We start from the raw sequence: 72,089 nt of genomic DNA on the forward strand, positions 1-72,089 counted from the left end.
GGAAGCTTACTTTGGGTTGTTAGTGTAACAGTAATGGACATTTGAGCAAATGAGAAAGAGAGAGATTTTCTGTTGGCAAGACTTTAGAAACCTATTCTCATTGAGAGACACAAATCACCAATCCAGAGGAACCTTTGAGACAATCTCAAAGCCTCTCAGAGAGGTGTATGGTCAGTAACTATAACGGGACATTAAGACTAGAAGTTAGACTGACAGAAAAAGAGGGAAACAGGAGCCCTGTGTGTCAGTTCCCCCCAGCAGTCTCAATCTATAGCAGCATGACTAAGAGCTGGTTCAGATCTGATCCAGCTCTAACTGTAAGCTTTATCAAAAAGGAAAGTTTCAAGTCTATTCTTAAAAGGTAGAGACCCGAATTGGTAAGTTATTCCAAAGAAGAGGAGCCTGATAACTAAAGTCTCAACCTCCCATACTACTTTTACAGACCCTAGGTACAACAAGCAGACCTGGTGCTGAGAACACAGTGACCTAGATGGATAATACGGAACAATAAGCTCTTTAAGATAGGATGGCCCGATGCCATTAAGAGCTTTGTAAGTCAGAAAAAAGATTTTAAATTATATTCTAGATTTTATAGGTATCCAGTGCAAAGACACTAACACTCGGGGGGTTGTGCTCTCTCCTCCTGGTCCAAGTCAATACCCGAGCTGCAGTGTTCTGAACCAGCTGAAGAGTCCTAATAGACTTATTAGGACTGCCGGATCCAACCTGGAGGAAACAAAAGCATGGACTAGTTCCTCAGCATCACTCTGAAACAAGATGTGTCTAAATTTCTTGTTATAACGAAGATGAAAGAATGCTGTCCTTGAGACCTTTTGGATGTGAGAGTTAAAGGACAGGTCCTGATCAAAAAGAACTCCCAGAACCCCAAGCTGATGTCGTCCGAGGCGGCGATGTTGTTCAAGAAAGCTTCTCTGAGATGTTTAGGTCAAAGAACAATGACTTTTGTCTTCTCTGAGTTCAGCAGTAAGAAGTTTCTGCTCATCCAGGACCTTACGTCTTTGAGGCATGCTTCAACTAACTAAATGGAGTTTGTGAATGAGGCACACAGATGAATGAACTTGATCACATCAAAGCAGTAGAAGAGAGAAAATAATTAAAAAATGATATGACATTAGAAAAGAAAAATTACCAAAGGGCATGAAGTTTTTGTGAGATTTTAGAAAGTTCCTGACACACATACCAAAATATTGTTTATGAAATACAATAATTAATAAAAGCCTACAAACAATACTCAGGTAATAGTACAAAGTAATTACTTCAATTAAACAATTTCTCCCTCAGTGTAGCAGCCTTACTGTAGTGGCTAATATATTCAATTTGAAAAAGTTATAAAAAATGGCAGCCATCATTGATTTCTGCCAATCCACAATATTTAAACCCTCAATATTTAAATAAAAGCAGAGGTGTATAAAGTACTTGAAAAAAGTAACTAAGTAAAAGTATAAATACCATAACTGAAAATGACTTTGGTAAAAGTTAAAGTCACCTATAAGAAAAATACTTGCGTAAAAGTCTCAAAGTAGCTCACATTAAATGTACTTAAGTATCAAAAGTATCTTGCGAAAAAATATACTTAAGAATCAAAAGTAAAAGTACAAGTACAGGTACAGGTATTTTATAGTACGCATGGAAAGAAGCCAAACAGCCAAAAGTTATACTCCCCTTGTTTTTTTATTTCACTTTTCAGGTGAATAGAATGTGGTAAAGAATACAACTAAAAAAATAATGTCTTGCGAAATCCTCATGAACTGAGGCACACTACCAAACACACAAGCTTTTTGGATCAAGTGGAGAAGTTGAACTTGTGGTTCATCCTCAGCAGAAGCTGATTTTCAAAAGTGTTCGCAGCTAGCCGTGCTCTTTTTGGGCTGAAGATGAGACCTGCTATGCTGAACAGCCTTTCACAAGCTGCAGAAGCAGGCAGAGGCGTGTTGAGTTTGACAGACAACTTGAGAACCACAGGAAATGTGTTGAGAATCTTTATGTCATATGTTGAGTAGGCCAGGTATGAATCAAGCTGTTTGGTGGTGCTTGGTGTTCTGTGGGAAGAAGTCTCCCTCATCAGATGAGCCAGATCCAGCATCTGCTGAAATGGAAGGATCCCCCAACTGCTCCCTGATGTTGTCCAACCCTGAAACACAAGGAGGGTGACACTAGCATTAGTACAGTCACATTTTTATTGGACAAATTTGATTACATTTATGACGTTTTCCATAATTCTAAAGAAATAAATAATATTACATTGACTAACAACACACATCAGAAACAAATTTGGTGTTGGTGTCTGTCCTCCATGGGAGACGGACGCATATCAGTGAGCTCTGTCCTTGGATAGCAGCTGCAGCAAAAATAACAGAGTCTACTCCAAGACTCTCTGGAATTCACTAAAAGGGGAGGCAATAGGGAGGGAAAATCCAAGACAAAGAGTTCGGATTCTGGGTCCGCATCCGGACCAAACATGGCTGAGGACATCCATGAAATCCTGGAAGGAGAAAAAGAAATCAAAAAAGATCTGGATGAGAAGATGGAGAAGATGGTGAAGATGGAAGAGAAAATAGAAACTGTTCTCACTGAATTAAAAAACCTTCAGAGAGAACACAAGCAGCTGCAGGATTACAACAAAAAACATTCAGAGATGATCAAACAACTGGAAGTGCGAGTCGAAGAGCTGGATCAACAAACCAAGCTGAATGAAGTGATCGTAACCGGCATAAAGATCAAACCGTGCTCCTACGCAAAAGCCTTGACAAACGGACAGGCAGGGGAGCATGACAGCGTACAAGACAAAGAGGACATTAAGACGGTGGAGGGACAGGTGGCTGACTCCATGAAATCAAATGGAATCGAGGTGGATTTCAATAACGTGGAATACTGTCACCTCATGCCCTGGAAAGGGGCCAATGGCGGGAAAGTTGTGAAACTGAGATTCACAAACAGAAAATACAAGATAGCGCTGCTGAAACAGGGCCCAAAGCTCAAGGGGACGGCGGTGTTCTTCACTGAAAACCTGACCAAGAAAAATGCAGAGAAGGCAAAGAAGGCACGGGAGCTGAAAAAAGCCGGGAAGATAAAAATCACCTGGACGGCAAACTGCAAAGTACTGATAAGAACCAACGGAGAAACACCAGAACAAATGAAGATGGTGCTGATCAAGAGCATGGAGGATCTGGACAAATTTGACGAATAAATGGATAACAAAAAAGCTTCAAAACCTCAACACAATCTGAGGAAAAGGAGCAAATGAACTGTAACTCGGAATATGAACATTTGGATTTACCTGACTGGATTACAAACCATGGGCACCAGGATCTGATAGAAAATCAAAATGTTGACCAGAACTGTTCTGACTCCAAAGGAATACCTAATGGAATTAAAGAGCCATTTTGACATTATTGCAATAACAGAAACATGGATCAACGAAGAGAAAGGCATGGACTTTTAACTAGAAGGATATAAACTTGTTTGTATGAACAGAGAAAACAAAGTTGGGGGGTCGCACTGTTCATAGCTGAAGATATCAAATTCAGAGTATTGAAGGAAATATCTGTAATAATTGACAACATATTAGAATGCATTACGATTGAAATCCATACAAAGAAAAATTGTAATATTATTATTTGTTGTATTTACAGAGCACCAAGTTAGAATCTGAACAGCTTCATCACATATGCTGGAAATCGTTTCTCTAAAATTGGACAGAAAAAAGGTTTAATCTGTGTTATTACTAACATTGACTTGCCAAACCCAAATAAACACTAGCTACAAGGAGAAACCAGGTGCAGCGGTTCCACGAACATTTTAAGAAAAAGAAAAAAAAAATGTCAAAATGACCTTTAACGGATATGAAAATGATAATAGCTAAGTGTGAATCATCCAAAATTGTCAAGACTGAAGAATGCTGAAACGTAAATATGTGGGTTTGTTTGGTCTGTAAGACAGCAGGAAGGTCAAAATGTTCCAAAACAATGATAGTGAATGAAGTGATGTTGTAAGACAAGTGATGGACATTAACGATCGAATATGGACACTAAAAGACAATCAAAAATTATGTCATACATCTGTAAATGGAATCAAAATTCACATTAATCTGATGAAATGTGAAAAAGAGGAGACTAATATTGAGGAAATGGGGACGGGACAAGATAAGCTCTGCTTCTCCCGTCTTCCCTTTCAGACATTGTACATGTCTGTGATCTATTGAAAATGTGTGATATTGTATAAGTGTGCTGACATGACCGAAATAAATCAAATCAAATCAAATCAAATCATAAAGTATTAACTCTGACAATTAGACATCTCAGATATTGGCTCAACTTCTATTTGATGAGTAATAAAATAACATAAATGTAGTAAGCGTACATTAAATTTGTAATTAAATGAATATTTTCTCCATGTTGTCTTACCGATTTTCAGTGGTCATCATCTTGGATCCAGTTTGTTTTGAATTTTGGGATGAGAATCGCTGCAGCAACCAATTCAGGGTCTCTTAACATTTCACCAAAACGGTTCAGGATGCCCACTTGAATGGCATCGGCTTCAGTGCAATCTTTATTTTTTCCAGTTTCCTGCTCAGCAGGGCAATAGTCGGGAGAAGGCATCCCATCTGAACTTCTGCTTCTCCTTGGAGGATGTTGATGGACTGGGCGACAGGGCTCACGGTGGTGTAGTACTCTTTGAGGAAAGTGAGCTCAACTGGATGGAACCTGTTAGGGAAAAAATAAACCACTGTTTCACAATTATGCATGAATATTGTACCCAAAAATAAAAATATAGATAAATACACAATTCAAACTTACATTGGAACCTTTAATTCTGCACAGATCTCTCTCAAAGCTGGAGTTCCACCTGGTGGCGTTTGGTCGTAGCAGCTGGAGGGAGGAGGCATCTCCCACAGCTTCAGCTGCTTGGCAGGATCTTCCACACTTATTCTACAGCCCATAACACTTGCTGAATGTTGAGCGTTGCAGTTTTTTGTATCCATCGTTGGCTGTTGCTTTTTCAGCATCAACTGTAGACACTAAGTTGAGGAGATGACAAGCACATTGATGTTTTGAAAGCTCAAACTCAAAGCCATCATTCTCATCTAGGACCGCAGTCACATCAACAAATTCCACTCCCTCCTCCATCTCATTCTCTTCCTCATTCTCTTTCTCTTCCTCATTTGCTTTTTGTCCACGCTAAAGATCTGAAAAGCCTTCAGGAAGTTGGATCCATTATCAGTTGTTGTCCTCACAACTTTGTTCCTGATGCAATATTCAGAATGGATGCCATTAAGTGCGGTGGCCAAAACATCAAAGGTGTGGGAACCTCTTAGCTATCTGCAAGCTAGGGCTGCTGATTGTCTAGTTAGGTCTGTAGGGTTCACCCAATGGGCAGTCACACCAAGAAAGCTCCTTCTCCTAACTGACCAGCAGTCTGTAGTGGTGGCGATGTGATCCACTTTACTCATCTCCTCAGTTAACACGTTCATAGTCTTTGCTAAATCTTCAATCCTTGATCTCAGGGTGACCCGTGTGATGACTTTGGCAGTAGGAAGGAGATCTGTGAGAAGCTTTCTGAAGGCTTCATTTTCAACAGTTGACAACATACTGAACAATGGCCCTGTCAACTGCACTCTGAGGTATGGATCGGGTATCCAGCAAGGTGGTCTATTTGATGGTGAAGGTCCCAGCTTCCAAAGCCCTCTTTCTTTCCTGTGAAGTCAGCTGCTCATATTTTTTTAGATGGTGTGGGTGTGCTCTCTACATGAAAAACACAAAAGTAAAAGAAATAACAATATTAGTTTAAATTATACTCAAGACATCATTCAACAGTTACCACAATGATAGGTCTGGATTGTTCTAACCACTTTCACCTTGGTGTCCCATTTGTGGCCATGTTCAACATTGATAAATTAAAATGTTGGTCAACTGTCAACTGTATTTTATCTTTCAAAAATACCAAATTGTTTAAAGCTACAACATAATAGTGCACACTGAACAAAGCATTTTATTGAATGGCATGCTATTTTACTGCAGCTCATATGAACAAACGACAACAAAGAATGAATAACCTAATGCTTAACTTCAAGTTGCTGATCTTGTATGATTTGATTGTGTATTTTTCATAAAAATGTGAAGCACTTAATACTAAAAATGTATCATGCAGGAGGAAAACTGCCTCTTTTGAGTAAGTTAAGATGCTAGCCTTGTATTATTGACAGTCCTGCAGAACAATTTTCTGCAAGATTATCTACGGGCAAGTTGCAATTGTTATTAGCACATAGTGTTAGCAACTTGCTTCTTACTAGCACGTAATGTTGGCTAACGAAAAGGCCAAAATGTTGGCTAAAATTATGTAAAACCATTAGCACATATTAGTGCTGGGCCTTTAACGACCGTCAGAAATGCCGTTACTGGCCATCGGTAACGGCCCAGCACTATTTATACTCCTCCTGCCACATGACATGACATTGGCAGCGATTAACTTACTTATTCACATCACTTACCTCAATATGTTTCTTAAGGTTGGATGGAGAGTTGTTAAAGGCCTTTATCTCGTGGCACTTTGGAAGGCACAACATGCACTTCATTCGGTAGGTTTTGGCATTTACCCCCATCCCGACGTAGCTGAACATTGTCGCCAGGTATGACCATGAGTGACCTTCGTCTTCTGCCGAAGCGTCTTCTGTTCCGCAGCTGCCATGTTTAGCCTACAGTGCTGCACGTGTGCTGCAGATCTCTGCCTCCCGCTGCCTCGCCACGCGTGAATCGCGCCCCTCACCTGCCTTCGCGAGAGTACCGTACGTGGTTCTTCCGGGTTCTTTTCGTCCACTCGGACCCGCCCATCCCAGATATCTCTTTGATGAATTTAATTTGTAACGAGTAACAAGGTGGCAAATGACAAAGTAACAAAGTAAAAGTATATTTTTTAACTTTTAAATGTAGTAAAGTAAAATTAAAAGTCTTGAAAAAAAAAACTCAAGTACAAATCCTCAAAAAAAAAATACTTAAGTAGTGTAACAAAGTACATCTACTTTGTAACTATACACCTCTGAATAAAAGTTGATTCCCTACACAGTATTGACCTAAAATAGCAATAGAAATAACGTAAAAAAAAAAAAAAAAAAAAAGCAAATGATAAAAAAATTAAGACCTTTTAAAAAATTCATAATTTTGATTGTGGCAATTTGGAAACTGAACTAAAAAAAAAAATCTTTCCATCTGGTTTCTTGACCCTCGGACAAAAAATGTTTTATAGACCCTTATCTCCAATTTGGAGCAGAAAACAAAACTTTTGCATTAACTTGAAAAGATGGAGTGCCAAGGCACCCACTTTATACCTGCAGGATACGGATGTGTGGTAGGAAACCAGGAAAATGCGGAGTGGAGTTCTTTTGACATTTGTATTCCCTTACTGATTAATTGGAACAGGTTTTCTTTTTTTTTTTTTTTTTTTCCCCTTGTCCTGTTCAGCGTCACGACAACAGAATTATGGTCTGGCTGCCGTATTGTGCAGAACACATTTGCTTTTCCAAAGGGAGCCGTTAATGTATAAAGCTCCCCTTGAGTGTTAAAATGGTACTCTTTATTAGTGTTTTTTTTTTTAAATTATATATATATATATATATATATATATATTTTATACATAAATACACATACATATATATACATACACACACATACATATATATGCACATATATATACATACGCATACATGTATCCATACAGTTTCCCTCCCGTATATTTCCAAGTTTGAAGATTACTGCTTAACCAGAACAAGGTGATATCAGGAAAGAAACAGTGAAAAAGGAAAAGATTGTAGAGAAGAGACTAGACAGGGGGGGAGAGAGACAACAAAACAACAGTAGAGAGCAACCACAACAACTGAACAAATGACTACAGTAGAGAGCAACCACAACAACTGAACAAATGACTACAGTAGAGAGCAACCACAACAACTGAACAAATGACTACAGACAGGAGAAATAAACAACCAGCTACTGAGCCTGAAAGGAGACAGTATCCTGGGGTCTTTGACGTCATAATCACAAGAAGAACCTGGAGAGATGAACTGGAGAAATCATGAGTAGCAGTGAGCACAACAACGACAATTGCAAAGAGGTACATATACTTATATAGATCTATACACAGAAGCATTTACTCACCTACACATATAGGGCTACAGGTGGCAGTATAGAAAATTGGGTTTGATTTAGGTCAGGTGATCATGCCAAGGTGTGATCATGCAGATGTGGCCCCGCTGCTCCCAGAGGCCAGACATGCACTGAGATAGCCCTCATCCCCGGGCGTCCCGCAGCCACAACAGAGCACAGGGCCCAGACAGACCACCATGGAGACAGCAGCACGCCAATCCAGGAGGAGGCAAGGAGGGAGCGTCCCGGGAAGGCTAGAGGCAGGCCCCCGACACTGCGGAGGGAGGACCCCAGGGGGCCAGGGACTGAGGTCTGCAGGCCCCGCTAGACGCAGGGCCCCCGAGCAGGGGGTAAGACCAGGGGTCACCTGTGCCCAAGGGCCACTCACCCCCGAGGAGGGGGGGTTCGGCCAGGCACCCGGGAGGACGGACCCAGCCCAGGCCACCACCTATCACGAGTCGGTGCCAGCCCCCAGCGCACCCAGCCAGACACCAGAGACCACAGAAGTCCTCTCCCCAGAAACCCAGTGTCCCCCGTACACAGCCTCCTGTCCCAACCCACCCCTATCCCCCTCTCATCTTTATCACAGCTCACCAGCCCTCCACCGTGGACCCTGACACCCGCACATAAACATTCTGTCCATCCATACCCATACGTTCACACAACAGCACAACAACACCACAGCACCACAAGACGACCACACAACAATATCACAACACGGCAGCACCATATCATTACACACTCAGAACCTCCAGCCACTCAGGTGGGAAATACCCCTCCTTTTCCTGGAGGAAAAGATTTTCATGTGAAGTGGCTTTGTGTAGAAAAGCAGTTATCGTATTTTCCGCACTACAAGGTGCACCTAAAAGCCTTCAGTTTTCTCAAAAGCCGACAATGCGCCTTATAATCCGATACGCCTTATATATGGATCGCTATTGATTACGTATTTTCTGCACTACAAGGGGCACCTAAAAGCCTTCAGTTTTCTCAAAAGCCAACAGTGCCCCTTATAATCTGATGCGCCTTATATATACCCCTACCATAGTTAGGGGGCGTCGCCGGAGTAACAGCGGTAAGCAGTAAGAACCTATAAAGTGCTAACATTAGCTCACAGGCTGCCTTGGGCTTCTTCTCTTGTTTATTGTTAGAGCAATACAGCCACCCCCCCAAAAGGTCTGGCATTTGAACTGATCTCTGGAAACAGCTTTTGTGGACGGCAGAAACGGCTTCGTCTTTACAGCGCACTTTTTTTTAAAAAACGGCACAGAAAATAGTTGAATAGGAAAATGTGCGGCTCCGTGTGGATGTAGCCTGAGTTTGACTGACTTATCTGACTGTTTTGTTGACATTCCCTTTAGCGCAACTCTATCTAGTGGATGCATAACGCAACCCCAGTCACAACTATAGCTTCTACTCTATGCGCCTTATAATGCATGCTATAATGCTATGTATGAAAACAGTTTTCAAATAGGCCATTCATTGAACGTGTGCCCTATAATCTGAAGCGCCTTGTAGTGCAGAAAACACGATAATCACGGGGTGGATTTTTATTGATATTGGTATTCTTCACAATAAAAATGGGACAGATTTGATAGTGAAGCAGTGGAAAGAACGCTGGGGCAGATATGTACTCATACTTTTGATGGCAAATGTGGATGGGTTAGAACTGCTAAATTTTTTAGGGGGAAGGGGACCCCCCCCCCCCCCCCATTGTATTGTGGCGTTGCCCATGTATGAATGAGTAAACAACAAAGAAAACAACAGACAACTCACACACGAGCTTTCAATGCTATATCAAATGAGGAGCTCAGTTTCTTTCTGTGTGGCTGTTCTTTTCTAAATGTAAACCGGGACTGATGTGTGAACTTTCTCAAGGTCAAGAAACCCTCCTCTCCCTCATGCCTCGTTGTCTTCACTGGCTTTGAGTTATAAGCTTTACACTCTATTAAGTGATTGTCAAGAGTTTGTCAACTGTTAGCTTTCAGTTTATGATCCAGGGTGCAGACTTTGGGTTGAAAAAGGGTCAGACAATGCATCTTGAGTGAAAGCTGGGGCCTGTACTACGAAGCTGGATTAGCTCTTAGCGAGATAACTTCCAGGATAAGTTTCAGGTTTTCCGTTCTACGAATGTGGATCTCTTTTTATCCAGACACGTTGCTCCAGTAACTGATGCTGAACGCCAAACCTGGTCCAGAGCAGGTTAAGTTCCAGAATAAGAGCTCACGGGGTGTGACAGACCGCCTGCTGACCAATCAGTTCTCTCGGGCAAGCATGAAAGACCGCTCAGTCACCAATTTGCTCAGCCGGAGTGAAGTCCTCCGGCGTGGGATCACCCCCTGTCTTTTTGGCCCAACATTTTTTCTTATGGGCTGTGAACAAACAATATCTTACTGATCATCATAACTGAGACATTGTCAGGGAAAAGTAGAAATGTGTGCTAATGGAATCCTTCATACTGACCACTTTGAAGGATGTTTTTATGTTTATTTTTTATTAGCTCCCACGTCCTTTTTTCCCCCACTGCTATTGCATCTGCAATACAAAGTGCCTATAATGAGCGTTTTCCTTGGGATTTGTAGGAAAGTGGACTCTTTCTAATTATGATGTTGGATATGATGCTGATCACACACACACACACACACACTGACTGACAATATGAATGAACAACTGCCCCTGTCATCACATGATGAGATAGGTCTATTAATATCAGCATTTTTTAATTTACGCATTCACCGAGTCAGTGATTTTTTGCAGCAACCCCTCCGGCTTCTCGCGGCCGCAGTCGTGTTGCTCCTGGCCTGGATGATACTGCAGTACTCCTCGTATTTTTGCTGGAGTATTTGCTGCTCCTCCGCTGTAAAGTAAGCTGCTCTCTTCTCCATTGTCCATTGAAAATGCTCTGGGGCCACTAACCACGCCCATTTTATGTGTGCGTGCACAGATCCCAGCCAGATTCACTTATCGAGTTAATAACGAGCTTCGTAGTACAGCAGATATGGATAACGGAGATCCGGTGAAGTTCAGCAAGTTGTGGCAGAGTTATCCTGGATGACTTAATCCAGCTTCGTAGTACAGGCCCCTGCTCTAGTTGATCAAACCCTGACTGTTTGGTTTTGTCCCCACAGCGAGAGTCCGTACAGTGAGCACGGAGCCGTGGAGGACGTGGACAACAAAGGAGGCATGGTGACACATACCAGTGAGAATGGTGAGCACAGTTGGATTTAAAAACACACTAATCGTGAAATGAAATATCTAGTTTTAGTACTTTGGACAGTACATACTTCTACTGCAAGGGTTAAACCCTGCTTGCTCCAGCTAATCCTGTCAGTGCATTCACCTTAGAGCTCACAGTGATGGACGTCCATTCATGTTCTAATACTCCCCTCTCTGAGCCGGGGGAATCGTCCATGACTCCCTTTAACAAAATACCACAGTGGTCTGCACCATTTACTCCAAGGACACCATGGGAGAGAAGGCTCATTTCCTCTAGGGCACAGTCTGTTTCAGTCTTCAGCTGACTGGATTTCTTTTCCTCAGCTTGTGAAAATGTCTCATGGTGATTTGGAGAGAGGAAAATGTGTGGAGCATTGTGTTGCAATGCTCAAGTTTAAGGGTTTTCAGAAATTATACATTCAGTGTTTTCTCTACATTTAATCATCTTTCCTCCCACGGCTTCTTCCCACAATCCAAAAACATGCTCACCAGGTTAACTGAGCGCTCTAAATTGTCCGTAGGTGTGAGTGTGTGAGTGAATGGCTGTCTGTCTCTCTGTGTCAGCCCTGCATCTCGCCCAATGACAGCTGGTATGGGCTCAAGCCACCCGCGACCCTGAACAGGATAAGCGGTATAGAAAAATGAATGAATGAATGAATGATAATCGTCTTTCCATGTGTCTCAGAGAAATATGCTGGATTAATAACAAATCATGTGGACACTGAAGGATACAGCAGACTTATGGGGCCTGTGCCATGTAGCCTTTTGTTTGCCTAAATCACACACACACACACACACACACACACACACACACACACACACAAACACACACACACACACACACACACACACACACACACACACACACACACACACACACACACACACACACACACACAGCAGTTTCTGGGTGCCAAGCCAAACTGGGAGTAAGTTAAGCTTTAGATGATGATGATAGATGTAACTAAAAAAAAAAAAAAACACAGCTGGGGTCTGATAAAATTCAGCTGAAAAAAGTGAAAACACAAAAAGACTTTGAACATGGGGGCTGAACACATGGGAAGAAAGGGTCAGTCTTTTGTTGGGTAAGGTTTTTAGGATTAAGTGACTTAGGCCAATTTTTCTAACATTGTAGTGAAGGGGTCACCAACGTGGTGCACCTGGGTGCCCTCAAGAACCGTTTAAGGTGCCCCCGAGGCATGTTCCAAAAACTGGCCCTGTTCACGATGGAACCCATTTCTACCATCATTGAAGCGAACTTTATTTGTCATTGCAACAACTGCAACGAAATTGCAAATTTTCGAAATTTTTCCGTAAACCACTAATAATAGTTCTGAAGTAATTAACACTGACCAGTGAGCAGTCTCTTCACATAGTATTACCACTTCTACTCTGATTAATGTTATTAAAAAGTGATCCATGCAGAAAATTGTATCAGACAAGTAGCCCTTCGTACCACTTGTATATCATGAGGTAGCCCTCGGTCTTGGTTGGTGACCCCTGTTCTAGAGTGACTTAGGCAACTTTAAACCTGGCTTAAACTGCCCTTTCATTCCATAGCGCAAACTCAAAACTGAAATCACCCTGAGTTAAATTAAACAAATGTCAGGTAAATCAGATTGGTCAGGAGGCAGCCCCTGTTCTCACTTCTCCAGGTCTTCTTTGCTGGGTTTTTTATTGAACTTAGCCCATTTCCAACATGCAATTTCAACAGCTTTTTGAAACCTGACCACTAACTGTCCTTTAATTTCATAAAGCACCCTAAAAACTTAAAATAACTCCAACCTAAATTGAACAAATGTCAGGTCAATCATACGCAGAGTAGGCATACTCGTACATCTCCTACCAAAAAGCAAAAACATTTCTTTAATTTTAAAACTGCACAGCACATGTCACCCTACTGTTTATCTCTCTTCACTGGCTTCCAGTGGCAGCTTTGATCAAATTCAAAGCTCTTCTTCCAGGCTTGCAAAAGACTGACAAGAACAGCTCCTGCCTACCTGGGATCCCTCTTCCAGGTTTACACCTACAGTTGTGGTCTACAGTTTAGATAGACTTGTAATTATCAGGACCACCAGTTTGTAAAGTTTCTTTTGTTACCTTTTCGCTCATTTTCCACTTCCTGTTTCATTTTGTTAACTTGTGTCTCTTTCTTTTTCAGTTCCTGTCAAGCTTCTCCCCCACTGCTGATCACCGGGCCCCTCCCTAATGTGTTTCACCTGTGTCTTATTTTCTGGGCACTCCCTGTGGGTATTTAACCCTGGTCTCCCTTTCACTCCCTGCCAGATTATCACAAGTGTTACTTTGATTATCCAGCATCTCTTCATATTTGACCCCTGTGTTCTGACCCTTTCTTAGCTTTCTCGTTGACCTTCTGCCTGCCGATTTTGTACCTCTGCCTGTGTTTTGGATTTCTTGTGTACCGACCTATTTTCTGGAATAAAGACCTGTGTTTGAACTCTGACTCCTGCGCCTCGAGTCCTCCTGTCTATGCCCTTGACTGTATAATCTGGCCAGATATGGACTTGGCGAAGTCAGATAAACTCCGTGCCGCTCTGGAGTCTCAGGGCCGGTGGATTCACCAACAAGAGGAGCAGCTCGACTCGCTTCGGCAAGAGGTTCGGGAGATGGCGGGTCGTCAGGAAGCCCTTCTCGCCTCTTTCGGAACTCAAATGAACACTCTGGTGGAGCAGCTGCAGAAACAACTTTCCTCCTCCGTTGCGAGCAGTACGCCGGTTTCACCTGCAGCCGCTCCACCACCTAACAGTCAGCCTCCGTCTCCCTCACCCGGCTCCAGCCGTCTTCATCTGTCTCCCCCGGTGAGGTTTTCTGGAGATTCTGGGGATTGCCGTCCTTTTGTTGCCCAGTGTGAGTTACACTTAGAGTTTTCCGCCGACTCTTTCTCTTTAGGGCACGCCAAGGTGGCATTTATGATCTCCCACATGACCGGCAGAGCTGAGGCTTGGGCAACTGCTGAGTGGAGCCGCCGATCTCCCTGTTGTGACTCTTACGAGGACTATCGTGAGACTTTTTTCCAAGTTTTTCAGCATACTCATCCTGGTTGTGAGGCAGCCCGTTCCCTGAGTAAGCTAAAGCAGGGAAAGAGGAGAGACTTGGATTATGCTGTTGAGTTTCGGACTGTTGCCGCGGAAAGCGGCTGGAATGAGACGGCGCTCACCGACGCATTCTTCGGGGGTCTTTCTGAGACCCTCAAGGACCACCTAATGCCGCTGGATCTGCCTGTGTGTCTGGAACCGATGATCGCCCTGGCATGCATGTGGATAAGAGGCTGTGGGAGAGGGAAAAGGATAAGTCCCGTGAGCATCCGTCTCCTTCTCTGCGTCCAGAGTGGGCTGTGTCTGGAGCGTGGCGGCGTCCCGCGACATCAGCCTCCCCAGCTCCTTCGGCTCCTTCGGCTCCTGCTGAGGAACCCATGCAACTTGGAAGGACAGGACTTTCCCCTGAGGAGCGTCAGCGGCGCATCCAGGCCAGTGTGTGTTTATATTGTTCCCAACCCAGTCATTTCCTGGCCAGTTGCCCCGTGAGGAAGACGGGCGGAGGAGGAAAAGCGAGACCCATCCTGGTGAGTCAAACCTCGGTCCCTTCTTCCACCCCTCGCAGACTCACTTCTGTTGAACTGAAGTCTCCTTCTCTCTCTCTTAGCCACCCAGTTCTAATTGATTCTGGAGCTGACGCTAATTTTATGGACTACGGCTTAGCAGAGAGACTGAAATTATCTCTGCTGCCTCTGGAAACACCCCGTGAAGCCAGCGCCCTCAATGGCCACCTTCTTTGCCAGGTGACTCACTACTCTTCTCTTGTAACCCTCACATTCCCTGATACTCACACTGAAACTATCAGTTTCCACTTATATCAGGCTCCTTTACATCCTCTCATTCTTGGTCACCCATAGCTTTGCCTACATGATCCCCACGTGAACTGGTCCACTGGCGCCATCACACAGTTGGGCCCCAAATGTGAATCCCGCTGTTTTTCCACTCCTGTTGTACCTCAACCTGAAGCTGATCCACCCGTTGATTCTGAATGCCCTGACCTGGCTAAGATTCCCCCCTGCTATCATGATTTGAAGGAGGTGTTCAATAAATCTAAGGCCTCTACCCTTCCCCCCCACCGCCCTTATGACTGTGCAATTGATTTGCTCCTTGGGGCTGCTCCTCCCAAGGGTCGTTTGTACTCTCTCTCTGCCCCTGAGACCCGTGCTATGAATGAGTACATTCAGTCTGCCCTCAACTCTGGCCTCATCAGACCCTCTTCCTCACCTGCAGGGGCGGGGTTTTTCTTTGTGGAAAAGAAGGACAAGTCACTCCGCCCATGCATAGATTACAGGGGGCTGAATGACATCACGGTTAAGAATCGCTACCCTCTGCCCCTCATCTCCTCTGGCTTCGAACTCTTGCAGGGGGCAAAGGTGTTCACCAAACTGGACCTGCGTAATGCGTACCACCTGGTTCGCATCAGAGAGGGAGATGAGTGGAAGACTGCTTTTAATACTCCTTCTGGACACTATGAGTATCTGGTTATGCCCTTTGGACTTACTAATGCCCCTGCTGTCTTCCAGGCTCTTGTAAATGATGTTCTCCGTGAATTCTTGAATGTCTTTGTATTTGTGTACTTGGATGACATTTTGATTTTTTCTCCCGATGAAGCCACTCACATTCACCATGTTCACTCTGTGTTAAGGAGACTGTTAGACCACCATCTCTATGTAAAAGCTGAAAAGTGTGAGTTTCATGTGACCTCAGTCTCTTTTCTGGGCCTCATTGTGGCTGAAGGACAGGTTTCCATGGACCCAGCTAAGGTTAAAGCTGTAGCTGAGTGGCCCACGCCCAGTCAGAGAAAAGGTGTTCGGAGGTTTTTGGGCTTTGCTAATTTTTATAGGAAGTTCATTAGAAATTTCAGTTCTGTTGCTGCCCCCCTCCACTCTCTGACCTCTTCCAGGGTGCCCTTCTTCTGGTGTGAGGCTGCTGAGCGAGCCTTTCTGCGGCTGAAAGCCGCCTTTGCCTCTGCTCCCATTCTGGTGCTGCCTGACCCAAGCTTCAGTTCGTCGTCGAGGTCGACGCCTCTGATTTGGGGATTGGAGCAGTTCTTTCCCAGAGGTCGGTGAGAGATAACAAGTTGCACCCATGTGCTTTTCTCTCCAAAAGACTCTCCCCTGCAGAAAGGAACTACAGCATAGGAGATCGGGAACTGCTGGCGATTAAAGTCGCCTTGGAGGAGTGGCGACATTGGCTGGAGGGGGCGGAGCTGCCGTTCTTGGTGTGGATGGATCACAAGAACCTTGAGTATCTCCAACTAGCTAAGAGACTGAACTCCCGACGAGCAAGGTGGGCCCTATTTTTCACACGTTTTTGGTTCACCCTCTCTTATCGCCCAGGGGCCAAGAACGGCAAGCCAGATGCCCTATCCAGACTGTTCTCACCAGACTCTAACCCCAAGACTGAGACACCTATACTCCCTGCCTCCTGCTTCCTGGGCGCCGTCACCTGGTCCATTGAAGAAGCTGTCAGAAGGGCAGCGTCCTCAGAAGAGGTTCCAGCAGGTTTGCCACCTAACAGACTATTCGTTCCCCCCCAGCTTCGTGACCAGGTCATCAGCTGGGCTCACTCCTCCAACTTTGCTTGTCACCCTGGAGCACGGTGCAGGGAGTTCATCCTCGGCCAGAGGTTCTGGTGGCCCAACGCTCGGAAATACAGGAGTTTGTGGATGCCTGCCCTGTCTGTGCTCAGAACAAGACCCCCCGAAGACCCCTGGCTGGACTGTTGCGCCCTCTTCCTGTGCCTCGTCGTCCCTGGTCAGACCTAGCACTGGATTTTGTTACGGGTCTCCCACCTTCTCTCGGTAACACCACCATTCTCACTGTAGTGGACAGATTTTGCAAGATGGCTCATTTCATACCTCTGTCAAAGTTGCCCTCGGCCAAGGAAACGGCTGAGCTGGTTTTGCAACATGTTTTCCATCTCCATGGTCTCCCTCTTAGAGTGTTGTCCGACCGGGGGCCGCAGTTCGTGGCACGGTTTTGGAGGGCTTTCTGCCGCCTCTTGGGGGCCACAGCCGACCTGTCCTCAGGTCATCACCCACAGACTAACGGGCAAGCTGAAAGGGTAAATCAGGAGCTGGAGACTGGGCTGCGCATCCTCGCCTCTCGGAGCCCCACCACCTGGAGCAACAGACTTCTCTGGGTGGAGTATGCTCACAATTCCCTGCCTACGTCCTCTACTGGCATGTCTCCTTTCCAATGTGTCTACGGGTATCAGCCTCCTCTCTTCCCAGCACTGGAACCGGAGGTTGGAGTTCCCTCAGCCCAAGCTCTGGTTCGTCACTGTCGTCTGGTCTGGCTACGAGCACGTCAGACCCTTCTACTATCCTCAACTTCCTACAAGCGGAGTGCTGATCGTAGGAGGACACCTGCCCCTGTTTACCGCCCTGGCCAAAGGGTCTGGCTTTCTACTAAGGACTTTCCCTTTGGGCAGGCCTGCCGCAAGCTGTCTCCTCGTTTTGTGGGGCCCTTCCCTATTACCAAGGTAGTAAACCCTGCTGCTGTCAGACTCAGGCCCCGTTTACACGACGCCGAAAACGGTCGATTCCGCAAACATTTCGTTGCGTTTTGGCCTTCCGTTTAGACGAGACCACGTTGCGTTTTCAGTGAAAACGCAAACTTTTGAAAACCCTCCCCAGAGTGGAAAGATCTGAATCCGCTCCTCCATCCAGCTTCGTGTAAACACAGAGCGGAGCGTCTCAGGGTGAAACGCTGACGTCACCGCATGTGCACTCGCAGTTTTAGGTGAAGGCTCCGCGCTCAGCCACATTTCCAGTTGAGCCAGTAGTTGGCGGTAATGCGCGTTATGGTTGGATTGCCGACCGTCTCACACAACAAAACGGCAGAAAAAGAAAGAACAGAAGAGGAGACTTCTCCTCCTGGAGTCGTATGAACGCGGATCGTTTTCACGCCGTCCTCATGTAAACGCGGGTGGCTTTTGAAAACGCAAAGGAAGAATCGTTGCGGGAGTCTCCGTGTAAACGGGGCCTCAAACTCCCCCCACCATGGGGGTCCATCCAACCTTCCACGTCAGCAAGCTGAAGCCAAGTCCAGCCCTCTGGTTCCTGCTTCCAGACCCCCCCCTCCTCCTCGGATTCTGGATGGCAAACCCATCTACACAGTTCGTCGACTGCTGGCTATGTGCCGACGAAGGCGGCGTCGGCAGTACCTGGTGGACTGGGTGGGGTACGGTCCAGAAGAAAGGTCCTGGGTCTCTTCCTCCAACATTGTGGACCCAAACCTCATCAGAGACTACCATCGCCGGCACCCACAGGATCCTGGGCCGTCAGGAGCCGGCCTTTGAGGGGGGGGGGGTACTAGCAGGACCACCAGTTTGTAAAGTTTCTTTTGTTACCTTTTCGCTCATTTTCCACTTCCTGTTTCATTTTGTTAACTTGTGTCTCTTTCTTTTTCAGTTCCTGTCAAGCTTCTCCCCCACTGCTGATCACCGGGCCCCTCCCTAATGTGTTTCACCTGTGTCTTATTTTCTGAGCACTCCCTGTGGGTATTTAACCCTGGTCTCCCTTTCACTCCCTGCCAGATTATCACAAGTGTTAAGTTGATTCTCCAGCATCTCTTCATATTTGATCCCTCGTGTTCTGACCCTTTCTTAGCTTTCACATTGACCTTCTGCCTGCCGATTTTGTACCTCTGCCTGTGTTTTGGATTTCTCGTGTACCGACCTATTTTCTGGAATAAAGACCTGTGTTTGAACTCTGACTCCTGCGCCTCGAATCCTCCTGTCTGTGCCCTTGACAGTAATTAACATAATGTCATGGCTCTCTTGAGTTTCCAGTTATTTCTACAACTCTGTTTTTTCTCTGATACCGTGATAGGAACAGATACTTCTTTGTCACAAAAAAAGAAAAAAAAACAATCATGAAGTTTGGTGCTTCTATGAATTTATTATGGATTAACAGAAAAAGTGACCAAATTTGCTGGGTTAAAAATATACATACAGCAATACTAATATTTAGTTCCATATACTATATACATACTACTTTTCTCCTGTGTTTGTCTGGAGATCCTACATGTAACCATGGCTGCATTGTTTACATGCGAAATTAGCTGTTAGCAGCCTGTAGCATGTCAATGCTAACTAGTGTAGGGCTTGCTGATTTCCCTCGAGCTGAGGAGGAGGCGGTGAGGACGATGTGCTGGTTCTCGGATGTGAGCTGGGAGGTGACGACGTGGACCTGTCCTTCCATCCATCGTTGTTGGGAACGTGGGATCTTGCTCCGGGGGATGGACGAGCTAGCTGTGCTAACCCAGCGGCATCATGCTGTTCACGGACGTGGCTGACGGAGCTGACATCGGACGCCGCGACACATCGGAGGAGCTTCGCCTGCTGTGAGCAGACAGGATCCAGGAGACAGAGACTGAACAGACTGCTGGGTAGGCTTGGTCCTGGACCCTGTGGAGGTGGAGGCTGGCTGGGCTGGAGAGTGGTGGACGAGCGGTGGACTGGATGTCGTCATCTAATTTCTTGTGGACATTTTTGCACTTTCTATACTCTTTCTTACTTTTGTTTTCTTAAATGCTGCGGTGACTCCTGAATTTCCCCTCGGGGATAAATAAAGTATTTTCTATTCTATTCTATTCTATATCCCTTTGCCATTTTCACTTCCATTAGGCACTTTTGGTAGCCATCCATAAGCTTCTGGCAAGCTTCTGGTTGAATCTTTGACCACTCCTTTTGACAGAATTGGTGCAGTTGGTTAAATTTGTTGGCTTTCTGACATGAACTTGTTTCTTCGGCATTGTCCACGTTTTCAATGGGAATTAAGTCAGAACTTTGGGAAGGCCATTCTAAAACCTTAATTCTAGCCTGATTTTGCCATTCCATTACCACTTTCGATGTGTGTTTGAGGTCATTGTCCCGTTAGAACACCCAACTGCGCCCAAGACCCAACCTTCAGGCTGATGATTTTAGGTTATCTTGAAGAATTTGACGGTTATTCTCCTTCTTCATAATCTTATTAACTCCCTATAAAGCACCACTTCCAGCAAGCAAAACAGCCCCACAGCACAATACTTCTACCACCGTGCTTGACAGTAGGCATGGTGTTCTTGGGGTTAAAGGCGTCACCTTTTGTCAACCAAACATATTGCTGGGAATTGTGGCGAAACAGCTCAATTTTTTATTTTGTCTGACCACAGAGCTTTCCTCCAGGGGGTCTTATCTTTTTCCATGTGATCAGCAGCAAACTTCAGACGAGCCTTAACGTGCCGCTTTTGGAGCAAGGGCTTCCTTCTTGCACAGCAGCCTCTCAGTCCATGGCTGTGCAAAACTCTCTTGACTGTGGACACTGACACCTGTGTTCCAGCAGCTTCGAATTCCTTGTAGATCTGCTTTTTGGTGATTCTCGGTTGACTCCTCACCCTCCTGACCAATTTTATCTCAGCAGCAGGTGACTGTTTGCATTTTCTTCCTGATTGTGGCAGTGACAAAACAGTGCTGTGTACTTTATCTTTTACCCCTTTTTTTGGTTTCTTGTAATTTTTTTCACGGACGTGGCTGACTGAGCTGACATTGGACGCCGGTGCCACATTGAAGGAGCTTCGCCTGCTGTGAGCAGACAGGATCCAGGAGACAGAGACTGAACAGACTGCTGGGGAGGCTCAGTCCTGGACCCTGTGGAGGTGGAGGCTGGCTGGGCTGGAGAGTGGTGGACGAGTGGTGGACGGGATGTCGTCATCTAATTTCTTATGGACATTTTTGCACTTTCTATACTCTTTCTTACTTTTGTTTTCTTAAATGCTGCGGTGACTCCTGAATTTCCCCTCGGGGATAAATAAAGTATTTTCTATTCTATTCTATTCTATTCTATTCTATTTATACTTACAAAAAATTGTTTGCACTGCTGCTCTTGGGACCTGCAGCTGCTTTTGAAATGGCTCCCTGTGACTTTCCTGACTTGTTCAAGTCAATGATTCGCTTTTTCAGATCCGTGCTGAGCTCCTTTGACTTTCTCATAGTAGCATTTGTGGGCATCTGTATCCAATGAGCTCTATTTAAATGAATTCAGAATCAGAATCCAGTTTTATTGCCAAGTACATTTGCACATACAAGGAATTTTACTTGGCGTGTTGGTGCAACAACTAACAAGAAAATAATACAGAATTATTTGCTCTACATTCTGTAAAATAGAATAGAATATAGAGAAAGTAAAGATATTGAATATAAAAAAATATATAGAAAAAAAATAAAATAAAAATAAGAATATTTATAGAAAAACAAAACAACAATAATAATGAGAAAACAGTGGATACAAGGTGCAATGTGGAGCTGTGCAATTTTAAGTATAGTGGTTATGTAACACATAACTCGACAGACAAACAGTCTCATGGTGAGAGTCTGGGTTATGTGGGAGGAGGAGGGAGGGCATGGGCAATGCTCATCAGGCTGACGACAGAGGGGAAGAAACTGTTCTTGTGGCGAGAGGTTCTGGTCCTGATGGACCGCAGCCTCTTACCGGTGGGGAGAGTCTCAAATAGTCCATGTGCGGGGTGAAAGGGGTCAGCCACAATCTTGCCTGCAGGCCTCAGAGTCCTGGAGGTGTACAGGTCAAAGAGAGATGGCAGGTTGCAGCCGATCACCTTCTCTGCAGAGCGGATGATAAACTGCAGCCTGTGTTTGTCCTTTGCTATGGCTGCAGCATACCAGACTGTGATGGAGGATGAGAGGATGGACTCTATGGTGGCAGTGTAGAAGTGCACTATCATGGTCTTTGGCAGGTTGAACTTCTTCAGTTGCCGCAAGAAGTATATCCTCTGCTGGGCCTTTTTGATAAGGGTGGTGATGGGAGCTCCAACTTGAGGTCTTGAGAGATGATAGAAGGCAAGAAGCGGAAAGATTACACAGTGGACACTGTGGATTAATGCATGGTGATAGGGCTGGGGGAGGCTGCACTTTTCCCAAAATCCATAACCATCTCCACTGTCCTGGCGTAGGTTCCTGCTGAGTCAAGATGCTTGAGAATGAGATGGAGGGCCAGGTTGACTGCATCATCTACAGATTTGTTGGCTCTGTAGGTGAACTGCAGGGGGTCCGGGAGAGGGTCTGTGATGAATTTGAGGTTGGAATGCATAAGGCATTCAAAAGACTTAATGACCACAGAGGTCAGGGCCACAGGTCTTAAGTAATTTAGTCCTGTGGTCCTTGGCTTCTTAGGGACAGGGAATATAGTGGATGACTTGAAGCATGCTGGCACATGGCATTTCATCAGTGGACCCAGGACAATAAGTAATGAGTCCGGGTTTGTCCATTCCACACACAGTATCTGGTCAGCGAGAGTGCGCTGTGAGTCCTACACGTTGGCCTGCGGTGGAATGTAATAACCGACCAGAATAAATGAAGCGAACTCTCAGGGGAAATAAAAAGGTTTGCAGTGAATGAAGAAAGATTCCAACACAGGAGAGCAGTGCCTTTGGATTACGCTTGTATCTCAACTCAACTCAAACTTTATTTATAGAGCACATTTAAAACAACCAAAGTTGACCAAAGTGCTGTACAAACACAAACAACACATATGGCTTAAAATATCTAAAACATAAGCAAAAGTGAGTATTCATTAAAATACATTAAAACACATAAAACACATAAAAATTAAATAAATAATAATAAAAAAAAAAAAAAAACTAAGACGTGCACTCAACTTTGATTAAAAGCCAGGGAGAAGAGGTGAGTCTTTAAAAATGATTTAAAAACCTCAACTGAGCTGGCGGAGCGGATATGCTCAGGCAGACTGTTCCAGAGCCGAGGAGTAGCTGCCATGAAGGCCACCTTTAGCTTTAGTTTTGTTTTTTGGTGGACCAATAGCACCTGCCCCGAGGATCTCAGTGTCCTGGCCGGGACATAGAGATCCAGAAGCTCAGTCAGGTACTGGGGGGGCTAGGCCATTAAGACCTTTAAAAACATGCAATAACATTTTAAAATCAATTCTAAAAGCAACTGGTAGCCAGTGCAAGGAAGCCAGGACAGGAGATATGTGATCAAATTTGCGCTTTCCAGTAAGGAGACGGGCAGCTGCATTCTGCACTAGCTGCATGCCGTGCAGGAGGGACTGGTCTAAGCCAGAATAAAGTGAATTACAGTAATCCAACTTTGAACTGACCACAGTCTCCAACTGTTTTTGTAGTAGGTACCCCTTGACATTTGATAAAATCCTTAGGTGATAAAAACTATTTTTGACAACAGTGCCAATCTGGTGGTCAAGTTTTAATTTGTTGTCAAATATTACACCAAGGTTTATCTGTACACCATCCACTGTTGACATAGAAACAGAGTCCTCCGCCCTTTGTTTGCCCGGAAAGTTGTGTGTCTCGATCTGCTCTGAAGAGTCCAACCAAATTGGCAGCACACGGCGGTGCGCCGCACGAAGTTAACACTGCGCAAGGTGCGCCAGGCTTGCGTCCCCTGCACTGCGCCACAAAATTAGAGCCCTTTGTCTTGAGGCACTACTGGGGGGAACTTGCCCCATTGTGGCAACCAAACTTCCAGACCTCACTAGACACACACACACTGTCCCAACAGCCTGGAAAACCTCCCACATTATCCCTGTTCCTAAGAAACGTGCCCCAAAGAGTATAATGATTTTTGTCCTGTAGCGTTTACCTATGTGTTAATGAAGTCACTGGAAAAGATCATCATCCATCTGCTCTCTTCCTCCATACGGGATAAACTCGACCCCTACCAGTTTGCTCACAAGCACAAGCGCAGTACCATAGATGCAGTAGCCACCCTCATTCATCTGGTTTCAAAACATCTGGACAATTCAAAAAACAAACCATATGCAAGAGTACTGTTTATTGACCTGTCCGCTGCATTCAACACCATAAAACCAGTTTTGTTGCTCTCTAAAATGAATCAGTAAGAGATCGATCCACATTTCATTCACTGGTATCATTCCTTCCTCATCGACAAGCAGCAGCTGGTGAGAGTTCACAACACGTAGTCCCCCTGGTTTACATCAAGCAGTGGTGCTCCACAAGGACGTGTAAGTTCACCCCTGTTATTCACCATCTACACCAATGGTTGTGTCACTAGCGGGCTAAATCACAATCTCATCAAATTCTCTGATGACACTGCACTTGTATCACTGATGACAAAGGGAGAGCAGCCAGACCTGTATTATCATAGTGTGGGGAAACTGGTCCAGTGGTGTGAACAGAATGCCCTCATATTAAACCCAGTGAAGACAGAAGAGGTCATTTTTGGGATTTCAAACAGTACATTTTAACAGCTCCGCAGCAGAAATCAGTAAAGCAACCTGAATCATATAATTTGCACGTACAATATTGTTTTCATATTGGTGTAGCACTGAAAGGGAACATGCATATTGCAAAGCTAGTGTTCTAAAACTTGTGTTTCATTTCATTTACTTTTGAATTTGCTGTGATATCAGCCAATTGAAGCCAAAACATCGCAGCAAACATCCACAAATATCCAAAAAGACTGAACAGGGTTTAAGCGTTAGGATTATCTTGTGAATTGTCTCCCCTTGTGACATCACCTTGTAATCTTACCTTTTTAGAATAATCATTTGGACAACTTGTGATAAAAAGAATAGCAAAAAGAAAAGAATAGCAGATGAGCAGCTGAAAACATCTCAGTGTTAGTGTCCAAAATGACCTCAGAAATTGGCAGAATATTAGATTTCTCCAAATTCCCTCACTGCTGTGTTTTTTTTTTATTGTTCTAGAAGTCTCCCCTAGCCGACAGGGGATGTATCAGGAGGATGTCCTCCCCGGCATGAGTTCCTACCCTTTGTGAGTGTTGAAGTGTGGTGACATTATGGTCATCAGTTATTTTTAAATTCCCACTGACCTCATTCAGAGACAAAGGAGAGCTCTTTTCCCATTTAAGCAGAAAAGCAGAACTATCTGTGTTTTTGTGTCAAGACATCCTAACAGTCCTCCTCTTTATGTCTGCCTCTTGATTAAGAGAATGACAGAGTCACACACACACACACACACACACACACACACACACACACACACACACACACATATATATATATATATATATATATATATATATTTAGAGAGAGAGGGAGAGAGAGAGAGAGAGAGAGAGAGAGATATTAACTGCATGGTTCCAAAGCAGAACTTTTTACCCTCCATTGAAACATGGATTTTATCTGCTGGTTAATCAGCAATAGGTCAGAGGTGTACTAACTGACACACTGATGGTAAAGGGCTCTGCAGAAGTGCAGCAGGGTGCCCTTGTTCCCCAATGTCCCGGGAGACATACAATGTATCAGGTTAAATGTGTTTTAACAGCAGTGTACAATAGAGGACATTATTAACCATGTAAAGAATTGTAATCAATCCAACTCCATCTTTTTAAGTCCAGAACAAAATTAGTGTAGTTGAACCCTTTGAATTAAATAAAGTTAAGATCCGAAACCCTGGATTTTACTGACCCTGGCAGGGGGCTAGATTCAGGCTGCAGAAAAGAAAGACACATTTGTCCAGTTCAGCGTTTAAAGTTTTAAACTAATCCATCCACTGCCTTCCTGGTATAGAGGTGGTTATCTAGGACGTTGCGAGGAGCCTTTTGTTATGTGGATTCTGGTGCTCCATTTCAAGAATCCTGAGAGTCTGGATCAGTTTGATCCTTTCTGACAAAAGTAAGCTGGTGTACCTGATCCTGACAAGAAAAGGAGTGGAGTCATATGTAGCTTGTCCCATTTACACTGACTGCTTCACTGGCTTGTGTAAGACATCTGATTGTTCATATCTCATGCCCCACAGGCCTCCACCTCTCAGGGAAGTGAAGCTCCTTTACTGTAACATGACAGGCTAAAACAACAGGCTAACCACAGCTTGAGGGCATCCTGAAGCTAGCACAGAGACGGGGACACTGAGAAAAAGCTCTTCCAATCTGCTTCACACCACACAGCATTTTAAATACTCACATTTCCAGGGTCCGAGGTTTGTTGGCGCATGGTTGGTAACGCGCCTGGATTCAGGACCAGTCTATTCGCTAGCCCTCTGTTGTACTGTCCAAAGTTGGAAAAGCAGTGGGCTGTGAAGTGACTAGCACACACATGCATGGTTTTACTGAGTGTAGCTGGAACATTTCCCTCATGAATGAATGCCCTGATGTTCGGCCAAGATTATCTTCTAGTGTGAGCTGTTGACAGATGAATCTTTAGCCCCACGATCGTCTCACAGACTCATCGGAGCCACCCTGATAATTTTCAAACATGTTTGATATTTATCCGGATGATTACAACATTCATTCTCACCGAGGATGACAACAGACAAGAGAGAGAGAGAGAGAGAGAGAGAGAGAGAGAGAGAGAGAGAGAGAGCCCCCTTACAAGAGACCAGACAACAGACAACAAACGCAGGCTGAAAGTGAAACTGAAAGATCATGCCATTATTGGCTGATACAGCAACAGTTTCACATTTGTCCTTTGCGTGCGCGTAATGGATGAAAGGCACCGCTGCAGACAGCTCTGCTTCTCTCTCCTCCTGTCCCACCAGTGCGCTAAAAACCTCAGATCAAACAACTGAGCACATGTGGTCCATCACTCTCTCTGGTCAAATAATCTTGGTGGAATCCTCTAGTGTGTGCTGGTCAGTATTTTCAAATCTTGTTGTCAGAGTGTTCTTAAGATTTAAGAGAAGATGATCTATGAAGATTCTCCTTATGTGTGAGATACAACCCGATTTCAGAATCTTTTAAGATTTTTTAAATCCTGTAGTGTGAGCCAGGCTTTAGTCTTGTCTTCTTCCGAGATGGGAAGCTTGTGCATGGAACTATGTGGTTGTTTACAGCTAAAAACAGCCACACTCCTCTTCCCATTGCTGGAGAGATTTCTCCCCAGATGCGGGGAGGGGAGTGGGCGGGGAGGGGGTTCAGGGGTATTTGCTCTGGTGGACCAATCAGGTCAGACTTGCTCCTGAATAATCAAAAAAGGGACCCACTGATGTCAGCAAACCCTGGAAAGTCCAAACAGCTTGTTTTAGGTCAGGATTTTATATTCACAAGCTCTACTAAGTACAGGTTTTGTCATTAAATATCACATTTTGTGGGCTGGGAGGAAAAACAAAGACCCAAAAATTTAACTAACAGACCTTATAAAGTGATTTTCGCACAATATGGGACCTTTAAGACCCAACAGACGAAAGATCTGTGTGTGAATTTTTTCCCCTCTGTTTTCGTCTCATTCACATGTTCAGAAGACTCCTGCCCTTGACAGACAGCTACTTCCAGGCTCACCATTTGCTGAAACTCAAAGGCTGGGGTCTGGGTGCTTGCATCCATGTGCATTATAGACAGCATACTGTGAGGATGGAAATATGACTCATGCGCCTCTCTAGATCTTGTAGGGGGGATATGCCATCAAACATCAGTGTGATTATCAAAGAGCAGCTGATCTTCTGGGTTATGGTTTTCTTTTTAGTCTGCTGCTGTTTCTGTCACTTCCTCGTGCTGTTTTTCATGTGTATGTGTGTGTGCGTGTGCGTGTGCGTGTGCGTGTGTGTTGTGAAGCAGCAGCAGCACTTACCTGTGAGGAAAGACAATATCATGAGAGTAATACAGTAATACACATTACTGCAGTGTAAGTAATAAAGTACAGTTCATCCAGAAAGTCTTTACAGTGCTTACCAGTGGCGGACTGGGACTGAAAAACAGCCCTGGACTTTAACTCGGCCCAGCACATAACAACGAGACCCCCCCCCCGTCGTGGGGCAGGACCACTTGCTGTCGGGGAGGTGAAGTGGGTCTATGAACGACCAGTTCAGCCCAACGACGGCTGGTGCTGCAGGTCTGTCAACGGACGGTTCTGCATGATGACGGCCCCAGCTGTCAGGGTGTGTGTGTGTGTGTGTGTGTGTTTGTGTTAGTGTGTGTGTGTGTGTGTGTGTGTGTGTGTGTGTGTGTGTGTGTGTGTGTGTGTGTGCTGTCATCATCAGATGGCCGTACCGGCCCACTGATGCCGCGGCCCACCGGGAAACCTCCCGCTGCTCCCAATGGCCAGACCGCCCTGGCCTTTTCCACATGTTGTTATGTTATAGCCTCATTCCAAAATGGAATAAATTTATTTTTTTCTCTTAAGAGGAAAGCTCTCTTAAGATTAAGCGCACAACACATAATGGCAACCTTTTTTAGACTGAGGGTGTATTTGTGTAAGGCTTTGTTAAATCTTTCAGGGATACTATCTCTGTTGTTTGATATTAACTTATGGTTTGTAAACAGAAGAAGAATAATTATTGTAAGATTTTTTGAACCAACTAATGTGAAAATCAGATTAAAGAGTCTGTTAATTTTGACCAATTTGGTAAAAATCTTTCACCCTTTCACCTGTGTATCCATTCCAAGCAAAGACAATAGCATTTATAATAATTCAGATGGCTTGTGTAATAAGGCTTTCCATGGTCAGCGAGCGCTGTCAGAAGAACTGACTGAGAACTGATGTATAGACAATTCTATGTCAGCATGGTTTGAAAAACCTTCCAGCAAATGGAGAACTTTTGTCAACTCAGTAATTGTTTATTGGTAATTTCCCAGCACCACTACCTTTTCAGTTAGTAAGACATGCTACAGAAACTATTCCTTCCACGGGTTTCCAATCTCCAAAGGATGAAGAAAAAGAAGACCGTATTTTCTTCCCCGCCCCCTTGTAAATACACCTGATATGCTAATGATACCACATAACCATAGTGGCTTTCCTCTCTTTTCTATCCCTCTTGCACACACTTAGGAGCATGATACTCTTAGGTCTAATCATAGTAGAATGAGAAGGTTTAAATTGATTTTAACTTAGAATTGAAATTTGCTAATTGTTACTATTTACTATATTTACTGTTTACTGTTGAAATGTTTAGTGACTTAGAGATTTCCACAGCTCTGTGCTATGAAGAATGCTTGCGCTGTAATTGCAATGAAGACCAGCTTACACACATGCATCACATATAGGTCAGCATCTCTGCTCTCCCACAATAGTTCCTGATAAAGTGTACCTGGTTTGGGGGGGCAGGTATACACTATATGATTTATGGGACTGTAACTGGAAGGGTAGACATGCGCCAATTAGGAATCCTTTCTCACTTTTTTGATTGACTTAATAGAATTAAGTCAAGAGAGGGATTGTTATATAATTTTAGAATAATTGACATAATTTAGCATTTTAATCTAGTCACATGCTATGTTCAGGGTTGATGTATGTTTATCTGGCAGATAGAAGGATAGCTTCTGTCTCCAGCTTGTGTCTGTGAGGTCTCTTTGACCCTGTGTTAACTTTCACCCAGTCTCCTAGCTCCATGCTCTGATTCAACAGTCACACACTTTGATAGCACACCTCTCTGAAAACTGACACCAGCTGTGTGTTGAGACAGTTGTGTCAGTCATGTTTTTTGGCCAATTACTCTCAGGTGTTTAGTTTAACTCAACCTCTTGTGGGCGTAGCAACGATTGTTATAAAATCGTATTGCTCCCGGATATCGGGGCTCATTCTTTTGGGACCAGCGCTGTAAACTTTACCTGTGACCAGAGTAAATGCTGAACTGAGAAATGGATCCTCTTCTCGTGATCTTTGGGAGCTGTTCGACTAAAGAACTGGGTAGATTTTATTACAGTATTCACACCTAATTCATTTGGGGCAGTTGTTCCAAAACAGTGAGCAGCTCCCCTGAAACCCTAGTTTGTTTGGGCATATGTGAACACAGCAATCGCTCTTGGATGTGGGACAAAACAAGCAGGTTGAGATCACTAAAAATTGGTGGTCTCGGCTCGCTTCCATTTGAGCCCAGTAGTGGTTCCTGTGCAGTAAGAACACAAACACCCCAGCAACCAGCACAACTGACTCATGACTGTGGCTCACACTGTAGAGATGGGGGCAGTAATGAGCTCGGTTGATGACTGTACAGTCAAAACAGTAGAAGAACAAGGAGTAGCAGAGTCAATAAAAACAGCACAAGAAGAAAAGGCTGAAGAACTGAGGAAAATGAGTCGTGGGCTCACACGGTGCAGTAAAGAAATAAAGTGCCCTATTAAAGTGCCTTAGCACAGTCACGACTCTTAAAAACTACATATGTTGATCATAAAGCACACACTGTTACATGAGCCAGACAAACGATATAATGCTAACTAACCACACACGTTGTTAATGCTTTATGGCTGTTCTTCCCTGTGGAAAGTGGGTAAGAACATGAATGATTGAATGAATGAGGATAAGGAAACTCCCCGCCTTCCGGGTATGGATTCTGAAGAGACATGAACCGATTGATCGGCCAGCCAATCAGTCGATGCCGATTACCTTAATTTTGGGTGATCAGTGATCAGCCCATCCCTACATATAAAACTTGTATACCCCAGGGATGGTCTGACACCAGCCATTGTTGCTTTTTGCTCAGAGACCTAAAACTCAGAACACTTTATTGGTTGTTTAAGTTAAAACTAGGGCTGGGCAATGATTAAAACTTTTAACTGTAATTAATCACATGATTTCCAGGATTAATCACAATTAATTGCATTGTAAGTGCAAAACCCAATAATGAATTCAAAAGCAGTGTATAGTACGCTTTTATTGGAATGTTCTGCTATACGAATGAAAGTGCCATAACATCTGTCATGCAAACACTAAATCAGTACTTGTTATACAGTAACATCTAAATCAGGCCAGGGCATTAAAATTATCCTTGTTATGAAAAATATAATAATCTGCACACAAATCCCTGAGCCACAGTCATAACATTTTAACAGATAGTTTCTGAGGTTTCAGCAGAAACACTTATCTTTTATCAGGGAGCAGCATAACCAGTAAATTTTCAGTACCAAATGTGGTGAAGTCCAAAAAAAGTTCACTGCTGGAATTTACTGTGCATAGGACTAGTCTGTAAAGTCCATGTTTATATTGGAGTTCTGTTTTTCTTTTTAAATCCTCTGCACTAAGCCAGTTACTAAGACACATGAGATTGTTTACAGTTCAGAAGATAAAGAAGATTTCTTTTTCTGCACAGTATGATCAGGAGAAAAGAGGAGAAGAGAAAACAACCTTTCAGATGGGACAGAAGTTGCAGGTGTGGCCAAATAGTTCTGTGCATATGGAGCCAGGCTGCTGTGTGAGCCTGCATGTTTGGACCACCACTCTAATGGACAGGAATCTGAACTTATGGTGGGCTCTGATCTGTATCAATGCACACTGCTGTCAATTGAGTCTTCTTCATGTTCCGAATCAGATTCAGATGAAGCAGCCAACAGGGTTAACTTTTTCTTTGGTGGCTCTGAGATTTTTTCTTCCACGGGTTTCTCTGCAGTAACCCTCTTTTCTTTGAGTAAGTTGGTGATTGAGGCCCACACCTCACTCCTTTCAGCTCTAGAGATACACTTGAGGTCCTTGAACCTTGGGTCCAGTGCAGTAGCAATCTTCAGATGTGTGATGTTGGTATTTCCCTCTCTAGGTCCTATCTGAATGTAGACTTGAACTTGGTCAGGTAGGCAGGGTCATCATCTGAGCTCTCCATCACCCAAGAGAGATGGCAGAAAGCAGGGAGAGCCACAGAGCATGAGACATACTTTTCTCCTCCCAAAAGATCAGTCAAATACCTGCAACAGAAATCAACTCTACTTCAGGCAAGATAAATTGCATTCACTTGTACACACAAAAAATATCCTCTACATATTCATGCTGCATTTACACATTTTTTCTCTCTTATGTAAAATTAGACGCAGGACAGTGCATAATATTATCTATAACATACCTGCAAGGCTCAGTAGTGTTTCTAAACTCTGCAGCTTGTCCTTTTCAGCTGTAGTTGGCATGGCAATCTTGGTGCTTGTGGCGAGGACGTCTCTCAGGGGCTAATTTTTTTTCTTATGAATGCTTTTTATCAAGTTCAGAGCTGAATTCAATCTGGTTGGTGCATCTTGCACAAGTGCCTCCTGTCCATGTTCAACTTGTTTTTGCTCCAATTCTGCAGCATTTGCTGGAATGTGTTTAAAGTGCCCCACAACTTTCCTGCACTTGGCAAGGACACTGTCACACGCTCTGTTATTCAGTGATACTGTGATAGAACGCTGGAGGCTTTGTGCAAAGCAGGGGAAGTGATCAAAAGGCAGTTGTCTAGCAGCAGCAATCATATTTCGTGCACAATCTGTGCTAAGTGTGGTGACTTTATCTGACAAATTCCACTCCTGTACAACTTCATTGAAGTGTCCCACACATGTTTCAGCATAGTGTCTCTCCTCTGTTTTCATTACAGACAGAGCATGTGAATGTAGCACCCACTTTTCATCAATATAATGCACTGTAACTCCAAGGTAACTGTGGTTACCAAGTGATGTCCAGTAGTTCCTGCTGAGAGCAACGGCAGGTGCACACTGTAACTTTGTCTCTTTTGCAGTCCTCTCCTTTTCATAAAGCTTGTGTATTCTTTGAGTGACGGTGCGTTTTGAGGGTGTCTCATACTTGATGTCATTTATTGCAATTTGCACAATGTTTCTCAGGCCGACGTCTTCCACAACACTAATCAGCCTACAGTCTGTAGCTATCCACTTTCCTATGGCATTTGTTAGCTTCTCTTGTTTTCGTTTATCTATACTTCTCCCACACACTGTTTAGCGTAGTCTGTCGAAGCCTTGCTCCATAGTCTGTTTTATTAAATGTTTGGCTGCTTTCAACAGTGTGCTTCGCATTAAGGTGATATTTTAGGCTGGAAGTACTCCAGTGATATGAAAATTCAGCTTGGCAGTGGCTACAAATAACTTTGTTTCTGTCAAATCCGCCGTCTGGAAGATCTTTAAAATGAAAATGGCCATGTAAAAGTTCTGTGGCATTGCCCCTCTTCTCCATGCTTGTTTTGGATATTCAGCGTGTTTTTCTGCCAACTTATTTCTGGGTTCCGCAGCAGTCAGCAACAGACTTTTGCAAAATAAGAGCATGTGAGCAACATGCGCTAATCCACGATAAAATAATTGACTGCGTTTATAGACTAATGGGTTAATGCGAAAATAATGTGTTAACTTACCCAGCACTACTTAAAACATAAAGATTTTATTGTTTAACAGGTAATGTTCAATGATTTACTGATGAGTTACTGATGAACATGTGATATTTTTAATAAATTAAAAAAATATATATGAACACCTTTTTTGTCAAGTCATTAAGGGGTGTTGTGTGTAGAGTTTTGAATGAGGCTGTAACATGACAACATGAGAAAAGAATGAAGCAGTGAACACTTTCTGGATGCGCTGTATGGCAAGTGTTTTTTCATCCAACAATAAAGTTTTCTAACACAAACAGCTGAGACTTGTCTCACCTTGAAGGGCTCTAATCCATCCCTAACAGTGCTGTACTGATCCATCTCTATTTTAACCCCCACTGATGGTGACAAGTGACCAGAGGAGTTAGGTCACAGACGGGAGTGTCACAAATGAGTGTGCTACAAAGTGTGGCTGTAGTCTGAGAAAAGTCCTAGACCCTTTACTTTAAAAAAAACAATTACCCAGGCTGGACATCTTTCTGTGTATTTGCTGCATTTATGGATAACTGGGTAGAACCTGAACACACTGGAGTGATAACGTACCCTGTTTGGTATGGAATGCCCTGGAATTCTACAGGATAAGGTGCTGCTGGGTAAATAGTCGTTTAGGGAAGCTGTGATATGAGTTGGTAAAGCTTTCTCACCTTATCCCTTGTCAGCCAACTATTGTACATTTGTGTGAGTGTTTAAAACTTCTTTTACAATGGTTAGTTATGAGCTGGTCCCATTGGAACATACTTTACATCAGTGGCGAGAGGTGACTTGTTACAATGGTCATGCTGAAGTGTTAACTACAGCGAGCGCCCATTTTTTAGCTATTTATTTATCAATAAAAACATGTTATATGTTTTTCACGGAGCCCCGGAGGTGTTAGGCTGCAGAATATTTTATTAAGGCAAGGGAACGCCTTGCACGTGTTAACAAAGCGTTCCCTCCACACTATAGTATAGTGACTGAACGGGATAAATAAAGCGTTGCCTCGCTATATTATAGTGAGACATCTCCAGGGCTCCGTAGTTTTTGTGTTGGAATTTACAGTACAAAGTATGTGCAGAGATGCGCGCTAATGCTTGCTCGGAGCAGTGTGAAGGTTGTTTAAATCACCATAACCTGTCGTAGTTCAGACTGTGTGCTCCGTGGAAAAAAAAAGGAGACATGGCCAGCAGAACAATTTGCTAACTTGTGGGCAGCCAGCTAGCCATTTATGTCTGGCTAAGTGCTAGCTTGAAAGTGACGGACAAAATTCTTTGCCGTTTTTGTGATAACTAATTCAGGAGTCGGCCGACCACTTGAAATTATATTCTTCTTTTCCTCAAAAGTTCCCTGGGACAACAGCACTGAACACAAAGACTGAACTGAATTGATTTCACTCATTTTGACTCTGCTACTGTGGCAATGAAGTTATGAAGTTAATCCAGCTATGAGAATGCCCATTGGCAGATAAGCTGCTTCACTGACAGATTTTTTGCCATTCAAAATGCTCATGTACAGTAAACACAGCCTCTATCACTGATACTGCTTGGTATCACAGTGCGCATGCGCGAAACAAGCTGTCAGCTTTCCAGCTTTTCGCAAACAAAACAGGAGAGATAAGGCAGGAATTTAAGAACAAAACAGTAAAACTAAGGTATTGTTTAATAGAACACACTGACAGATGAATATTTTCAATGATTTTATTTGAGGGCTTGGGCATGCACTGCATTTATAGCTTATTATTATTATGACTGCTTGCCCCTGCTTTACATAAACAAACCCTGGGAGGGATGGCAGAGCCACATACACATATCTCTTCACACCTCAGACTCCCTGGCAGTGGGCTCTGGTAGTGAGCCAGTATTTCTCCTCCAACTAGTCTACTGGCCACTGCCTCTCTTCTGGAGGAGGAAGCAACTTTGAAGCATCTGTTGCTGACTTCTGCCAAACACGTAAATGAATTATTTCTCAGGGCACGGTCAAACTGGCCATCCAAACCCTGCTGTGCTCAGGCACGATTGGCCTCTGCAGCGCTGTTCACCCTCTGGAGAGTATGGCTAGTCCAATATGAATCGGACTTTAGCAGGTTTCACACACACGCATGGCCTGCCTACATGAAGTGCTATCTCATCAGAGTCAGCACTATGGGATCGTCACTGGCGGCCATCTTGGGGCAGGAGATTGCTCTAGTGTGCTGTACTGTAGTTGGAGGCAAGGTGGATGCTTTTCTCACTTAAACACTCATAACTCGCTGAATTCTTGATGGATTTACAAACGAAAAGTACATAAAAGTGCTGCCTGCGCCTTCTGAATTTTGCAATAAATCAGGAAACCGCAGACAGCGTGTTATCATAAATCCAAATATGTCAGCGTCTTCAGCATCCTCGATGGAAAGTATTGACAGGCGTACGGTCCTCCAAGTATCCTAGGAGTCGATCAGCCATGGCAGGCAGGCTCCCCTTTGCCCAGTTTCCTCGTTGAGAAAACTTGGTCAATTACATTGAGAGACCAGTCACTCAAATCCATGATTTGGGGTTTTGGATAGGGTACAAAGAGAGGCTCTGATAGTTAAGACAGAGACAGACCAAGAGCAAGCAGGGCAGATAGGGAGGAGGGAGCGAGAAGAAAAGCATCTGCCTTTGTTGAGAGCAGGAAGGGGATACACATACCTCTAACGGCATGCTAATGCTTAAAATGGTTGTTGAGAGGAGCGGTACCAGCAATCATACGTCATGGATCATGCATGCATGTTATTTAGGTTTAGCAATCCTTTTTCACTGAGGAAGATGATGATAATGATGGTGGTGGTGGTGGTGAAAAACTGAATTTTTTTGTGTTTAGCAGTAATGTTCTGAGGCCACAGTAAACAGTCCAGTCAGTGAGATGACACTTGCAGAGAAAGTTGCATCCTATTTTTCATGTACAGTGCTCCCCCTGCAGGCTGTAAGCAGATAGTGTAGTTGTTTACCACACGTTCCCCAGTGAAGTCAGAAGAAAATATATAAGTATCTTTGCACAGATGCTCGAATGGTTCCTTGTTTTGAAGGTAGAAAGTCTCATCTGCAAATTTCAGTAATGTTAAGAAGCTATTGAGCATAGATCATATTTCTACAGAAATGTAGAGCTCAGCAGTGTGTTGTGTGTTTGCATGTGTTTTTTCCATTATCTTCTATAAACACACCTTTAGATGATTTCAACACACCCTGAGCTGTTTTTCTTGTGGATGGATGAAGCAGCTGTGTTGATAAGTAAGCACAAACAGCTACAGTTACATTTCCTGAGAGTCTTTGACGCCTCTTATTTCTGTTCACTTTTGCTTTTTGTTTTAGCCCAATGATGAAGCTGTCACTAAATCTTAATGATAATGATAATGGCTGGCAGCGTTCAAAAGGCAGGCGTAAACTCTCAGATGAAGCCATTTGCCTGGAGAAAGTGATTAAAGGATCAGTAATTTGCAGCTTGTTCATCATCTCGAAGAACTAAAAATACTGACAGAAAACTCATTAAAATGTTTGTGTAGCAGACTTAAGATGATTGTTTGGCAGCACAGAAGTCACTCACACAGTTGACAGGTTGACAGGTAGCGCCCCTGTCACAAACCCACTCATGACATAGCCCCCACCATCCTGTGCACAGTCTTGACTACTCAGTTTTCCACACCCACGGGCTGGGCAGCTCCACTCCCATTCACCAATGCCGCGCTGTTCAACTGGGGAATGAGGAAATGGATAAAGGAGCATGTCCAGAGAGTCCAGGGGGGGATAGTCAGGGAAGGAGAAGAGACGTGTGCGTCGAAGCGTCGGAAGTATATGCAATCCGCGACTCATACTCGTCGGGAGGACCCTGCGTCGGTTAACGAGGCATCCGCCGAAGTTGGAATTAAGTCCGGAGCATTCATTCGGTGTGGATTATTGAGGGGAGCGCCTCGTTGCTGTCCAACAGGTGGAACAAGAGACCTCTGACTCACTGACTGACCATAACTTACGAAGGCTCCGTGAGTGATACCTGTGTGTGTGTGTGTGTGTGTGTGTGTTTGTGTGCAGATTAAAGAGAGAGAGCGGAAAGACGCTCTCGTATTATTTTCTGTTTCGGGAGAGTCGGTCCGTGGTAAAACCCGGACTGGATTTAAAGCCCAGGGTAATTTTCAGTTGTTTCTTTTACTGGACCGAACTGTGTGGATAATTTATGTTGAAGACTGGAATGGACTTTGCACTCAAACTGAACTGAACTGAACTGAACTTAAACGGAGTTTGCCTGGCTCACACCGCTGGTTTTTGTTTGTTTGGAGGTTGTTTTTTCTTGCATGCTGCATTGAATATAATTTGAAAAATCTACTTTGCTCCATTTGTTTTTCATTTCTGGTTGATGTGCACATAATTTCTGGTTTTTGCTCTTTTTTTTATTTTGTGCGGGTATATAAAGATTTTCTTTATTTAATTGTCAGATGTGACTCTGACTGGCACCCCAGACTAACCCGTCACATCTTTATCATTTATTCCTGAAAGGAGCACAGGGGAAAGTCACACACACGCACACAATGGCAGAGTCTCCCTCCCTCTCCTGCAGATCAGTAGCTGCACAACTTTTTTTTTTTTTTAGTATAACAGTGCATCTTTACAAAAATATAACAATATAAAAACAAATCTCTGTCTTTTTTATCCATCAATAACACTTCAACTTTTCGTTTTCAATACATAGAGCAACAAACCACAGTTTAAACATACCTGAAAGGAGCACAGGGGAAAGTCACACACACGCACACAATGGCAGAGTCTCCCTCCCTCTCCTGCTGCAGATCAAAGGACACACAGACCCGTTGTCAATCTCCGACGTGATTGCGACGTTTAACGACTGTTTTTAGCGACAAGTTTTATTCACCAAACACACTGATGAGATGAGGAAAGCTACAACATTCATTAGAGACGGTTTTGGGCAGATTAAAAAGTTTTTTGACCGAGTTAGCTTAACAAAAGGGAGGAGGATGTTAACAGACGTCTTACCAGATCAGTAGCTGCACAACTTTTGCCGCGAAAGTGCAGCTACGTCACGTTTGTGTGAGTGGGTGTTACACTAAAAACAGACCCCCAATGCAACAACAAAAGGAACACAAAACGTATTTACATTACATTAGAATAGATATATAAGGTCATTGTGCATAAAAATACTCTCTTCACTGATAAATTATGCAGAAGTTAAATTAAAGTTTTGAAGAAGTTCACAAAATTAAATTACAAAGTATTTCAAAATAAAATAAATATTCACTTGGCTACATTTGCTCTGACACATTCCAGATTATAATAATAATAATAATACTCCAACTGATTGGAGCCAAAGCGCAGACCTCTGTAAGCCCTTAAAGAGCTGCTGAACCACTTATAGTGACCACAGTTATTCTGGATCCGAGTCCTTATTGAATTGGCTGTGTCCTGTCCCACCTTATGAAAGACGGATCTAAATGCCCCATTGCATTTGCCTCCAGATCACTATCAAGTGCAGAATGCAATTATGCACAGATCGATCGTGAGGCCCTCAGTCTAGTGTTGTCCCACAATTTTACCAGCCATTTTTACTATTTTTACTATTTTGTTGAGCTTGCCCTTACACTTGCAGCTCAGGTGACCAAACCAAGCACAAAGGTGAAAAAACAAGATGCTCTCAATTTGAGTTGAGTACGCAAGCTGTAAAATCTGCGGACTGACTCCAAGACAGCTTAATTTTCTGAGAAGACCAAATCGCTGTGAGCATTTCTTAAAAATAAAATCTGTGTTGTCAGAGAAGCTCAAGTGACTGTCAAGAACGGTCCCAAGATATTTAAAAGTTTTTACATTTTCAACAAGCTGACCATCAAGTAAAACTGGTTCTGTTGACAGATCTAGCCTTGTGTGAAAAATTAGCTCTTTTGTTTTAGACACATTAATTTCAAGTTGGCTGTTGAGACACCAAGCTTCAAGGGCCTTAGTAAGATAGGAGGCCTCACCAGAAGGATCAGATTTCTGTATCAGGCCAACCAAGGCCATGTCATCTGCATATTTAATTGTTTAAAATTCTCATCATGTAGTGCGAACTCGTTTGTAAAAAGAGAAAAGAGCAGAGGTGAGAGGACGCTACCCTGTGGGCAGCCAGTGCTTATGATGAGCTCTTCTGACTGAGGGCTCTAATTTCGTGGCGCAGCGCAGGAGGCGCAAGCCTGGCGCAGCCTGCGCAGTGCTAATTTCGTGCGGCGCACCACCGTGCGCGGCCAATTTGACAATTTGGTAGACCGTCTGCGCAGAGATGGGTGTGACGGCGCGCCAGGGGGAGTTGACGGCGCACCAGGGGGAGGTGTCAGCAGATTCATGTTGGCGCAGTGACAATTTTGTGCCAAAAAAGTGCGCTGAAAGCTCGCCAGCTCCAACCTGGTCTATCCTCGGCGCAAGGCGGAGCGCACCCCACGCAGCTGTGATTTGATGACAGGCACACATGTGCGCACATTTCATCAAAGCCTCAGAGGCAGGTTTCCAGAGTGTCAGGCACATTTTATGCAGTAAACAATCACAGATATCGCTATCTAATGGAACCGTCTGAACCAGCATAAACATTTATATCTATATTAACTGTCCCGTCACATCTGATGTAGATTAAAGCCGTTTGTCATAATGGAAAGTTAACCTGACGGCAGCTGGAAGTTTGATGCACATCTTACAATTAAACAATAAACAGCCTTAACATCTGATACTGAGTATATATCTGGTTCTCTCATTTCATTTAATTCAAAGAAAAGAGGGAGAGAAAAGACAAAGAAAAAAGAGACGAAACAAATGTGTGTCACGCAGGACTTACCCTTGATTTCCCATATTTCTCTGTTTTAGTCTTTATTTTCAACGTGATCTAAAAAGGTGGAGTACAGTATTGTAAGGAGTATGAGGTGGAGACACTGGGAGAGTATACAGTATATCACCAAAGGCTCTGCTTGGCGATGACAAACCAGGAGTGCAGGTGGATCAAAAGTATTCTGAATGGATAAGCCAGCTGTGTAACTGTCTCTTCATTTTTTACTCCTATTAATGACAAAGGAACAGATTACATCTGTCCTGGGAGCTGGCCCACACAGTGACGCACGTCGTGTCCTCCGATGTGCCCCGCTGTCCATTGACCTGCTGCAGGCACAGCGGCTCTGACCGTCTCCGCTACCAGCACTCTCTCCGTGGTCCTGGAGATCACTCAGACCAATCAGACGCTGTGCCTCGGCCGCAGGGCATTTAAAGGCGAGGAGAGGCGCTCATTTGATTGGTGAAAACAGCGCTCGGCTGTGTTAAACCCACTCACGGCTTTTCTCCTCCCTCTCTGCCATTTGCGCGGAGGGAGGCGTAGACACGCAGCTCTGCACTCTTGTGCGCCTGTACTGCGCCTCTCTTGGCACTGCAGGAAACTTGCAAAGTGCGCCGGTCACGCCCTGTGCGCACGGCGAAGGCCGGTGCAGGGCAGGTGTGCCTGCGCCTGCGCCTGGTCTACGGAATTAGAGCCCTGAATGTCTTTAGCACAAACCCTCTGAGGGCGGCAAGAAAGAAAATCTCTGATCCAGAGTATCAATCTTTTTTCAATATTCAAGTCTGCCAGCCTTTTCAGAAGAATATGTAGTTTTATGGAGTTAAAAGCTGCACTAAAGTCTATAAAAGAACCCTAGCGTAAGCTTTAGCAAGCAAAGACTGTTTTGAAATCGTGTCTACCAAGATCAACAAAGCATCATCAGTACCTCTTTCCCTCTTATAGGCAAACTGTAGAGGATCAAGTTCACCAGCTACTGTATTGGTCAAGAGATCAACTAGAACTCTCTCCATAGTTTTACATAAAATAGAGGTGATGGCAATAGGCCGAAAATCTTCACGTTTGCTTGCCCCTGGCTGTTTGGGTTTAGGCCTTATCAGTGAAAATTTCCAAGATTTGGGCACACCTGTGACAAGAAGGGAATTGAACAATTTCTTAAAGACCCCTTTTAATTGAGGAGCACAGTCTTTAAGTAGACGGGCTTTCAAGCCATCCGGGCCAGTAGCCTTGTTTGGCTTCAATTTGTAAAGATTTTTAGCCACAGAACCCTCAGTGATAACTGTGGGTGCTCCAGCAATGAGATTTTTACAGATGTCATCATATTCCTGTTTATCGTCTATTTTGTCAAATCTACAGAAAAATTGGTTTAACTCATCAACAAAACATTGATTGATGCTCTGAGGTGTTTCACATTTCTTATTAGTTTTGCCTGTTAGTGTGTTTAGACCCTCCCAGGCTTGTTTTATGTTGCCACTAAAATATTTACTTTCTACTTTGTTCTTGTAAGCAATTTTTGCTTTGTATATATCCCCTCTCAACTGTCTCCTCTTTTCCTGCATTAGGTTCATGTCACCAGAGCAGAAGGCTGCCTTCTTTTCATTAAGACGTGTTTCCAGTTGCTTAGATACCCAAGGTTTATTATTTGAGAATATTTTCACATCTTTGGTTTCTGACACATTGTCCTCGCAGAATTTTAGGCTATGTAAGATGTGATCGTGTCCGTGGGGTCATCTCCATCCTGGCAGGACTCAAAAAAAATGTCCCAGTTTGTGTCATCAAAGCAGTCCATAAGTTGCTCTTTACTTTTGTCAGACCACACCTGTATTTGCTTCTGAACTGTTTTCATTCTTTTAACCACAGCCTTATATTTAGGTAAAAGATGTATTACGTTGTGGTCAGATTTTCCGAGAGGCGGTCTGCATACCGCTTTAAAAGCTTCGGGGATGTTGCCATAGCAACGGTCAAGCGTCCGACTTAGACGTGTGGGACAGTCGACATACTGTTGTAAAGTAGGCAAATTGTCACACAGATTACAAGAGTTAAAATCCCCCATGACGAAGACGGGCTGGTCAGCAGAGCTGGCGAGTGCATTGTTAAAGCTCTCTGCTATTCTCTCCCCTGCTGCTTCATCATTTGGACCGGGCACATATGCGCGGATGACCGTGATCTGTCCGAACTCTCGTGGAAGATAAAAAGGTCTAAACGATGCAGTCAGTATTTCATAGTCAGGTGTGCACACTTGCTCTCGTATACTGTATTGTGTGGCCCAGCTGTTATCCACGAACATACACAGCCCCCCTCCGATAGATTTCTGTGCAGTGTGCTAGTTTCTGTCCGCTCTGATAGTGGTGTAGCCGGACAGGCTTGGTGTTACATGATGATCCTTTAGCCATGTCTCTGTCAGACACACAAGATTGCTCCGTCTGAATTCACAATCATGCTCGGCTCTTAGCACGAGTTCATCAAGTTTGTTGTTTATCGAGCGGACATACACTTTAGGATTTTTATTAGCAAATATTGAACATTTATTATCTATGATCTCTAAATTGGAGGCCTTCCAAGTAGCTCTGACCAGAAGAAATCACTCTTAACACACCCCACACCACAAGAAAATCACACATGATGTCCTCAGACAATCCGGCCTTTGCTGACTTTGATTGTAAGGGGGAGATCGGGAGAAAAATAAGTCCTATTATCCTGTGGTGTGTACCAGCCTTTAGGGGGTGAAAAAGGTTTGAAAAAATAATCATCTGGCATGTTTCAGAGGGGCAAAATTTTGTGAACAGTCAGAACAGGACAAAAAGATTGTATATTTGCCAACAGTGAATTTTTGATCTATAAAAATGTTTGAAATGTATGTAGAATCAAATTCCCTCACCAAAAATGTTTTAACTCTCTTAAAATGATGTTTTGTAATAATAAAAGATTGTAATAATCCCTACACATTGAGTATTAAATTCTTTTCTTAACCCTCAGCCTTTTTTTTTTCTTTCTTTCTTTCTTTTCTCTCTTTCTCCTCTTGTCCTGTTCAGCGTCACGACAACAGAATTATGGTCTGGCTGCCGTATTGTGCAGAACACATTTGCTTTTCCAAAGCGAATTTTTAACACTCAAGGGGAGCCTTATACACTAACGGCTGTTAGTGTATAAGGCTCCCCTTGAGTGTTAAAATTGTACTCTTTATTAGTGTTTTTTGATATATATTTTATACATAAATACACATACATATATATACATACCAGTGGCGAACCGTGAGTACTACAGCTGGGCCTTCACCTCAGCCCTCACAGCCCAGAAAAGAAATCGTCGCGGAAAAAAGTAGTTAACAAAAAACATTTTCATTGAATAAATAAAATAAAAATAAAAAGAGGCTTTACATAAAACAATGACTAACATTATTAAATGAGTTTACAAAACTTACAAAAATAACCTAAAATGATGAAGAAAATGTCTTTAGTTTTTATCTTTGTCAATCTGTGTCATACATTAACTCGTTACTTTTACCCATGGAGAGTACTGGCAGGCTGCCAACACTCCTGAATATGGAGGGAGTCCCCCATTTTTTAAACCCCTTCTCTGGCTGTTCTCCTGGCTAGTGATTTCTCCTGATTGTCCCCCCACTTAAAGTATGCTCCTGTGATCGCTAATATTTTTTGAAAGTGAATCAAGTCCCGTACTTGGGCGTCATATCAAAAACTTAAAAACCATCCACCCCCTCCCTCTTAGTTGGTTTGATCCAAAGACGCTGCAGGAGACCTCAGAGGGTGCGTCTCAATGCGTTAACTTCGTGCTTCCTCCGTCCTATCTCCTCCACGACACCGGAAGTACTTTCCCAGTCGCCATTTTGAAGACTGTCCCAAAGCGATGGGTGGATCCGAATAGTCCTTCCTATGTCCTTTCCCATCCACTTTACCTTAACCCCGATAAAAAACGTCACAGGGTCAAGGAAAGGAGAGAAAAAGACGCAAAGTAAAGAGAACTGAGGCCAAAGAGGAATTCGGCTGCACTTTCCCTTTGATGTCATAGTTATGTGACGAAGATTACTTGTGACGTAGGTAAGCTACGACGAACTACAAAATTCCGAATATGAACTACAAGAAGCGCATTTCTCTTCGCCCTTCTATCTCACAGGGTCGTTTCATGTAAACATTAACAATCCCTGATCGGATGATTTACCTGTGATGGTGTTTTGTTTTTGGTCATGCAGTGTGTGTTTCCTGCTATCAGCTGAGAGGTTCGTGAGAGCTTCTATAAATGTTGACATCTTGACCAGACACTGACGATCTAAAGCCTGCAAATACAGCAGACTGTCAGAAGCGCTATCCCCCCTGTTATGTTGTCACTCGGACGTGAAGTAATAATTACACGGAGGCTCGTCGTGTGCTCAGCAGGAACGTTTTACTAGCAACAACATGTGTGTTACACATACATAACTCCGGGTGGCAAACAACATCTTTAGTTCCGTTTACAGAACACCTCCCCTCTTAAGTAAGCCTCTCCCCACCTGTGATATTACCAAACACTCACAGCATTTTAAACTCCTTCTTATTCTCTACTATCAACAAAAAATTACTTGAAGAACTTAAAGAACCATTAGACTGCTCTTTTGTTTTCTAACCATCACAGTCACTACTTACAACTCAAGATTTTCTTTTCTTTTTTTCCAGTAACTTAACATATTTACAAATCTAACCTCTCTGGGGGACGTGACATTCTTCCTGAGGCTGTGACATAGGATGTGCGTGTTGTATGTGTCTGTCTGTGACTGTTTGTGTCTGGGACGATGTCTGTGTGAGGCCCGATATTACTCGGCTCTGGAGGGGTAACAGTTGTTTCAGGTGGTGTCTGGGGCTGTGACTGATTCAGAGTGCGCATGTGAGTGCGGTTCCTCCTAACCTGTCCCAAATCTGTGTGAATGATGTATGACCTAGGCGTTGTAGCCTCCTGAATAACTGTCCCTTGTGTCTGTTCTTTTGGAAGCCACACATTTTGTCCATGCTGCAGTGGCCGCAAGGTGCGGACTCTGTGACGCAGGTTGTAGTTGCGCTGTTGATTCTCTTTTGCCTGCTTCTCCGACTTCCTGAATCCTTTGATGTTCGGCCATCGAGGCTGGAGGGCTGCTGGTAGCTGTGGTATGATGGTGCGCAGCTGTCTGCCCATCAGGAGTTGTGCTGGAGAATATCCACATTCCAGGGGTGTGGCACGATAACTCATCAAAGCTTTCAGTTTATCCTCTCCTCCTTTCCATAGACCTTTCACGGTAGCCACTGCTCGCTCCGCCTCCCCGTTTGCCTGTGGGTATCTTGGGCTGCTGGTCACATGTGCAAACCCATACTCCGTGGAAAACTCTTTAAAGAGCTCACCACTGTATTGTGGCCCGTTATCTGAGACAACTGTCTCTGGTATCCCATGGCGGCTGAAAGTGTCCTTCAGAGCGGCAATCACAGTGCCAGCAGAAGCAACAGAGAGATGGGCTACTTCGATGTAACGTGAGAAATAATCAACCACAAGCAGGTAAATCTTCTTTTCCCAGAAAAATAAGTCTGTGCCCACTCTCTGCCAGGGTCGTTCTTGCACTGGAGTGGTTAGCAAAGGCTCTCTGTGCTCTGCTCTATGCTGTGAGCAAGCATCGCAATTCTCCACCAGTTGACTGATGTGTACTGAAAGTCCCGGCCACCAGACAGACTGACGTGCTCGTGCTCTGCACTTGACAATGCCTTGGTGCCCACTGTGGAGGTTGTTGAGAATCTCCTGTCTCAAGCACTGAGGGATTACGATTCTCTGGCCTCTTAAAAGTAGCTCACCTGCTAAGGTGAGAGTCTCTCTCTCAGGCCAGTATGGCCTCAGCTCTGGTGGTATGGCATGCTTTTCTGGCCACTCTGTTTTACAATACCTGATGAGATTTACACAAACAGGGTCTGCTTTCTGTTTTTCTTGGATGAGCTTCAGTCTTGCTTCTGTTGCAGGGAGGCTTTGGATTACTGCATCCACAAACACTTTGACCTCTGCTTCATTTTCTTTTTCAGCCTGCGAGAGTTCATGATGTACAGGGGCTCTTGATAAGGTGTCTGCCGTTATCAGCCTCTTCCCCGGCACATGCACAATGTTAAATGTGAATTTCATCAGTCTTAGTCGAAACCTGAGCACTCTTGGGGGAAGCTCATCTAATGCCTTGGTACTCAACAATGGCACTAGAGGCTTATGATCGGTCTCCAACTTGAACTCCAGGCCCAGGAGGTAAGGTCTCAGTCTTTCACATGCCCAGGTAGCAGCCAGGGCTTCCTTTTCGATCTGCGCATAATGTTTTTCAGCTTCTGTCAGTCCTCTGGAAATAAACACAACCGGTCTCCACGTTCCATCTGTCTGTTGTTGGCTGAGGACCGCCCCCAGGCCATAGGATGATGCATCTGCTGACACACAAGTCTCTGCTGAAGGCGAGTATGAAGCCAGCACCCGTGGTGAGCTCAGTTCAGCTTTGAGTCTCTGAAATGCCTCTCTCTGGGGTGCCCCCCAGCACCATTCATTCTTGTCACTGAGCAGATCCTTAATGGGGCGAGTATATGATGCTAGGTGGGGTAAAAACTTGCCTAAGTAGTTAGCCATTCCCATAAATCTCCTTACATCTTCCACTCCTGTTGGTTCAGGCATCTCCATTATAGCTCTGACTTTTTCTGGATCGGGTGTCACACCGTTTGCTGTTACACGGTGGCCCACAAACATGATGCTGTCTTTTGCAAACTCACATTTCTCGTTCAACGTCAGCCCTTCTTTCTCGAGCCTTTTCAGCACTTGGTGCAGTCTTTCGTTGTGCTGCTGCATGTCCTCTCCATACACAACAATGTCGTCTGCATGACACACTACGCCCTCGCATCCCTCCAACATCTGCCACATGCGATGCTGAAAATGCTCTGGAGCTGAAGAGATGCCAAACGGCAGGCGATTAAATGCATATCGCCCGAACGGAGTGATGAATGTTGTGAGGAGCCGACTCTCCTCTGACGGGGATCTGCCAGAAGCCCGAGGTTGCGTCTAGCTTTGTAAACACTTTAGCTCCTCCCATCATGGCGAGTGTGTGGTCTACTGCTGGAAGTATATGTCTCTCCCTCTGCACCCACTTGTTCAGATGTGTCAGGTCGACACACAGTCGTATCTTGTCTTTCTGAGCCTTAGGAGCCACGACCATGCCAGCACACCAGGGTGTAGGTTGAGTCACTTTTGAAATGACCCCCATGTTCTCCATGCGCTTCAGCTCTGCTTGCACTTTGTCCCGCAGTGGTAGTGGCACTCTGCGTGGAGATGATAGTGCATATGGGACTGCGCCTGGTTCCAGCTTGATCTCATATGGCTCTTAAAGATTCCCTAAGCCTGTAAACACTGTAGGGTACTGGGCTTTAAAGTCCTGCTGCTTGACATGAACTGAATGAATCAGCTTAATCAGTCTTAGTGCTTTTATTGCAGGAAGGCCCAGTAGTGGCTTAGAAAGTTCCTCCACGACATAGATGTACTGTTCTGTTGTTCTTTTTTCGATGTGCAGCTCACCTTTAAAGCGCCCCTTCACTTTCAGTCGGTGGTTTCCTGGTCCGTACAGCACTTTGTTTGGTGGTTGTAGGGTACCATGTTTTTGGCTTGAGTAACTGACGCTTGGAATCGCTGTAACACTTGCACCTGTATCCAGTTTGAAAACAGTCTTTACTCCATTTAGATGTACAGTTTCAATCCATTCTTCCTCCTCCTCAGAGCACACTTCTCCCAGAAAAGCGAAGACTCCATCCTCATCGCTCTCTGCACATGCCTCTGTGATGTTATGGATACTGCTAGCTGACCTGCATTTCTTTGCAAAATGTCCTTTTTTATGACACTTCCTACACTCAGCATCGCGTGCAGGACAGTCTTTCCATAGGTGTTTCTTTTGATTGCCACATCTGTTACATCCATAAGACCTTGAGTCTGATTTCTGTTGTGCTTTTTTTTCATCTCTGTGCTTTTCCTCTTTATCTCTTCCACCGGTGCTGTGCCCTCTGCTGCACGTAGAACTGGCTGCTGCTTTTTGACGGCTGCACTCTGTCTCACTTTAGCCATAGCTTTTTCCAGAGTCAAGTCGGCGTCCAACTGTAAACTTTCAGATAGTTTAGCGTCTTTTATGCCGACAACAATTCTGTCCCTTATGAGCTGCTCTCTTAGGGCCCCGAATTCACAGTGTTCAGCCAGTGTGTGAACTGCCGTTATAAATGACTCTACACTCTCACCCGGTTCCTGGTTTCGCCTGTTGAAACGGGCTCTTTCGAAAATCACGTTCCTCTTGCTGACACAGTGACCCGTAAAAGCCTCCGTCACCGCTTCGTACGACTTTTTCTGTTCTTCAGTCAGCGGCAACACATTTAATATATCCTCGGCATCATCGCCGGCTGCATACATGAAGGCATTTACTTGAAACTCCTGTGACTGCTTGTCCAATCCAGTTGCTATCCTGTAGCGTTCGAACCTCTTCAACCAGCGCGGCCATTCATTAGCGTTGGCGAAGTCAAACTTGCATGGCGGAGACAACTGCGCCAGCTGTGCGGCATTTCCTCGTCCTCTCTCTTCCATGGTTCTACTTCACTCACTCTACTTTCTTGTTTTAATTTCCTTTTACTTCTGACACCATGTTATGTTGTCACTCGGTAGGTAAGTAATAATTACACGGAGGCTCGTCGTGTGCTCAGCAGGAACGTTTTACTAGCAACAACATGTGTGTTACACATACATAACTCCGGGTGGCAAACAACATCTTTAGTTCCGTTTACAGAACACCCCCTGTTTTTTTCTTTTTTGGAGTATTGTTAAGTCCTCATTGTCCTTCTTTTGATTGTATTTAATAAACATTAAGCCTCATCATTCTGTCTTATTATTGACATGATTCACTTTAGAAATTAAGAGAGATGGAAAAGTGGTAATTAATATACAATATTATCAAGTACCAAATTCTTTAAAATTAGTGTTTTCTAAATTTAAACGTGTAATTTTCATCTGTCCACCAATGTAAAAATGATTTTAAAAATGAACTAAAAGACTCATTTCTTAAACACACTGACTTTTGAAGCGTATCCTTTACACCCTGTAAAACATTTACAGCGTGCGTATAAATACCTCCACATTCACATCAAAATAAAAGATAAACACAAAAAGTCAATGTGTTTTACCATGCTTTTTTTTTTTTTTTTTAACAATCTGTTTTATTGGTTTTCTTCACAGTAAACATATGAAGTCACAGATTGAAATTTAAACATAAACGACAACAACAGAAGGAAAATTAAAAAAAAAAAAAGGAAAAGAACCCTGAAACTCCCCCCTCCCCCAGGCTGGCACCCGTTACCTAAGCGTATAGTCTATAAATAGTGTGTGGTAGATTTTCAAAGCAAAAGTAAAACATGTTAAACAAAGACAGTAATAAAAGAACACGTACAAAAAAAAAAAAACAGTTTCAACCATACTCATAGTAGCAAAAACAATTACATAAGAAATTAAAAAAAAAAATAAATAAATAAATAAAAAAAAAGAACAATTAAATAAATAAAAAAAATAAAAAACACTCATGTGGACATTCCACTCACAGTAATCTGGCAGACTGTACTTTTAACATATGACATGAAGGGATTCCACATTCTCTCAAAACAGACATCTTTGCCTTTTAGAGTTAGCCTAATCTTCTCTAATTTTAGAAAATAAAGGACCTCCTTAACCCAGGCTGAGTAGGTAGGTGGGGATGATGATTTCCATTTTAGCAGTATTAACCTTCTGGCCAATAAAGTTGTAAAAGCAACCAAATCTGCCGTGTCTGAGGAAATAGAGAGTGGAGAAGGGTACACACCAAACAAAGCAGTGAAAGGATCAGGGGTTATATTCCCCCCTGTCACCTTACTCAGTGTACTAAATATCTCTGACCAAAAGCCAGTCAAAGGACAGCTCCAAAACATGTGTGAATAATTAGCTGTAGCTTGCCGGCATCGGTCACATAGAGGGGACAATGTAGGGAAAATTTTAGCCAGTCGGGCCTTTGTATAGTGAGCACGGTGCAAGATTCGACACTGGATAAAAGCATGCCTGGCACAAATCGAAGAAGTGTGTACTCTCCTCATTGCTCCCTCCCAAACGTCCTCCGGAATCTCCATCCCCAAGTCTGTCTCCCACACTGTCCCAAGTGGAGTAGAAGAGGCCTGACAAAGCTCAAAAACATTCAGATAAAAATAAGAAATGGACCCCTTCAGTGAAGAGAGAGGTTTTAAAAAGGTCTCACTGTCTGAGGATTTAGGAAGAGCAGGGAAGCCTGAGAAAGAGCTACGGATAAAGCTTTGAACCTGAAGATATCTAAAAAAATGCCCCTTGGGAAGTGCGAATTTATCCACCAGCTGCTGAAAGGAAGCAAACACGGAATTGACATAAAGATCAGCGAAAGTTTCTATCCCCATCCTAGCCCATGTGGAGAAGGTGTTGTCCAGTAGCGACGGAGGAAAACCAGGGTTCGCCGAGAGTGGGGCCCTGAGGGAGAGAGCCTGCAAGCCAAAATGGCGTCTAAAATGAGTCCATATTTTAATGCAGTTGGCTACTACCACATTATCGGTGTATTTGGATAAGGCAAAAGATAAGGGTAAGTATAACAAAGCCTTTAAGGACGCTGGCCGGACAGAGTTAGCCTCTAAAAGCAACCACGAGGGAGGGACCTCAGTGTCTCCATATTTGACCCAATAATTCAAATTCCTAATGTTCGTGGCCCAGTAATAATAAAGAAAATTAGGTAAGACCATCCCACCTAAGGTTTTAGGCCTCTGCAAAACTTGTCGACGGAGCCTAGGCGTTTTCTTGCTCCAGATGAACTCCGTGATCAAACTGTCTATTTTATGAAAAAAAGAGAGAGGGAGAAAAACAGGAATAGATTGAAATAGATACAAGAAGCGTGGAAGAACGTTCATTTTGATTGTATTAATTCTAGCCGATATAGAAAGGTTTAGTAGGGCCCATCGTTCGAAGTCCTGCTTGATTTTAGAGAGCAGGGAAAGAAAGTTTCTCCTATAGAGATCAGATAGCTTTTTAGTTACAAATACTCCAAGGTAAGTAAAGCCTGAGTCAACAACCTTAAAAGGTAAGTTTGGAAGTAGAGTCGAGTTAGAGTCCAGCTGGCCATTCACAACGAACATTTCGCTTTTGCTGAGATTCAGTTTATAACCAGAGAATTTGCTAAATTTTTCCAAAACCGAGAGGGCTGCAGGAACTGATTGTGACAGGTCAGATAGAAGCAAAAGCAAATCATCGGCATACAATGCTACTTTCTGTTCTATACCGTATCTGACAATACTATGTATGCTGGGATGGGACTGCAGCGATCTTGAGAGAGGCTCCATTACTATAGCAAATAAAAGTGGGCTCAGAGGGCAGCCCTGCCTTGTAGAGCGGTGTAACTTGAAGTATTCGGAGTTTATGAAATTCGTTCTAACCATGGCCTGAGGAGAAGCATAAAGTAGTCTGACCCATGAAGTAAACTTTTCCCCAAAACCAAACTTCCCCAGGATAAAAAAAAGATAATCCCACTCCACCCTATCAAATGCCTTCTCGGCATCTAAGGCTATCAGAGCCTCTGGAAGATCATTTAAAGAAGGATTGTGGACAATATTGAATACTTTCCTAAGATTAAAAAAAGAATGTCTATTGCGGATGAACCCAGTTTGCTCCCAAGAAATTATTGAAGGTAGAACAATCTCCAGGCGTCTAGATAGCAATTTTGATAAGATCTTAAAATCTACATTTAGCAGACTGATAGGTCGATATGAACCACACATCAGTGGGTCCTTGCCTTTCTTTAAAATTAGCGAAATACAGGCCTGATTTAATGTATGGGGGAGGGTACCCAAAGTATAGGACTCTGTGAACATCAGTAGTAGATATGGGGCCAACTGTTTCCAAAAAGTTTTATAAAACTCGGCCGGAAAACCGTCCGGGCCCGGACTCTTACCGCTCTGCAATGATTTAACAGCCGCTTCGAGTTCAATTAACGAGATGGGGCGCTCCAACTCCTGAGCTGCACCATGATTTAGCATTGGAATATCAAGTTGCTCAAAAAAGGATAGCATGTCTGCAGAGGTATAGGCACAATCAGAAGAGTATAATGATTTATAGAATTCCATAAAGGTTCTGTTGATTTCCAACGGGTCTGAAGTTACCCCTGCGCCAGTCTCAATCTGGGGAATCAGCCGCGATGCAGATACTTGGTGAAGTTGGTGAGCTAGAAGTTTGCTAGTCTTATCTCCCTGTTCATAAAATTTAGATCTCGACTGTAGCAGGAGTTCAGTAGTATGCTGCGAAATAATCAAATCATACTCAGCCTGTAAACTCACTCGCTTTTTGTAAGTATCTGGTGATTTTAAGACTGCATACAGGGAATCTAGCTGTGAAATCTGTTCAGATAGCTTGGCCAGCTTTTCTCTTCTCCATTTAGTTTGATGGGCCCTATAAGAAATAATCTCCCCTCTGATGAAAGCCTTCATCGTTTCCCACAGTATCGACGCAGATACCTCCGGAGTATTGTTGACCTGAAAGAAAAATCTAGCCGTTCAGTGACAAATTTGACAAAATTTGAATCTAAGAGTAAATGTGGATCCAGGAGCCATAGTGGCCTCGAATTAACACATTTTTGAAAGTAAACATTCATAGAGGTAGAGGCATGATCTGATATCACAATTGGGTCATATTTACAGGCAGAAATGAAGGATAAGAGTTTGTTGTCTACTAAAAAAAAATCAATTCGGGTGTAAGTATGATGAACTTGAGAGAAAAAGGAATATTCTCTCTTTCCCGGGTTGAAAAAGCGCCAAGGGTCTACAGTATTAAACTCATTCATAAAGGCTTTAATCACCTTAGATGACTTAGATACTGTCGCTGGGGATACAGAGGAACGATCCAAGGAGGAGTTAATCCAGCAATTGAAATCCCCACCTAAAATTAAATTATACGTAGACAGATCTGGTAACATTGAAAATATTTGCTTGAAAAAGGTATCATCGTCCCAGTTGGGAGCATAAATGTTAGCAAGAGTGACCTTCACGTCAAAAATATGCCCTACAGCAGCCACAAACCTGCCTGAGGAGTCAGAAATGGTCTTAACATGAACAAAGGGAATATCTCTGTGTAAGAGAATAGCTACACCTCTAGACTTACTGGAGAATGAGGAATGGTAAATCTTCCCGACCCAGCTCTTCTTCAATCTAATAATATCTCTCTCTTTTAAATGCGTCTCCTGCAAGTAGACAACTTGAGCGTTGAGGTGACGCAGGTAATGCAACACCTTACTGCGTTTAATTGGATTATTTAGGCCTTTACAGTTAAGACTCACAAATTTAACATCCCCACCTACACTAGGCTGCGAACCTTTCATCTGAACCATAGAAAGAGCAAAGATTTAATGTGAAAGCGAAGTATAAAATAATGGATGGATGAATTGGAAAAATAGAATAAAATAAGATAGTACCAATAACACGAGGAAAAAAGACCGCCAAAGTAAGTCCACACATGTCGCCAAACCATACATTAATAATACCCAGGTAGGTGCCAGCCAGCCATTACCCCCAAAAAGTACAAAAATACACAACCCCTCTCCCCAAAACAAACAGAACAACTCCCCTAGCAGAAGCATCCAAACAGTGATGCGTGCTACCCTTCCCCTATCTATCAAAACACCTGTCGTTCTTGATTGCAGCTTAACTTGCTACTTAACGACCCCTAGGAACATACATCTATGCTGTCCAGGTAGAGAGACAGAAAACACACAAAAAAAAGGTGCCATGTATTATCCGAGCAAGAGCTAAAAACTCGATTTCAAGTGTGTCAGGAGTAAAAAAAAAATAAATTTAAAAATAATAATAATAATAATAATAAATAAATAAACAAACAAACAAATAAGGCACAAATCAAATGAAAAAAGGCACCAAGTGCTCCAAGTCAGAGCATCTAAACACAGTCAGTAATGATGGAACGTAGTACAACGGAACAGCGGTGTGTAGTGGGCGTGTTACCTGCTGAGCGTGGAGCCTACTATCCTAACAGAAGTGAACAACAAACCGCTATAAAGTAGAGTTAGTTGGTGGAGACCGGAATCAGTCAGATGTTTGAGTCGGGCTCTTCTTGAGGCTCCTGTGGACGAACTCCATGGCTCGATCCGGGTCGTCAAACTTGTGGGTCTGGCCGCTCGCCGTGGAGATGTGTAGAGTAGCTGGGTACCGGAGGCCAAACTTCACGTCAGCACAAGCACGAAGCTCTCTCTTCACTTGGATGAACGCCGCCCTCTGCTTGGCAACAGTTGGTGTAAAGTCCGGGAAAATATACACCCGTTTCCCCTGGTGAAGCAGAGGGGAGCTCTGACCGGCGCGGCGTAGTATATCATTCCTCTCTCGAAACAGCGTGACCCGGATCACCAGTGGCCGAGGTGGCTCTCCCTCCTTTGGTTTGGCACGTAGTGTGCGATGAGCCCGGTCGAGACCGGGTTGTTCCTCGAGTCCCAGAAGCTCCATCAGGAGGTTGGCAATAAACTCTGTAGGTTGAGGGCCCTCGGTTCCTTCAGGGAGACCCACGAGTCGGATGTTATGCCATCTCGAGCGCGCCTCCAGCTCCTCACACTTCCTGCTCAGAGACTCCACAGTAGTAGTTGGCATATCCACTTTAGCCTTCATGCCTGTTAGCTGGTCCCCGTGTTCAGTAGCCGAGTGCTCCAGCTCGCTGATAGTTCCGCCTTGACGGGAGATTTTTTCTTCTAGTGGCCTAAGAGTAGACGACACCTCCTTTCACCAACTCTGATATTATAGACTCTAAACCCGCTAGAATTTCAGTCCGCTGTTCATCAATCATCACCTTGATGCTACGTAGCAACTCTTCATCAGCACTTAGCTCCACACGTGGTTCGGGCTGCGAGGGCTGTAGCTGCAGCTGCTGCTGCCTGCTAGTGCTGCGCCCAGCCTTAGTAGGATCGGTTTTGCCCCGAGAACTTGCCATTTGTCCAGATTTCGAGTTAAAAGCCACCGCTGGTAGAAAAACGTTGAAGCACCTCAAGAATGAAGGCAATGGACAGACTTAAAATGATAGTTTAACGATATTAAAAAAGTATGTTCGAGGAGCTACTCAGAAACACGTCCTACATCGTTCGTGCCTCAGCAGCGCCCCTACCATGCTTTTTAACACAGACCTTAATGTTTGGATTTGCAGGAAAATTACAATAGTTACAAAAACCTGTTCATGGTATTTAAGTCATTACAAAACAGGACCTTAAAATGTCTTTATTGTGCTTGGTGTTGCCAAATTTAACAAGGGCTCAGGATGTAATTTTGCAGTTGTATAATTTCAGAAAACACTTTAGGCATAAGAACACATGTGTATAAGGCTCATTAGTGTATAAGGCTCCCCTTGAACTTACTAATGAATCTAACCATTCAACCAAGCTGAGAAGAATTTGCCTGACGAGTAGCATCAATTAGTGGACCATAAAAAGAGAAAATTTGGAGTGCAGTTAGAGAGCAAAATGGAAGATTCCCTGGCTGCCGTGGTTTCTTTGTGGCTGACTCTACAACTAAACCGAAGATGCATCCAAAAAAGGAGGAAAGAAAGGCTGCGGAGGGCCATAGCATTGTTTTTGGAAATGGTATGAAGTTGAGTATTTTCCACAGATCATGGCTAAATTTAACAACTAATAGTTTGCATGAGCTTTTTATGTTGCATGTGATCATACTGCTTCAAAACAAATGAATGCATTAATTGAAAAAAATACAAAACAAGATTTAACATTACAATTGTTTATTTTTGACAGGACAAACTGAGCATTTATGCCATGCTGAATCCCCACCTACCTGTTCTGAAAATTTATAGGGATGCTTCAATGGACACAAGGGGTGACTATCGCTTGTCTCAGCAGTCCATTGAAGCCCTGATGGCCCTCCTGAGGAGAGAGAAGAGCCATGGCTGGAGCCAGGCTGTGGAGGTCCTCGTCATCTTGTACTGGCTGGCGCATGGTTTGTCATACACTGTTGTGGCCAGGGTCTTTGATATACCAAAGACCACAGTGTGTGACATTGTGCATCGAATGTGTGAGGCCATCCTGACTCTCCCCACACAGGTCATCCACTTCCCTTCCCTGGCAGAGTGTGCTGGAGTGGGCCAAGGATTTCAGGACCTTACCGGGTGTCCAGCTTTTAGCCTCTGTGTTGAAGCCATAGATGGGTGCCATGTGAGGATAAAGGCTCCACGTGGACTACATGCTCTGGACTACCTGAACAGGAAGCTGTTCTACTCAGTCCAGCTCCTGGCCATCTGTGACAGCACTGGCAAATTTCTGGACATATTTGTCGGCTACCCTGGTTCTGTCCACGATACCAGGGTACTGAGAAATAGTCCAGTGTTTGTCAGTGCCTGTTATCCACCAGCCGGGCATTTCATTATTGGGGATGGAGGCTACCCATGCCTAAAAACACCTGTGACCCTCATCACACCATACTGGGAGCCTGTAAGGGGGAGATTGGAGGCCCGCTTCAATGGTTATCATGCAAAGGCTCGCTCAATAATGGACCGAGCCTTTGGCATGATGAAGACAAGGTGGAGAGGAGTATTCCTAAAAGCCCTAGAAGTGGACCATGCCTTTGCTCCAAAGGTTGTTGCAGTTTGTTCTGTGCTTCACAATATCTGCCTGACTGCTGGAGATGTCCTGGAGCTTGATGAGGATCCTGTTCCACTTCCACCTCCACCACCTGTGAATGGAGATGAAAGCAGTGGTCAGCAACTGAGGGACAGACTTGCTGCACAAGTGTCTGTTCCACACCACTTTCCCCCTCCTCTACAGGATCATGATTATGTTTTGTTGTAATTTGTTATTTACATTTCAACTTTTTTTTGAGGAAGTTTTCTTCCATCTTGTGTTCCATAATAAATGACAAATTTGCCATTAAAAGCTTTATATATTCTTGAGTCTCAATCTAACCATGCTGTAATTCTAAAGTCAATTTTGCAGACAAATCACAGTGCATTTTATGTTAGGTGACTGATCCCTTTGCATCAGTTTTGTTACCTTTAGAATATCAACCAACTTTCACAACAATATTCACACATTTAACCTTGAAAGTTAATTTCTTAAAGAGTTGCACTATGTTTGGGGGATTCTTGGAGTTTGTCGATCAAATAAAAGCAGTATTTTTTACATTTCAGTGAGCTTAATTGAATGTCTTTTAGAAGTGTCTGAAATCCCTCTCAAAACAAAATGGTTCTTATTAAAACTCAAGAATACAAGAGGCAAGTTCATTCATTTATTTTTTGGCTATGTGTTGCAGCAACGCCAGGCATCTTTCATTTTGCTCTAAAATGGCTTGGTCCATTGCCTGGGAGGTGTACAAACGAATGGGGATGAGGTGGCTACTTAAAAGACACAAATTTACAACTTAAATCAACTCTAACCTAGAGCGAGATAAACACAAAATAACTAACACAACCAAAACTCTGAATCCGCTCCCCCAGCCCCGTACAAGTTACACACAGTTCAGATAGTTTTCCTCCCCTCGTCACACATAACATCACAACACAAAAGCTTAACAAAGTGTCTGCCCCCGTGCGCCCGTGTCTGCAGCCTCTTGAGCCCACTGCTCCACGTGGATTGGTCCCGCCGAACTGCTCATCCGCCAATCACAGCACCCTGTGGGCAGCACCCTCTCATGAAAGCACACTCAGAGAGAGAGACACACACACACCACACACACACACAAAGCACTAGCTCGCAGACATGGCAACCCTGCCCACTCATAATGCGGCGGCGGCCGTAACACTTTCACTGAAAGACTTATTAATCATAATTTCACTTGTTAAACAGACACAGAGAAAATGAAAAGCAAATGTCAACTCCTTTTTCCGAAGTCTGACAGTATGCTTTAAAATAAAAAAGGCGCTGATTGAGCCTCCATTCGATGTGGTGCACACACACAGACACAGACTACAGAGCGCCAAGGATCGTGATTAAGTGCATTAAAACACTGAACAATTTATAAGTTAATTATCACACCGTTTGTTGCTGGCTGGCAAACAGCCTCTCCTCTATGATGCAAAGAAGGCTGTGACAGATAAGACAGACAGGTGACATGCTGACATCCTCGTCCTCTCATTTATGACACAAATATTAAAACTATTTAAGATGCCTCTAGTGAGATAGAGGCATCTCTAGTGAGATTTATGAATTCATAGATGAAGCCATTATTTATTAAAGTCTTATGTTCTATTCTAGATTTATTGATTTAAAAATAAAGTAGTTATGACTGTGACTTAGATCTTGAATAGATCCAGTTTCTAATTCCATTCTGACTGTTAATCTTAACCCCTTATTTTCCTTCAATTAAAATCAACACTTTTTTCATTAATTTGTATATAAAATACTAATTATTGAGTTCATAGTGTTGTGGACGTGTTGCTTCCACATTCATGCCAAAACATTTTTTCATGAACTAAAGGAAAATTAAATCTAGGCTGATTATCCATAGTTGGGACTAGTCACTGTTTAATATCACAATATAAAACAACACAGCAAAAATTATAGCATTTATTTTTATGTCCCCCCCTAGGAATCAGTCTCTGAAATTTTACTGTTTATTGTCCCCCCAATAATGAAACGGGATTTTCGCCCCTGCTGGAGCTGTATTTATACATGTCATGTGCCGCAAGGTATTATGGGACGTTTTCTTCTCCTTTCCTTTTGAAAAGGATGGTCCAGTGTTTCCTAAGCTAAAGAAGATATGAAAGGAAGCAACGACCCTCCTTTCCTTAACTTTTGGAGAATTCGAACAGCATTTATCATGGCCAACACTTAAATGCTTCCGGGTCATTTCTTCAGTTAGGAAGGTTCCTTATCAAAAAAGGACTATTCGGATGCACCCGATAATTGCGCTCAGAGGAGAGAGGAGACTGATCGGAGGAGCTATGATCGAGGAGACACGAGAGCCGGCTTTGCGGAAGTCTTTTCACTGACCGACACGCCCCCATATGGAATATCACTCTCTGATTGGACGCTGCAGCAGCTCAGACTTCACATGAAACTTCACAAACACAACTGAGTTTAATGAGAGAAAAGACGAGCTGAGGACAGGCACAGAGGATCGTTCATAAACTGATCATAAATCTGGTATTAAAGTGTTCACTGTGAGTTTAGAGCACAAAACACTAAACACAACCATCATCAAATCAATATAATCAGACGATTAATACAGAAAACTGACTGATCAATAATATCTTTCTGAGACACAATAAGGTGGGTCATATTGATAGTAATATAACCCACTTTATCTGATCGTCAACTCTGAAGCTTCAGAGTTCACAATCAGATGGGCTCAAGATAAAGGATAAATAATTCATAAATAATCTCACAATTACGTATTTTACCGGAAAAGTGATCCGTGAGCTTCTAAACAGCACACAGAATAAACAGAGAGCAGGTTTTCTTCATGGTAACGTTTGTGTTTAACTGGTTAAAAGAACAGACAAATCTCTGTTAATGTTTCTGTTTGATCAGAGTTATTACAGCGCACATGTGCAGACACACAAACAGCTGTTAGAGCTGACTGACAGATGATCCAGAGGTGATCAGCTGATGCCGTCATCACTGAAACTCGTCGCTTCATGTGACGCTCCGAAGGAGAGGATGTCCCATTGCTCTAAAAACCAATCTCCTCCGTTCCTCTCTCCTCTCTTCATTTCCTCGCGTCTCTCCCATGCATCTCTGGTGGGAGGGACTAAGAAACAAGAGAACAACGCAAGTGGAGGAAGGAAGGATGGAACTTTGGAGCTTTGAGACGCACCCAGTGACGGAGACAGATAACTGTGCTGCACTTGTTGATGAAGAGTTGATCAGAGCCTTAGCTGTTTTCTATCTTTCTTTTTTGGTGTTGACATGACATGTCGTGAGTTAAACTAACGTAGCATCCTCTTCAATCAGGAGAGTCTAGAGCAGCGTGAATCATATAGTGAGAAGGCTGACTCTAAAATAGTGAAACTTGTGTCGTTATGAAGTTCTGTCTGTCTTCGGTTTGTGATGCGCATACGCGCTGCGTGTGTACGCGACAGCGCTCTCTCCTCAGAACAGGGGAGAGTTCAGGGGGGTATTGCACAAAACCAGGATAAGGGATTAAGCTGGCAAACATTGGTTATCCTGGATGAAGTTAACCTCAAGTCGGTTGAACAAAAGCTGGCCAAATTTATCCTGGACTAGTTACCATGGCGATTTATTCTCTGCAGCTAGCCTGCTCCAGACCAGGCTAACTACCAGGATAAGATCAATCCTGCGCTGGCTCTGCTCTCTGTAATGTAAGAAATGAGCGTGTTTTACAGCATTTCCATGCTTTTTCTACACATTTCATCATTTAATCATCCTGCATCCAAATCTCACAAATGTAGTCATTGCATTTGCTGGTTGACTTTAGTATTGTTTATTTGCACAGATTATATGAAGACAAAAATAACTTTTAACACAGACAGTTGAGAATCCTTTCTTTATAAATACAAGTCCTACAATAAAAGGTTTAAAATTATTATAAAGAATATGGGGGGAAAAAACAGGCCTCACTGAAATCAGTACTAAACCAAACTGATGAAAAAACAAAAAACAACCCTAAACCTACAGAATGAGAAAGAGGGTAAACAAAGGAAAAATGAATATATCACACCACTGAAATGGACTACAATATAACAGACAGAATATAACTTTGTCTTTACTGTCTCCTTAAAATAGGAAAATCATCCTATTTTAGGACTCCACCTTTAGGAGTGAAAGGGTCCCACATCATTCTGACTCCACTATTTAACTTCAATAATCTTTCTATTCATTCATTCTGTCTCATTGTCAGCCCTACTGTTATATTGAGTTTGTATATCACTATCTGTCACAGTCCCCCCTGGATCCCCTCCATCACTGGCCTCCCTTTATTTAAGTGCCAGCTCCTCTGCTGGGGTCAGGTCCTGGCTTGGTGGACCACCCCCTGTGCTGGTTTGATGTGTCTTTTATTCACAGCTAAAATTGTACAGAAATTCATTCTCAGCAGACAACAAATGTATCACTTCATTTGATAATTGCTCTTTGGGCTACGCATAAGTAACTTACCAGACTGCAGAATAATTTTATATTTGGTTTTCACCTGCTGCCAGGTTCTTTTCTGGCCAGACAGGTTTGTTCTTCATGACAGATGAGGGATGAAACAGAACACAACATAAGAACATTGGATTCAATAGATAACACGGGCACAGATGTGAAATTTTCTTTTAATTATACTTTTGAATTATAGGCTACTTCAAATAACCTGAGTAACATGTACTTCTATGGGCCACATTAAATAAAAACACAAGTATTGATTAGCGGACTTGAAAAGTCATCAACTTTGCATCCTTAAACTGTAATTATGACAGTGTGTGGAGTACAGTTTCTTCATTGTACATTGTTCGCGCTACTTACGCATTGAGCCAGTCCGTTATTAACTGCCAGGCTTTTTCCCTCTTTTTTTTTTTTTTTTTTACTACACTCATGTTGCCTTTCTTGTGGATTACATGTTTTACTTCTTCATATAGTTGAAGAAGTATTGCCTGTTCGTCCCGTGTGAAGAAAGATGCACGTCCTTGTTCCATTTTCAATCTGTGATTCTGTGATCGATCTCGTGGTCTTCTTAAGAAGGCTGTGAATGCGCACTTATCCAAATGATCCACACCTGGCTTGACTAAGCCGCGTCTTTTCATCCTGGCTCGCCATTTGTGCAACCAATTAATCCAAAGAAAATGCAGACTAGGCTTATTCAAGTCGCGCCTGCCCATTTATCCTGGATGTATTTATCCTACTGTGGCAAGGTGTCTAATGTCTAAAAGAAACCCAGGGGCAACGCCACCTAGGGACTTACACCCCAGGATATCAAACTTAAGAATAACCCAATACAAAAAGGCACACAGTTCAAATTAAATCCACAGGATGAGGAGACATGAGTTTCAAATTATAAAAGTACTTTATTAAACATTTTACTAAAACTTGCAGACTAAATAAGGAAAAGGAGTGGTATGAGGGGCCTGCTCAAGAAAAACGATTAGCACAGGGCTGGGGGCTTACCACGACAGCGGTAACAAAAAAAGGGAAAAGATCCAACTACGCAGCACCCGTGACACAGCAAACCAAAAGTGAACAAAAGGACCACCACCAGGGAACCGCTGCCGCTCCAGGGCCCTCAGCACCCGTGACACAGCAAACCAAAAGTGAACAAAAGGACCACCACCAGGGAACCGCTGCCGCTCCAGGGCCCTCAGCACCCGTGACACAGCAAACCAAAAGTGAACAAAAGGACCACCACCAGGGAACCGCTGCCACTCCAGGGCCCTCAGCACCTGTCAACAGATAAGGAAAACATGATTAAAACAAGCAACAAAGGCAACCCTCATACCACAATAACAAAATATTAAACACACACACACCCACACCAAGAGAACCCAAACGGTATAAATTATCAGAATAGAAACAATATAATTAATAAACAAAACCACCCATCCAAATCAAACTAGCTATAACTAAACAGAAATCAACCAAAATGAAAAAGTTTTGGCAACAAATAAGGCAAATTGTAGTCAAAAGAAACTTCAACTAAGTCAAGGAAAAGAACAAAACAATTAAGAGACAATAAGGCAATTATAACAAAAGGCAAACTGAATACTAATGCAATGAACGAAAGAGAAAAAAAAGAAAAAAAGAAAAGCGCCTGCGTATTAAAACAGGCCGCTAATTCGTGGCCCACGGCAGAGCCTAGTAGGCTACAATGTAGCTTGCAGCCGGCTCTGGAAACAAATCAGTTGCTGCAACCCGAGGACAGCAAAAGGCCAAAGCCCAGAAACAGCAACGAGCCGAACCCAGCAAGATCAGTGTCTGGAGCCTACAGGCCGTGCCGAGCGAAGAGCCAGACTACTGCAGCCAAAGAGTGATGGAGAGATAACCATACGGAGAGAGAGCCAAAACAGCAGCGTGGGCTCAGGAAGCCCGGCAGATAAGGCCACACACTGAAAAATAATAAAATGAAGTTATAAACTCAACACAATCAAAGATCCTCAGGACCATGAGCTAAGTGGTAAATTATTATTTGTGACTTTTCCTACCGGAGAGAGGGGACGTAGACGCGTCGGGCAGCGGAGGAGGAAGACACACAAGCCCAGACCCACTAGTGACGGCCAGGAGAGAACATTGATTGATTCCCTCACCAGACCGCCAGCTGAATGGTGAAAAGCAGACAACCCGAAGCCTTACCTGCAGGAAACATACGGCGGCCAGACCGACCCCACAAGGCAGCCCAGATCCCTGCCACAACCCGCTACTGTAACGGAGCGAAACCGGTGTAAACACAGTGCCCCAGAACTGAATGGAAAGAATCGAATGAGCATGCGTACCTTCAATGAGACCCCAACACCACTCCTCGTGCTTCACCGGCACGCCACTCACACACCACTCACTGAACGGCTCTGTGAAGGAGGAAAGGAGGAGAGAGGGAGAGGAAGAGGCCAACCAGGTCTATTTATAGGCAACCGGCCAGTAATTAGTGGCCATACTGCCCCTAGTGGTAGGGAGTAACCACCTATCCTGCCACACTACTTTTGTGCAATACCCCTCAGGTGGAGGAGACTGACTGAGCCAGTGAAAGAGAGGGATAATTCAATCCACAATGTCCCTTACAGTGCCCATGATAGAGGGAGTATTAAGACATATCCACTCGCACGAGCGCGACCAGATAAAATTTTCACTCGCACACGCTGAAAAAATGCTAACAAGCTAGCCACAACTTCGCTCTCGTCTTCTGCCATTCCTCTCACCGCTATCTCCACTCTGCTCACTGTTCGGACTTCACGAAGGCCCACGCTCTTCTGTTTTTGTCCCGCCCCCCAAAAAATCAAATCGTGATTGGTCAATTTTCCTGTCTCTCTTCAAACCAAAACACAGCCTGGCCTTCGTGAAGTCCTAACCACTTAACAAGCCAGCAAACTGGGCTCCAGTAGAGATAACATGTTTCAAGACAGTAACCCTTTCATTGCTGAAGTGAACTTTGCAGTACACTTAATTTTAAAAGTTACATGATGTATTAAATGTATTTTATTCAACTAAATGAGAAATTATATATAAAGAGATATATTTTTTGGTCCAGATTTTTTTAAGGCCTTCTCTGAAGGCCTAGAAGTCCCTGAAGGTTCCCCACTGCTTGATGTATTACACACGATGTCAGCAACATGCCGAGGAAATGCCGGGAAAGAACGATGGTTTTGTGAAACTGCCATCGACATCATCTGCAGTGTTTATTCACACGCCCTTTTTTGTAAATCTGCAGAAAATGAACCGTTTGCCCTAGCTCAATTCTGTACAAAAACAAATAATTCTACACTCTGTACAAGGCCTCGATATATGTCCTGTATTTACATCTAAATAATTCTTGAGAACTGCCTTCCATCTGCTCGGTGTCATGTTTCAGCTTGGGGCTGCTCTGCACCAATCAGCAACAGTTTGTGTTTTCAGAGCTTGTGGATACTTAACAACTTGTTTTTTCTTTGATCCAAGACTTGAATAAAGTGTTCTGTACATAGGTATTCACAGTTTTCATTGATTTAAAGTAAATATTCAGAAAACTTCAATGTCCGCTTTTCTTTATTGAACAGTTTCTTGCATTCTGGTTATGCTATATTAGTGATAGGTTGTTGAGTTAACCTGGTTCTTCTGACCTCATAGAAGTGTATAAATTATTATTGCAGTGAAAAATTAGTCCACAGTGAGTAAAAATGTGACGGAAGCAAAAACGGCCAAAATATTCCAATCAACTTATCTTAGGTCTCAGAATGTGTAGATTCTGTAAGGGTAGAGCCACACCACTTTTTCCTGTGTTCTTTATACTTGAGGAAACCTAAAAGTGTGTTGTGTATACTCCCAACTTATTTCTAGAATTTCTAAAATCAGAAAAACTCAATTTTCATTTCTTGCTTGGGATCCTAAGGGTTAAATACTTCCCCTCATCCTATACAATGCAGGCATCTTAAAAGGTCATACAGTAATTAACTTTAAGTACTGTAACTCTTCAATTAATGTCTCTGTGTCATGCCGCAGAGGAGGGGCTGTCCATCTGCAGGAACCATGTGGACCTCACTTTGACATGTCTATAATATGACCCACAAATATCTGTGTTACAACAAAACTGACGGACAGTTAGAATATAAAATTAGTGTCACATTCACAAAGCAAAATCAAGTATACCAGAGCTACATTTACCACATTATCTTCTGCTGCAGACTGAGACTCAATGCACTCCTGAACATGAAGAGCCAAAATCTGCAAAGGAAGACTTACTTTGCATAATGGGCATTCTGCTATTGGCATGCTTCGAAATTCAATGGCATCTAGTGGTAGTGGAGTAAGGTCAAACTCATGTTGAATGCACAATGCACAATAAAGACAGTGTTCTTCCCTGACACTGTGACACAGAGACTCAAATGCAGGACAGCAGAGAGACACAGCAGCCCAGAAAATTTGCGGTTAAGAGTTTATTAAACAACCAAAGTCAAGTCAAGTCAAGTCAAACTTTATTTATATAGCACATTTTAAAACAACCACAGTTGGCCAAAGTGCTGTACAGGCTTAAAATCAAGATAAAAAAAAACACAATGGATAAAAACACAATCAATTAAAACAATCGTTAATAAGAATAATTTAAAACAGCGGGAAGGTAAAAGACACAATAAATAGTAGAGGGAAAAAAAAGAACACACGGTAAATAAACAGTGGCTGGAGAAGAATACTAACCAAAGAAGTCAGGCAAAACAAGGAGCTACACAGGAGGCTACAAAACTAAGGCTATGCTGAAATTAACTCAGTGTTTCTCAATTCCGGTCCTGGGGCCCCCCTGCCCTGCATGTTTTAAGTGGGCTTTACACGAGTACGAATTTCTCCAACTCCGGTAAAATAAACTATCGATCCGGTGATATTGACACACGGAGACGCATATTTGTCCATGACTCTGCATCTTTTTGAAAACGGGTCTGCAGGTGGATATCTGCGTATTCGTCTTCATGCCGTACTTGGTATAAACATTAAAGTCCGGAAAAGATGGTGATCTCATGGTACCCCTCCTACTCCCCGCCCCCCACCCACGTTGTCACATAACAACAACAACAACAACAACAACAACAACAATGGCGACAGGCGGACTGATTCTGATATTGTTCCAGCAGCTACAAATATTGCTTCGACTATTATATCAACATTTTCTCAGAGAGCATGAACAACACCAGCTACGGCAACAACATCAAGTGCTCATGCAGAGGCATGTTACGCGTGCATGAGCACTTGTTGACGTGGAATCCGCCTCGGAGCAGAACCAGACGGGCAACCCGACGACAGTTTTGCATCGTCATGCACAAGCCTATGCACAATACGATGTGTAAACAGCGATACATGTTTTGATGCTGACGCCAAGACGATACGGGCCGCCCCAGAAAGTACTGCGCATGCGCAGTACTTTCTGGAGCGCTGACTGAGGGACAAACGTAACGATTAATGCAGTTTTAGGAGCGGCGCTGTCCATGCCCTGATGGATCCCATTATACGGACATTCGCTGCACGATTTTGGATCTAAATATCTCCTGAAGCACTGCTTGGATCAGGAAAGCCTTCTCGGTGAGTAATTTGTTCTACTTCATTCTATAAACAATGTAAAAGCTGTATAAACCGAACTTATCCTTTAATATATCAGGTTCAAAACACTAAAATAACATCAGGAGCTTGTAGACTTCCAGCACTGTATTATGGGAACACATTAATTGCATTTCAGTTGCTATTAACACATCATAAGAGATTTTTTTTTCAACCTATATTTTTTTACTAAAACTTGTAAAGCACTTTGAGTGTCAGTCAAGGATAAAACGCTGTATAAATGTAATCCATTATCATTATCATGATTAATCTTCAACCAAACAATAACAATGATCATAATAGACAGAATTTAATCAGACCACATTTAAAATTAGATAAATGTATGAAAAATTATCCAAAGAATAGATTAGATTATTAAAAATGAATTTAAAAATCAGCATGGATGACAATAAAACTTAAGTTACTTACACACAAATAACATTTTCCACTGGGGGATCAATGAAGTTAAGTTTAGTCTTATATTAATAATAATACTTAATACTTTATTTCAGATATTTAAAAAATTACAACTTAAATCATTACTGCAAATCCAATCAAAGTTCATCATGGCATGGATTATTTGTTTCATTTTTCTTATTCATTTTTAGCCTAAGAGTTCAACAAAACTAATACTGACAGACACAGACACTGTATTTTCAAAAGGGAGATACTGACGTAGATGTTTACAGAGCAGAGGTCACTTTATTTCATTCCAAATGGAAGAGTTATAATTTATGTTTATCTTTATTTATTATTTTGTACTGTGTTATTTGATTAATCTGTTATTTCTGACAGGAATACAAAGCTCACTCAAATCTCTAAAGAACATTCTTGTGATTTTATATATTTGTTCATTATCAGTGTCGTGAAATTAATGTACGATAATCGTTATAATCGTGAAACCGAGATTATTCCTCAGACTATAATCGTGAAATCAAAATCTATAATTATTGCATCCCTAGTCTGCACATGTGCGCTATAACAACTCTGATAAAACATAAATGGTAACAGCGCTTTGTCTGTTGCTTCAACCAGTTTAAGAAACACGTTGCCATGAAAAAAACCTGCTCTCTGTTTATTCTGTGTGCAGTTAAGAAGCTCGACGATCACTTAACCGGTAAAATGCGTAATTGTTAGATTATTCATGAGTAATTTAGCCTTTATCAAGATCGTGAACTCTGACACTTATTAATTTAACCTAGTTTATTGTGTTTCAGGAAGATATTATTAATTAGATTTCAGTATAAATCCTCCATTATGTTGATTTGATGATGGTTGTGTTCAGTGTTTTGTGCTTTAAACTCACAACAAACACTTTATTACCTGATTTATGATCAGTTTCTGAACGATCCTCTGTGCCTGTCATCAGCTCGTCTTTTCTCTCATTAAACTCAGTTGTGTTTGTGAAGTTTCATGGAGAGAAGGCTGAGCCGCTGCAGCGTCCAATCAGAGAGTGATATTCCACATGGGGGCGTGTCAGTCAGTGGCAAGACTTCCGCAAAGCCAGCTCTCGTGTTTCCTTGATCAAAGCCCCCCCCCCAAGTGCAATTACTGCTTTGGGACAGTCTTCAAAACTAAGAAAGTACTTCCGGTGCTGCGGAGGAGATAGGATGGAGGAGGCACGAAATTAGCGCATTGGGACGCACCCTTGACACCACTAGAATCAGGGGGAATTGTCATTGGTCTTCTTTCGCACTGACCACCTGGAAATATGACATATATTGTATAATTAAAGTAGCGGTTCATTAGACAAGCAGTCACAACACATCTTAGGATAGTCATCTTGTAGTACTGCAGTAGAGCTGAAAAAAAGTTACAGATTGGCCATATTTTTATACTTAAAGAAGCTCAGGTTTGGTTAAGTGGCATTAGGGATACACAATTATATTGGATGATATCAGTATTGGATGCTTATGTCAGTATTTACAACTAATATGTTGTCTAGAAAAATCTGCATTGATGAGCTGCATATTTTGGTCATATAAGCAAAAAAGTTAATATAGTTGCAGGGTGGACCAACAGACTTATGTTGTAATTCTTTGCACATTAGGTCTGTATTAAGAACAGAAATCTGCATATTTCTTCATCATAAAATCTTAAATTTTGCCTACGGGTTTTGGAACTGCAGTTAAATATCAGTACTGTGGTAGGTATCAGCTAAAATAAAATTAAGTGCACCCCTTAATGACATTTTCAAATTATACACGTTTTATGGTTGCATTTTCTTAATACATCACCTCTTCATGGCCCATATTCCTGGACATGTTGGCATGCCTTTTTCCAAGACCAGCCTGGGCAAGGTCAAACTCTTCAGAAGAGGTTGGGGTTGTCTCCAGATTCAGGTTTAACAGTTATCCATCGACGCTAAAAGGCCTCCGAATTTCTAGATGCTGTGCCATAGGTTTTCAAACTATGTATCTTTGGATTTCCAGAACAAGATTTCCTGTGAAAAAACAAACGGGAGAGATCTGATTTTGAAAAATAAAATCTGAATTTGAAATATAAAAATACTATTACTATACTAAAAATACAAAAAAAAAGGAAACATGATCATAAAGTTGCATATAAAACATTAGTTACTTAAATCACACACACACACACACACACACACACACAGATAACCTGGGCCCATATTCACAAAGGTTCTCAGAGTCCTCTCAGAGAGCTCCTAACTAAAAATTCCTGGCAAGGAGTCTTAGTTTAAGAGTGATTCAGGAAGGTTGTGAGAGCAACTCTGAGCAAGGAGGAGACAGAAACTTTTATCTTATGTTGTGCCTAAATCATTCAATCATTCTATACTCACTACTCACTTTATAGTGAATTAGATGTAGTGGACTACATCAGCTAAATTAAAACATTTCCGACACTACTCACTCACTCACCAGCCGCTAACAGTGACGTAATCACACTCGCGTCGCTCATGGACGGCTGGGGATTTACAGTTATTATTTTTCTCAAACACTGCAAAACGCTTTTTATTTCAGTGACAACTGATGTTATACTTGGCGTATTTTCCGCAACAGCCAAATAAAATAGAATAACTTATTACACATTATTCATAAAATTCATAAACCATGATTTTGCACAGCAACTTATGCTGTATTTGACAATTACAAAGTCCGGTGAATGCATCACTCGCAATGAACAATTTAGCGGCTAACGTCTGTGTTGTTTGTTTCTCTGCTCAAAGTTGTGAGACGCGTTGGTACGAAAGTTAAACAGAGAGCTTACTGTTATTCTCTGACAGTTTTTTAAGTTTTTTCATGTTATCAGTAATCACTAATCATGTAATCAGCCATTCCTTCAGTTTGAACTCATGATGGTATATATTGCTAATATAGTGATATATACCATCACTATATTAGATGCAGCGTGCTCATCTCATGCTCTAATGATCCCAGACCTGCATGATCACTGGAAAAAGCTCCGCTGATCAGAAATCAGCTCTCTGCAGCCTCAGTCCAACCATATTGTGGTAGTTTAAAGTGTAAAACTGACTCTAGATCAGTCAGTCAGCCATCACCATTGATTGACAGCATTTCTCTTGTTTCTTGTGTTGACGAACTTGGCCAACTACCTATAAGATCGGGGGTGGCCAATGAGTTTTCAGGGGTGGCACCGGCCACCCCAGGCCACTCCCTAAAATCGCCACTGACTATGTATACAAAGCTGCTTAATTGCAACAAACACTAGTCAGAAATTCTAAACTAAAAAGAATATCATAGAAGCTTGTTTACATTGTACAGCTGAACTCAGAATTTCCTACTGGGAACTCAGGGTTGGTGCGGGTGCTCCAACTTACAAGTCGGAAATTCCGACCGAGGGAGCTGTTCCTGTTGGGCGTTCCCACCTGGAACTCGCAAATTCTGACTTTCGAATACAAATGGAATGTAGCATAGAGTCGAAATGATGAGAATAAAATTGAAATTTCAAGATCAAAGTGGAAATGATAAAAAAATAAGAAAATAAATAAATAAATAAAAAACAGAGAGAATCTGATTTTCTCAAGTCTCATGCAATGTAAAATTTCTTGAATACATCTGTTACATGTAGGTGGGGATAAATGAGTCCATTTAAGAAGAATGAGCCTACTTGCTAGCAAGGTAGAAAAGGCAAAAATACGATACAAAGATTTTGACCAGCCAGAGGATGGAAAGAGTCCAAAAAGAGCAATAAGAGGGTCAGGGTTCACAGTGCAGCCCTAACGTATCAAAAATGGCGCCCCAAAAATCAATCAGGTTAGTGCATGACCGAAACATATGCATGTGGTCAGCTGGAGACAGTTTACACCTGTTACAGGAGTCGTCTTTATCTGGATAGATTATGGCTAGTCTCACATTAGTGAAGTGTCTCCTGGGTAAAATCTTACATTGTAGAAGTTGGTGTCTGGCGCATATAGAAGAAGTATGAGCAAGGTTAAGTATGCAGTTCCATTGTTCGTCAGAGATTGTGATACTGAGGTCCTGGTCCCAAATAGCCCTGAGGGAGTGGAGGGAGGTGGGGTTTATTCTGAATATTGAGTTTTACAAGACTGAGGTCAGGGATTTATGGTTTATTTTGGTCAAAAGAAGGGAATCCATCAAGGTCTCTGGGGGGGATTGGGAAAGTGAGGGAATTGATTTTTCCCAAATGACGGATCTGAAAAAAACGAGATAAGTGAGATTAAAGTAGAGAATTTTTTTTGATAGTTCTGCAAATGAAGGGAAAACACCCAGGATATAAAAGTCATCAAGAATTTGCTGACCTTTATTTGACCAGGATTCAAAAGCTATGTCAGAGCAGTATGGAAGAAAAAAAGGTTTTCGATAAACTGGAGCAAGTTTCAATGAGGAATGTAGGCCAAATTGTTTCCTTAATTGACTCCAAATTTTCAAGGTCTCAGAAACAATGACATTCTGTGCTATTCACTTGATTGGTGAAGGTAACTGTGAACAAATCACTGACCACAACGCAACAGGTGAGGAGGCTAGTTCCATGCAGGCCCATAGAGGGTGATTATTAGGAGCAATCTTAACATTCCAATAAAGGATTTGCTGATATTGCTAGCCCAGTAGTATCGGCAAAAATCAGGTGAGGCCAGACCCCAGAGAGATTTAGGAAGTTGGAGAGTTGATCTTTATTCTAGCTTATTTATTACACCGTAAAAAAAGGAATTAATCAGCTGGCCAAG

The sequence above is a fragment of the Halichoeres trimaculatus genome, unplaced genomic scaffold, assembly GCF_033239565.1.
Source record: "Halichoeres trimaculatus isolate MK-OKI-2021-1 unplaced genomic scaffold, fHalTri1.1 fHalTri1_scaffold_14, whole genome shotgun sequence".
In the NCBI taxonomy this organism is placed as follows: Eukaryota; Metazoa; Chordata; class Actinopteri; order Labriformes; family Labridae; genus Halichoeres; species Halichoeres trimaculatus.